This window comes from Cygnus olor, chromosome 25, assembly GCF_009769625.2.
Source record: "Cygnus olor isolate bCygOlo1 chromosome 25, bCygOlo1.pri.v2, whole genome shotgun sequence".
NCBI classification, from domain to species: Eukaryota; Metazoa; Chordata; class Aves; order Anseriformes; family Anatidae; genus Cygnus; species Cygnus olor.
This window is the reverse complement of record NC_049193.1, coordinates 5,495,421-5,564,093: the sequence shown is the minus strand read 5'-3', so window position 1 is coordinate 5,564,093 and position 68,673 is coordinate 5,495,421. Positions and strand designations below refer to the sequence as shown.

The 68,673-nt window shown below is 52.5% G+C and overlaps 3 protein-coding genes across 5 annotated transcripts; 2 read left to right on the top strand and 1 right to left on the bottom strand.

Annotated features, from left to right (window-relative positions):
* The first annotated feature begins 13,375 nt into the window (after window positions 1-13,375).
* On the top strand, window positions 13,376-39,701 carry MAP3K14 (mitogen-activated protein kinase kinase kinase 14). Of its 2 annotated transcripts, XM_040536452.1 has the most exons (17): window positions 13,376-13,457; window positions 14,193-14,327; window positions 20,070-20,342; window positions 20,908-20,977; window positions 22,863-23,073; window positions 23,195-23,803; window positions 24,815-24,952; window positions 27,366-27,495; window positions 28,212-28,343; window positions 28,751-28,855; window positions 29,622-29,785; window positions 30,164-30,314; window positions 30,999-31,349; window positions 32,472-32,578; window positions 33,955-34,099; window positions 34,678-34,778; window positions 36,408-39,701. In XM_040536452.1, the coding sequence occupies exons 3-17, from the start codon at window positions 20,090-20,092 to the stop codon at window positions 36,570-36,572; spliced, it is 2,832 nt and encodes a 943-aa protein (XP_040392386.1). In that variant the 5' UTR covers window positions 13,376-13,457; window positions 14,193-14,327; window positions 20,070-20,089; the 3' UTR covers window positions 36,573-39,701. The 2 variants fall into 2 exon arrangements, with proteins under 2 accessions (XP_040392386.1, XP_040392384.1); XM_040536450.1 differs by lacking the exon at window positions 14,193-14,327 and having other exon boundaries at window positions 13,380-13,457.
* Window positions 39,702-41,298: 1,597 nt separating this feature from the next.
* Window positions 41,299-61,747, bottom strand: FMNL1 (formin like 1). Its single transcript, XM_040536449.1, has 26 exons — window positions 61,390-61,747; window positions 53,506-53,589; window positions 53,111-53,194; window positions 52,955-53,028; window positions 52,452-52,535; window positions 52,044-52,184; window positions 50,426-50,534; window positions 50,062-50,138; window positions 49,894-49,987; window positions 49,494-49,568; window positions 49,036-49,146; window positions 48,770-48,919; window positions 48,558-48,659; window positions 48,217-48,436; window positions 47,690-48,004; window positions 47,442-47,563; window positions 46,653-46,855; window positions 46,291-46,525; window positions 46,119-46,187; window positions 45,865-45,945; window positions 45,337-45,466; window positions 45,062-45,225; window positions 44,700-44,801; window positions 44,281-44,379; window positions 43,936-44,059; window positions 41,299-42,881 (listed from the first exon to the last, which is right to left on the bottom strand). The coding sequence occupies exons 1-26, from the start codon at window positions 61,561-61,563 to the stop codon at window positions 42,778-42,780; spliced, it is 3,327 nt and encodes a 1,108-aa protein (XP_040392383.1). The 5' UTR covers window positions 61,564-61,747; the 3' UTR covers window positions 41,299-42,777.
* Window positions 53,596-64,513, top strand: LOC121059572 (collagen alpha-1(II) chain-like). Of its 2 annotated transcripts, XM_040536454.1 has the most exons (3): window positions 53,596-60,981; window positions 62,434-62,840; window positions 62,947-64,513. In XM_040536454.1, the coding sequence occupies exon 1, from the start codon at window positions 55,330-55,332 to the stop codon at window positions 56,230-56,232; it is 903 nt and encodes a 300-aa protein (XP_040392388.1). In that variant the 5' UTR covers window positions 53,596-55,329; the 3' UTR covers window positions 56,233-60,981; window positions 62,434-62,840; window positions 62,947-64,513. The 2 variants fall into 2 exon arrangements, with proteins under 2 accessions (XP_040392388.1, XP_040392387.1); XM_040536453.1 differs by having other exon boundaries at window positions 62,434-64,513.
* The last annotated feature ends 4,160 nt before the right edge of the window (window positions 64,514-68,673 follow it).

Below are 68,673 nucleotides of genomic sequence, written 5' to 3'. Positions count from 1 at the left end.
GACACCAGGTGAGGGGTGCTGCATTGGCAGCAGGAAGAGCACTCATCCTGCTGGCAGTCGCTCATCGTCATGCGGATGGTGGACTCTGTGGCAATCTGGTTTCGGGTCTTAAGTCCATGGCTGGGATGGAAAAATACAGTGCACCTAACAGAAGAGGCTCTTCCACAAGCCAGGAAGCAGAGGGACCAGTCCTAAAAATGTGATCACTGGTAAAAAGGATCTTTGGATTTTTTAAAATAGTGTGTGCAGCACTTTCATGTAACAGCCAAAGAAACACTGGTTTCTGCTCAAGGAATGGGGTAAAATTTGTGGTTCCAGATGACATAGCTGGCAGCACGGGCTCCTTTGTCATGAAGTCTGAATATGCATGTGGCAGGGGGGAGAATGAGTGTCCTGTGTGTAGGAGGGGATTAGCTATGCTTTATATTCTTCTTGAACCTATTTTTGAACCTATTTTTCTTAAGAAAAACATTCTTAAGAATTTCTTTCCCTTTTTTTTTTTTTTTAGAAGTGACTTTTTAAAGGTGTGCATTCATGTTAAAAAAGAGGAACCTATTTCTCATCTTCACAGGCTAGAAGCTGCTTTCCATCTAATATGAGAGTGGTTGCTGTTATTTATAATAATTCTTTGATTGGTTAAGACATGTCTAAGCCTGTGTATATGGAGAACAGAATTAGGCTCCCATCTAAACTTGGCAACGCAACAACTTTTCCCATGATGTCTGTTACAAGAGCATCTTGGGATCTTGTTGATGAATAAGGCTCTTTTTGCATCTGGTGTTACACGAGCCAGAACAAAATTTGCCTCTGAGTTAAATAATTTACAGTGTAACATGACACAAGACAGGGATATGATATAATGATAAGTTTATCTTTTGCTGCACTCCCATGCTGTGGCAAGACCCATTTATTTTAATGCAGGAATTACTGCGGGAGATGGCCAAGCCTGCAGCTCAGACAGACACTTGATTTGATTTTAGGATATTGCTGATGGAGTGGTTCAAGTGAACCACTGAACCAGTGAACCTTTCCTGCTCTTCATGATAGCCTGAATTTGCCTCCTTTCTCCTCCTGGCTGCTGGCACTCATCATCCTTTCATTTGTTAAAATAAATAACTCTCTAACTTCAGAATCTTCATAGGAGGTTGTCGAGTCACTCCTTGAACTATTCTTAGTTAAACAAACTCAATACAGCATTGCTTTCATATCTGGTCGGTGGGTTTGTCATACTGCCAATCATTCTTGCAAAGTTTTCTGAACCTTTCCCAATTTGTCTTTTGAAGTGGCAGCACAAGAATCGTACCCTCATTCCCAAACCTTGTGACCAGGTCTGGGTAGATCCTTGCTGATTGCACTCGAGGGTGAGGCTCAAGCTATTTAAAGCATTTGGCGGTAACAGAAATTCACTTCACATGTTCATCACCAAACATACCCTGGCTGCTTTCTCAGTCCCGAGACTGCCGGCCGCCCTGCAGAACAACCTGCCTTTTTCTATCCGAACAGTGCAGCGACAGGAGCTCAGACAGAGACTCGGAGGAAGCTCAGGCCACATGCATGCCGCTGTCTGGAAAGCTCTTGGTGACTGCATTTCCTTTTCCTCCAGAACTTCCTTCCCATCTGATCAACAGAAAAGGATACATGTGTCAGAAAAGGACCGGCTCTATCAGCCCGACCCCAGCAGCACCGGGCGTTTCTGTTCCACCCCTTGCCTGCACGGTGGGATTTGCACCCAGGAAGATGGACAGCCTCACACCTTGCAAAGGACGGGATAGAAAAAAATAAGTTACAGTGACCTCCAGAGTGAGAGAGGGGTTCTCTAAAGCTCAGCTTGAGTCCTGGCAAGCCCAGCTGGCTTACAGGAATGAACCAAATACAAACACTGTCTCCAAACTTTGCCTGTAGGATTGCATGGATAAGTCCGAGGCACTTTCATTGAGATCAAGGGAATTTAATGTAGCAGTACTGCTCCATTTCTCCATGCTACAGACCAGCAATGTTTGCTGTGGTGGCTTCACTCTCTTTTGAAATACTAGTCTTGGAAAAAGGACTCCCAGAGCCCTGCGTGGTAACAGTAATCATCTAGGACTACTGGAACGCATCCAACTTGCAGCTGTTGTCTTATTTCTCATTTTAATATGTGACCATCGAATTCAAACAGCCTTAAGATGACGGATGGCCCTATGGGGAAACGATTGTATGACAAAAGACACCCCCTATGGGGAAAAGAGGTTAGACTAAGCAGAAGGATATGGATTTAGGACAACAGGAACAGTGTGAGAAGGGGTTGGTTTGGCCCATAATGCTGTGTGAATTTGTTTGCCTGGAGATCCTGCAGACCCACCACTGGGTTTCTTGTTGCATTTTTCAAACACAGGACTGTTTTGTTACTCTTGCTCCTGGATTCCTCAAGTGAATAGCACGCTCTGCGAACGCGAGCGCCTCGACGTTGCAAAACCCAGTGACAGAAATGTGCAACTTCAACCGTGTACACGCGCTGTGAGAAACCAACAACTGCTGCTTCGGTTAAAGTCTAGAGGCTGGGTGTTTTGTGTGGGCTGGAATGCTGTAACTTTACCCCTTTAGGCAGTTCTCCACATACACGACTGGCCCCATGCTTCCTCTGGAAAAAATGACAGGTTATGGAACCACCATTTCTGGTGAAATTTGCAACAGGCACACTTTGATCTTTTGCACCATTAACATCACAGATAGGCATGTATTGAGCAGTGCTCCAAAGAGCAAGTGGAGGAACAAGTGCCTGAAATTTTGCAAAAACTACGACACTGCACCCACCTCGCAGGTACTGACCATGCTGAAATGTGCCCGGGCTATATGGGAGGTGGTCACTTATGGAGGGAGAAGTGCTGGCTCCTGCAAAACTGGGGGCTTGTTGGGTGGCAAATTGCCTGGCTCCAGGAGAGCACAGCCACCTTCGCTGCTGCGTGACTCACGGGGCCAGGCGAAACAGTGCCGGATAGCCTGGTCGTGGGGGCAGAGTGTGTCGGACCGCAGCCTGAGCCATCTCTCTCTGGGTGGAGGCAGCACCACGGCACTGCAGATGCGGAGCTCCTGGCCTGAACAAGGAGCATGAGGCTCTGCGGGGGTCTCCTGGGTTTCCCTCGGCCCCGCCAGCTCCCTGCCTCCCACAGCCAAACAGCAGCAGGACCTCAGGTGTGGGAGATGGCTCTGCATTGCCTTTGGCACCCAGCTGGCATGTCATCTGTCCAGTCGACGTATCGCACGTGAACACTTGCTGCATAAAATCTCTGGCCTGCAGCACGCTTTAACAGCTTTTGTAATTTTGCAACAGATTAGTACATAATTAAAGCATCTCATGCATCTTTCTGCAAGATTAATGTCTGATTATGTCTGATTCAAATGTCTGATTGAATTTTTATCCTGTTTACATTTATATAGCTTTTTACAGTTTGGTTTAATTTGATTCGAAATTCCAGTCCCTGACATTTTTTGCTTTATCATAATTTCATAAGTAAAGGCAGAGCCAACTGCTTGCCACTTGTTGCTTAGGGAAGTATTTCTTGTGGGAAACATACCTGTATAAAGACCTACTTTGCGTTATGCCCCTGTTCAAACTTGTTTTCTGTTTAATGAGGATACTGCCTAATTATTGCCACCTGAATTTCCATGGTAGAAGAGCAGAGGAAGAGGCAGTGCCTGGTTCCTCCTGCAGGTACACGGAGAATGCCCCATGGACCAGCACAGGAGCTAAAGGATCCTCCCAGGGAACAAGACCACAGAGCCTGTATTTGTCACCACAGACAAACAGTGCTTACGCTTTCTCAGTCTATTTTGTAAAGGCCCTTTTTGTGTTAGGAAAGCAAAGATAGTCCGGGTGTTGTTTTTTGCATGTTTTGCCAGGTCCTAATATTAGCTGTGGTTTGCCTGCCTACAATAAACCCTGATTGATCTGTGCGTAAATATTTAGCTAGTCTCCCCCTCACATCTAGCTGTCAAGCCTGGTGAAAGAAATCTCTCTCCTTTTTCGGTATTTTGTTTCAAGAGGAGGAATGTCATCTTCTTGTATGGTCTTGTACATGAGATGACTTCAGACATGTTTGCACCCTGTTTCATGCCCAGCTCTGGGCCCCGGCTGCCTGCTCACCCCAGGGACAAGCCATGCAGAAGGAAACCCAAGTGCATTTCCCTCCAGCTGCCTTCGCACAGCAGCAGGGACGAGGATCATGCCAAGCTGGACTCCCTCTACCAAGAACATCCTTATCCTAGAAAGTTAAAAATGAAAGGAAACACAAAGAGGGAATTAAAGCTCTCAGATTTGTGAAGTTTATTTTATCTTACGGGTATGTCTTTCACTGGGAAATAAAGGTCTCAATGAATAGAAATAAGATGATGAATGTATGAGATCAGCAGAGCTGTGGGGGAGGACATCAAGGTGGGACTGGGCAGAGAGGAGCTAGGTGAGAGGCTGCAGACATCAGGGAAGGAGAGGATAACCAGAGTTAAAAAACAATAAAGCACTGGAGAGCAGATGTCTCTAGCTGCACTGTGGCTGACCGCCTTTGCTTTTCTCAATGTTTTCTGTTTCTTGGTAGCTCTTCCCACCACATATGAGAAATATGACAAAATATGCAAACACTTCCAATATTTTCTCATATTTCCAATTTGAGAAAGTTAGTAACACATTAGAATTACAACTAGTCATTTTGCTAATTTGTACTAGACCAGTGCCGAATAGAGACAGGGAAGTTCCTGTGGTGGGTAGCAGAGGCGTTGGGTCAGGATCGTGGTCTGAAGCAGTACGAGAGCACTGGATAGGGTCCCAGGCTGTAGCAGCCGAGTGAACAAACCTGCTGGAAGGACACCCAGCTCCTGCTCGGGCTGGGGGGAGGCACAAACATGGAGCTACGTCCACATCCTCGGGCAGGGGGACGGCCACACTCACTTGCCCCTTTGCAAAAACGGAGCGGAAGTTGCCACACAGCAGGGAGCAGCTGCTGGTTTTTAATTCAGACCATCTGAATGCCTGTAAGAGGAATGAGCTTATCGACTGCTCGGGATTTCTGAAGGTTCAAGTGGAGGACAAGGGCTGGGATAGCGTGGGACATTCCAGAAAGGAGGCTGCAGAACAACAGCCGCCGACAGCTGAGCCTCCCCCAGGTCTCCCTGTCCCGACACCACCCTCTTGGGATTTCCTCCCTGCCCTTGTACAACATCCTAGATCTGCTCCTGTCGCAGGAAACCCATCCATGCTCACCCACGTGGCCCATCAGTCTCTGTGAGATGGCTCTGAATGGTACATCTTCCCGTAAGCAGAAAGAGGGCTTCATGACCACAGCACAAGACCGCGCACAGGAAGGAGAATCCTGAAAGCCTTGCTGACACAGACCTCGTCAAGAGGCAGGATATTTCATAACGAGACCCCGTATTATGTCATTCAACAGCAATTTAAGAGTTCGAATGCCTGAAACAGAGGTTCGGGCTCAGACCTGTGCTATTTGTCCATTTGAATGTTTGCTTCAAAACCTTTGGTCCTTAAAGCAGTATCTTGTAATGTCAGCAGCAGACGTGCTCCCAAGTCCCTGGACCCAGAGTAAGCCCTTAACCTTCCCCAAGGCCTGGGGGAGACAGCCATATTCAGGCTGTCAGGGAAAGAAACCACTGTGCACAACAAGAAGAGGCCTCTGGTCATGGCACCCATGGCATACCACATCAGGCAGCACACACGTGCCCTGCCTTCTAGAGACAGCCTGGGCCTGATGCCCATCTCCCTCTGTCCCTCAGAGGCGGCTTTGCTCCAGGTAACACGTTGACCCTACACACCCTGACCCTTAATAAAGGGCGTAATCTACTCAGCATCACTTGGCTTCACTGCCCAGCTGAGAACAGCCCCACTTTGCTGACAAAATCTCAGCCAAGATGGAGGAGTACAGGTGCGATCTGCACTTCTTGCTCTGCGTACTGTGGAAAGAACACAACGAACATGGAAGTGGTCATTTATAGACCATTGCATTTTGGGGAGGAAGAATATTGGGTTGTGCCCAAGAATATTCAGTTGTGCCCAGAGACAGGACGAGAGGCAACAAGCACAAACCGAAGCACAAGAGGTTCTGGCTCAATATGAGGGGGCACTTTTTTACTGGGAGGGACAGCACTGGGACAGGCTGCCCAGAGAGGTTGTGGAGTCTCCTTCTCTGGAGGTATTCAAAAGATATTATCTTTGAGATACTCAAAACCCGCCTGGATGCCATCCTGCGCAAAGTGCTCTCGGTGATCCTGCTCGGCAGGGGGTTGGACCAGGTGATCCCCAGAGGTCCCTTCCAACCCTGCCCATTCTGTGATGCTGTGTAAGACATATGGCAACCACTTTGAAACCCAAATAAAATGCCCAAGTAAGCCAAGTCTTCAGCCATCAGCCTGTGGGTTGTGGACAAAACCTATTTAGATTAACTCTTGTAAATGAACATGCTGGTATCTTGACTGCCCTGTCTGGGGCCTGTGGCAAAAGCATGCCAGCAGATATACCAGCACAAAGACGATGCTTTGAAAGGTGAGGAGCACTGCGAAGTGCTGCAATGCCGCAGTGAAATGTAAGCCACCAGATCGCTTGGCTGAAATGTAAAGACAGGTTTCCAAACGCTTTTCCAGCAGTCATGCTTGCAACAAGCTGCGTGTTGTTTTGGAGTGACCTGCACACCACTGCTCATACACCAAGCAGAGTCAGTGTGGCTTTTGGACTCTGCATGCCACTTCTTTGCTTGGGAGTACACAGCATTACTTGCCAGGGTTCTAATAATAATTACTAGCATTTTATCTGCATTGTGTAACAGTGAAATTATAGTGGGGTGTAAGAAGACTGGCTATCTAAGAACAAAGTGCTCTTTATATGCAAAGCAAAACCTGCACAGGGAACATCAGCTTCAGCTCTTCCTGCTGAAATTCTTCACTTGGTTACTGATCTCTTCGCATTAGTGAAGACAAAAGACTCCAGTCAAACCAGTCTGGAAATCCTGAACATTCTTCCCATTAAAGAAGTAGTGGATATGTAGATCTAAGCTCTAAATGAGTAAAATTTATCTGAGATCCATTTTTGACAAACATCTACAAAATCTACAAGAAGCTGAATTACAGCAGCTCCCTCTGAGGAAGCTGCTGCTCCTGTTGGGTTGAGCAGTTAACACACAGAGTATTCAGCTACAAGTAGTGCTGTTGATCTCACGACCTCTTAGAACTGATGAGCTAGATCTCTCAAGGCTATATAAAAAGAATTTTTTTAAGAAGCAACATTTTTCATTTACTACTTAACCCTCTGTTTAAAAAACACACAAATACTGTAATATTCTTACAAACATTTTGTGCTTATTTTCCAATACACCCTCAGATATCTGAGGTGCTGCAAGTAGCATCTCTCCTTCTGATGCAATCTGTGACTCTCAAAAAAAATATGATTTTTAGGGAGCTGAGTTTGGAAACCCTTTAAAGTGCCCTCCCAAGAATTTAAGTACTCATCACTTCAATATAAGTCCTGTAATCTGCAAGAAGAATGCTTGAGTGTCCCTGAACTGAGCAGCCAAAAAAATGAAACTCCCAAATCAGGGGCTGCTTTTAATAATCTTGGCTTTATCTTTCTAGTGCTCATTTCCTCTTTTTATACACTAGAGCTAGTGCCTCTGCAGAAGAATCTGACAAAGATACAGTTTCACGAAAGCTGTTTTATGGAGTGCTGAAATCCTTGGATGACCTTCACAGCAGAAGGTAAAATCAATGTTTACTTGATCCTCCTAACCATACGTGAACAAACGACAGCTTGCCCCAGCCCTACTCCATATGCACCCAACTCAGATCGAGAGCTCATTCTGAACAGGACACACAGCTGTTAAAATGCTGACATGCATTTCCTGACAATAGACCAGAGCCAAAAAGCAGAACTTGTTCAGAAAGACAAGCAATTTGATCATATTTTGGCAGAGACAAGAGGAAGCCATACAGAAGCATATTCCCTGCAGGGGCCAAACTCCGATTAATTGGAACTGCTTGGTATTCAAAAGAGCTGATGAAAAACTCAAGAAAAGGCTTCAATGGATTTCAAATTTCTCACTTACACAAGCCATAAACACACCATTCAACTGAAAGGAATTACATCAACATAGCGTAACTGAGATCAGAATCAGACCCATCCTACAAAAGGCTTATGTTTGTTTTCACATCTCCCACCCCAATGAGATAAGCAGAATGGCTTTTTTCCAACATTAGGATTAATTTCTGTGGCCCTCTTCTGCAAAATCTTTTAACACTGGAGAAACAGTCATATGCCAACATTCTGTAAGCAAAGACTTGTAAAACCCCAGGCCCCATTTCCCTCAGAGGTACAGCTGCTGTGCTTGACTGTTTCGCTAATCTTGCTCAAGTCTGGCTGTGATACATGGCTTACTTGGAGTTATGTTATACAAGAGCATGAGATAAGTTACCCATTAGTTTTTAAATCTACTAATCTAGGCATCTTCCTCTCTTTCTCAATAAGGGATATTACAGACCTACTCCCACTGATTCTTATGTATAGGATATTTATAAAGCACTGTGTCAGCTCCTGAGCACTTCTGTCTGTGGTACACCCAACCAAGACAGAGCCTCAGTGAGTTTCTCATGTGTATGTACACGCAGCTTGAAGACAGACAGAAAAAGCTGTATCAATTGCTTCACCTGGGACTGAAACTACGAAACCAAGAAATTTGCCAAGGATCATAGAGCAGTGGCAGAACTGGAAATTAAAGCATACTACCTTAAGCACCTCTTTTGGTTTGGGGAGGAACATGCTTTGAGATTTTTTTGATAGAAGCTCGCTGTAGACGTATAAAGCATTGTTATTCCTAAGGCAGCATCTTTCAGTACGTGATATCCAAAGAGTTTAAAGAAGTAAATTTTTCCACAAATAAGTGCAATAATTCTAGGTGCAACTGCGCTCCCATTGAGCCCACCAGCTCAGAGGCTGCAACATGAGTGTACCCAGCAGAAGAGGAGCGCTCCTCGCCTTGTCTTTATCCAAGAGAGCTCAAGGGTTAAGGCCTGGAATATGCAAGTTACAAAGCATGCTGTGCCTCATGTGTGGGAGTAAATGTCATATCCCACTGCACAGGGTATTTATAGAACAGCACTATTTGGGAAGTGAAACTTTTCAAGTTTTCAACCAGTTGCTTCAGGTTTAAGTTCTGAAGATGGAAACAGCTGAGAACCCCATTTCACACATTCTGCTCTTCAGTTGGCTCTGGACACTGCAACGAAACACAGGGAGCCTGAATCTGGTTACCGTTCGTTTAAAGGCTCGGGTCGCTCCTACCTGCACTAGAGGACCATTTGCTTGAATCCCGCAGCTGACGCCATCAAACCTGGAGCCCCACAGGAAGACAGAGCACTGCTTTGTCAGGACTACCTCACTACCTGGTGAAGGAGCCGTTCCCATGCAGGAGGTACACCACAGTCCCAGAAGGATTGGCCTCAGGGCTCCTGGGGGATGCCGGCAGCCCAGCTTGGGGGACACCCCATCCCCTCCAGCTATTCCACGTGGGTGCTCCAGCACGGCTGCCCACGGCTGGGCGACAGACTTCAGAGGTGGAAGTAGGGGATCCTTATTTCAAGGGGTGACCTGGAACCAACAATAGCTGCTCTGGAAAAGCCAGCAGTAACCTAAGGCAACAGTTCCCATACCTCCTGTGCTGTGAGCTCAGCAGCACCCAAACTGCTCAAAAGGGACTGGGATGAGATAATGAAAGGGATTGGGATGAGATAACAGGGAGGGTAAGGAAGGTCAAGTGGTCAGAATTCTTTGTTAACACAGTGATGGGCCACAGGGGCTGCAGGGTGAGGCTGAAGCTCAGTCAAGGTGGTATGAGCCAAGTCCCCTTGAACTGCCAGCAGCCTGCCTGGTTTGAATTCTTACCCAACTCCCCATTTGTCACACGCTGCTCTTGGCTCACACATACGCAGCCAGCACCAAACTTGGAACGAGGGACTGAAAATTCCAAGTTAAAAGCTTTTTGATCAGTGGTCCCTGGGTAGTTCACCATAATCAAGCCAGGCAGGAACAAAAAGGCCTTCTGTGAAACTGTCTGTGCTCTCCGAGCTGGAACTGTAATCATAGCACATGTGCTGAGAAGCAGGGCTCGACATTATTGGGTCACCCAAAGGAAGGGCTATGTGTATCTTGCACCAACTATTAAAGTAGCCATTTGAATTAACCCTCCAAACCGAGGAACTAATACACCCTGAGCAACACACAAATAGGAACAGAGTTATATTTGCATTCGCTCTATTTGTACTCACTCTGATAACTGCTTGTGGGTTTTATTGCCGCAATAGAAACCGGAGCTTGATTGTACTTGTCCCTCTAAGTAAGGAAAGGACAGAGCAGAGGTCAGGCAGCCACTGCCTGTCTCCCGGCCTCGCCTCCACCAGCTGGGAGGTTTCTGCTTCGGTGGGTCAGACACGCTGTGCTCCCATCCCACTCCAAGCACGCTTGTTCTGTTGGAGAGTTGTCAGGAGAGCTCTGACAGATCAGTACATGTTCATGTTTCTTCCAGTTAATGGGACTCTTCACATCTTCAAGCTATTACTGCATGTCATGAATGCTGCTTGCTTACTAGAGCAGTCATTATTACATTATTTACACTTTGTTCATGCTTTCAAGACATTCTTTACAGCTTCAAGGGTGACAAACTTCTCTGCCAGTAAGCTGATTGATACCATTGATTCATTTCACATAACTTAACCACAAGACAAAAGCAGCAATCTGAGCTTCAGCTTGAACCTGGGCTTGTTATGAGTGCCACATGTGCTTCTCAAACTCTCATTACCACATACCTCCTGCCCACCATCTTCAGACAGCAGTTACAAAATGTAACTTAAATGGAAAGCGTGGCTTGTTCAAAAAAAATCGTAAAGTGACTATTCAGGTCCATTGTACTGTCAAAAGATTTTTTTTTTAATATTCTTTCCACTGTGATAAAAATGTCAAGGTCATAAATACCTCAAAACACATTATTACAATCACCTCAGCTACTCCAGCAAAAATAACCTTGCAAATACCCCCTCAGATTTTCAAAGGCAGAACTTTTATCAAATTACTTCAACTTCCATTGCCATATTAAAGTTTTTCTAGTTCTTCATCTTGACCAACTGACACCACACATTTTTCTTATGCTCTTAACGTCTGGAAAAGATGTGACTAGTCATTAGCACAACTCTCTGCAACTCTTTCCTTGCTTGAGGTTTTCCTAGTGCTTGGATGCAAGGATGATTCTTTACTCAGGGGACATTAGATTGGGTGGATCCAGTTCTGTGACTAGAACACGTACTGTAAGGAACACAGGAAAACACAGCCCTATCCCTGCAGCTCAGTTTTCTCCATACACCCCACGCAGAGCTGACTATAGCTCAGTTCCTCCAGGAAAGACTGAAAGCCACCTGCAATTGCTGGCTGCTTCCTTGAGAGAACGGACCTGACACCATCCCCACTCCCAGAGTTTTCTGTTTCCATTTTAACCATTTCCAGAAGTATTGGAGTAGTATGCAGAATTGCCTCTTGACTATTAAGAGACCATGTTTGATAGCAGCCTGCTGTGACTCTGGTTTTGTACTGTAACTGGGCAACGAGGGATTGTTTCTCAATGTTGTTTTGCCCTTTTTTCTTAGGAAAGGGCTCTCGTGATGGAAAAGCTCGAACTATGTTAAGCATCTAAGCAAGAGGCACCTGTATTGATCCAGTACATACTGAGGGTGAGGGATTTCAGGTTGCACTCTTGAAAGTTTCAAGACTGCTCAGAGCACCGCCACGGTGGTTATCATACAAAGCCTATTTGCTGCTACCATGAGCCATCCTTCTGCATGGGGCAAAGCATGCTGTATGTCATACAAGGAGGCCAAATCCTGCAGAACTAAGCAAATATATTAGTATTTTTGAGAGGTCTAAAATTATTATCTCTAAGATTATTTTCCGTGGCCCCCAGCCCCCCAAGACAAAGAACAGAAATTACCTGAAGTGACCCTTACCATCAAAGCAAAGATGAATGCTGCTTACACAGATTAGTATTGAGAGTAAGCTATCAGAATCACAGAATCACTCAGGTTGGAAAAGACCTGTAAGTTCATCTAGTCCAACCTTTAACCTGGTACAAATAAGTCCACCACTAAACCACGCTACTAACTTCTACATCTACACATTTTTTGAAGACCTCCAGGGATGGTGACTCAACTACTTCCCTGGGCAGCATGTTCCAATGCTGCACAACACTCTCAGTAAGGAAATTTCCCCTAATAGCCAACCCAAACCTCCCCTGGCACAACCTGAGGTCATTCCCCCTCATCTTACCACTTGGTAAAAGCGATATGTCTCACAGAATGGTTTGGGCTGGAAAGGGCCTTCAAGCCCATCCAGTGCCACCACCTGCCATGAGCAGGGCCCCCTCCCGCCAGCCCAGGCTGCCCCCAGCCCCATCCAGCCTGGCCTTGGGCACTGCCAGGGATAGGGCACACACAATTTACCAGGTAACAGAGATGAAACAAATAAATAAACAAACCCTAAGATTATCACAAGCTTATAGCACTGAGAAATAGCACGCTCACAGCGGCACTGTTACCAGACGGTGATCCCCCTCCTCACAGCCCTTCTCCTGGCACTTAACGGGCAGGAGGCAACAAAGCCACGAAGGGTAACAAAGGAGCCAACAACTCCCTCAGCCAAGAGTGAAGATGGAATTTAACACATAAGCAAGCCCCCTGACAGCCAACCCACCATCTTATTGTGGCAGCTCCGATCTCCACACCCCAGAGCCACACACCACACACAACCACCACGCCCAGAGCTGGGACCGGTGCAGGAGAACATCATTTATTGAGGCCTGTTAAATAAAAACAACAATAATAAAAAGCTACAGTCAGCAGCACCCCTCCCCAAAGGCCACAAGGAGAAGAACCCCCTGCGAGCAACCCCCTCCCCGAGCGGCAGACGGAACCACCTCATGGACCAGCACCCACCGCCCCCCTCAGCGGCCTGGAGCCGTTTAACGCTCACTGGGCGCACGCGCACCCTCCTCTTCCCCTCCCGCCCTATTTCCATAGCGCATGCGCACCGCTCCTCTCCCCCGCGCAGCCCGCCCCACTCCCCAAGCCCCGCGCACGCGCAGCGCGGCACCGCCCCGAGGAAGCTGTGGGCGGGGCCGCTTTGCAGGAAGCCCCGCCCACTTCTGGGAAACCCGAGCCGCCCCCGGCCTCCCCGCCAAGCCGGGTTGGGGGCGTGGCCGGCGGGAGGCGGCGGGCGGTGGTTGGGCGCGGGAGGGCGGGGGCGGGAGCGGGGGCGCCGTCACGCGGGCGAGGGGAGCGCCGATTGGTTGGCGCCGCGAGGGGGGTGGAGCCGCAGGCCGGCCGCGCCTGTCAGTGTGCGGGAGCCGGCGACGGGGACGGAGAGGCTGTGCCGGGCCCCGCGCTCCGCGGTAGGTGCCGGGGGAGGGAGCGGGGCGGCGCTGGGCGCTGCTCGGGTCGAGCCGATGGCGGGGGCAGCAACCCTGGGAGCATCCCCGGCGGAGCGGGGGGCACCGAGCCCGGAGCCCCGAGCCCGGAGCCCCCCAGTGCCCCCCCGCTCTGCCGGGGCTGCTCCCGGTTCGGCAAAATGGAGCCCGGTCCCCTAAACCCAAGGGCTGAATAAAAATGGAATTACCCGCCCCTTGGCCCTTTTTTGGGGCTGGAGGTTCTGGTGCTGCTCTGGTGATTAATTAGTCGCCGCTGTGGTTGAGCTGGGTGCTTCCTGTCTGCCTGGTGGGGACGTGCGGGGGGCAGCACCCAGCAGCCCCCGAATTTCTTTTACGAGGTGTTTGTTCTTGCTCCGTTACGGGCAATAACTTGCACCTTCTGGGCCGTGACAGTAGGGATAAGAGCAACCGGGCCGGACTTTGAAATGCGTGTCTGTAGCGCGCCGCTTTATTGCCTTTTAACCACGTTAAAATCTGTTATTGGCACCGCCACCAGATTCCTTTGGAATGAGTCATTTGCTATTAACTATTAAATTTTAACTGTTATGAGAGGCCGAATCTTCGCACAGCATGCTGTGAAGAAGGGATATAACAAGGGAGCTTGTGGCAAACAAAAAAAACTGAAGGATTTGCAGGGCCTGACCCGGCATCGCCGGGCTTAGCGAGCTCTGCCACCGTTTGTCCCGAATCTTGTTTCAGCGCTAACAGCGAGAAGGCAGAGCTGAGCCCTTGCTGTGGCAGTGATGTGGTCCCTAATTATCCCTCTGGCTGCTAACGGGAAGGAGCCAAGTGTGACCGTACCGTCCCTGTAACTCGCCTCCTGCAGCTTTTGAGGTCAGTGGCAAGCGCCAGGCAAACCTGGGAGAGCGGCAGGCTCCGAGGAAAAGGGACGTCGGTTTGCAGAGGGTCTGGAGGTGCTGGGGAAGAGGGGGTGTGAGGGGACCACGCCATCAGGAGGGTGTGTGGGCGACCAGACGGAGGGCTCGGCACGTGGGACTTGGAGCTGAAGGAAGCCGGGCTTTGCTCGTCACGCTTGAGCAGCATCAGAGCACAAGGCACTGAAGAGGACAGAGCACGTCTTGTCGGAAAGGTGCTTCTTGCATGCTGTAGTTACAAAGGAAGTTTATCTCGTGGAATTTTGCTCAGGATGGGCAATTAGAAATTGCTCTGGTTGGTTCCTATTTCTACTTTATCGTATGATAATAATTAAATTCACAGGACTGATTGTGAATTAGGATTACATAGAAATGCTTCTATGCTAAATTTGACAAAGCTTTGGGTTTGTTTTTTTTTTTGCTTAACATTTCATCAATAGTGCTTCCTTATAGCCTTACATGACGTTTTTATAAATGTGCATTGAAAATTTCAAGCCACAAAGCATTTCATTGTAATAACTAGTAAAAACCTGGACCTGCTGACTTGGGCAGAATTGATTTTAATGTGCCTCTGTGGTTAGTGCTGGAGGTTGTCCATCTAGGTGCTTCCTATACCTTCTTGCTGTAATTTAGGAAATAGCTTCACTCCACAAGTGGGTCTTCAAAACCAGGCTGTTGTTAAGCAGTGTCCTGAGTCTGCCAGGCCAGAGTTTGTTCGGATGCTTTCTGTAAGACTTGTTTGCAAAGCAGCTTGGAAAAATTGGGTACTTGGAATGAATGAGGATGCAGTGATGTTTATAAACTCTGGGTAAATGGTGTTATTCTTATCTTTGTTCAAGAGCATGAAAAGAATTGTTAAGGGGTGAGCTGTTCTTAAGCTTGTACTCGAGGAAATGAAGATAGATGTGTTTGGATACTTCTAGAAATTCTGCTGATGGTTAAACCCAATCAAATATTTTTCCTGCAGACTTTGGAACCAAACTGTTGCAATATACTACTGTCTGGCAAGTAAAAAGAAGTCAAGGCTCATTATCGGGCTGTTTACAGTAAGCAATATAAATGGCTGAAATGGGATTTTGAAATATTTACTATCCAACCACTTTAAAGAATATGTTGACATATTTATTATCATTTGTAATGTAACTTAAACATAACGCTGATAGTGAAATCCTTCAGACCAAGAGTTCTGCGGTGGTTTGGCTTTACCTGGTGGCCTTCAGGTGCAGGTGTATGCAGCAGCACCTGGCAGCACGTAGGACACTGAGAGGAACCAGGCAGGTTGTCTGGAAGCCCGCTGGACAGGCGAGAAGATAACACTGTGTAGAGCAAGAGGAGGGGAAGGCTGTGAGCATCCTGGAATAGTAACTGCTGCTCTGACTCACCAAGTTTAATCAGCCAGCCGCTCTATTTATTTTTACTTTGGAACTCTTAAATACTTGAAGCAAGTCTTTTCCTCTTAAACATATTACCTTACAGTGGCATTAAGTGTGTTTTAAGATAGGGGCGTGTGTTGAGTACTACAACTTTTTTCTTTTAGTCCCTTCTGAGACAAATCGAAACCTCTCCCTTGCTGACAGCACTGAGCTTGTTTAAATAACAACCCCAGGCCCATGCTACAATAATATGCCTTAAACTGACACAGCCAAAAACGGAACTGTCTTAATTTCAGTTCCATCTGAAACGTGGCAGGCAAGGAAGCTCATCTGCAGCATCCGAGAAGAGACAGACAGCAACGAGGTGGCAAGAACGAATGGAAGTGGTACCTGGGGTGCAAGAGCGTTGTACACATTTCTACTCCTCGGGTCCCAAACCAGATCTTCAGTGTGATTCATTTTACTAACAAGTGTCATCTTTTCTTCTTTTTTCCCCACTGAAAAGTGTTTTTTGGTAAGGCTTGATGTCTTTGCCTGATGATTTTGTAGCTAATACTCCAGACAGATTCTTTTGGTTGCGGACTTGGCTCTCTCTTGACTAGCCATAGCTCCACCAGCAGGTATTGGGACTTGCAGGTCCCCGTGTGGTGCGTATATTTTCTTTTCAGTTGATGTTCCCTGCTCTGGTGATATGTGAATTCCTTGCTCTTCCTTGCCGTTGCTTTGTGGTAGTGGTCAGCAATGCAGCATGTTTAAAATGCTAGTTGTGTTGTTTCAATAAACCAATAGCAACTGCAAAAGAGAGGATTAGCCTAAGTTAATATATTGTTCATCAAACTCTTCTCAGTAAGGAAGTGGGAAACCTCACTGAGACAACTTGATTTTTTTTTTAAACTAAATGTCAATGTGAAACTGCTGCTGAATGCTCACACTCAGACTAGGAGAAGAAATCTACGTACTTAGAAGCTGACCTATGAGGTCTTATGCATATTTTAAAGCTCTTTCCCAATTTCTTTTTAAAACTATGGGCTGCTCAACAAAATGTTAACCAAAATTCTCCAAAAAGCTGTTGGCAAGGAAGATATGACCGATGCAGACCAAGCAGGATTGCATATTATGGTGTGCTGCAGAGTGCTTTAGTGCTGAAGAGGTATTTGTGTTATTTTTTTTTCACCTGTGAGTCTTTCTATGTAGAGTGTAACTTCATGAAACACAGAAATGTGCTTTTAAGGTCCCTGCTACGAACAGCTTCCAGCAGAAGGGCCAGTGTTGAGATGGAGGAGTCGAAGAGGGCAAACGGGGACTTGTTTATGGATGGGCAGGGGAGGGAGGAGACTTTAAAGGAGCAGAAAGTGTATGGTTCTCTCGTGCATTAATAATGCTGAGTGTCTCCTTCGTTCTGACTCCGTACAGGCCTCAGGTGGCTTTAGCCAGGACACCAGTTTCTCACAGGCAGTGCTGGAGGGAGGAGTTGCCACTGCCATCGGGCCGGTGCCTCCACAACACAACTGATACCGTGTTTGGCTTTCATTCTGTAAAAACGCACTTTCTTTTTTACAGCAGTGAGAACTGACATTAGTTAACGAGATGTGAGCTTAAATCTTAGTGAAGTTAAGGAGCAAGGGGCCTTTCACACGGCTAGCAAAAGCCCTTTGTGGGCTGGGGGCGTAGTATTCACGTTTATCTGCTGTATCATTACCTGACTTATCCTTTCTTTTCTCCTTGAAAATAACGAGCCCGTACACACGTCTGCAGAAGGAAGGAAGTTGGGGATATTGAAAACAAAAGTCACAGTTGAGTCTCAGTGACTTGGATGAGTGAGACGAGGCCTTGAAAACCAGAGAGGCAATTCTGGGCCACGAGGCAGCGGCGACCCTCCAGCTCAGCGGCGAGGCTCCCGGTGCTGCACGTCTGTAGCCTGTACAGGAAACCGTGCTCGTCCTGGGTGGTGGCGAGTTCACAGGCAGCCGAAACCACAGCTCCAGCGTGCCTCTTGTTGGGCAAATCCTGTTCTTAGTGGTCTTGCCAAGGAACCTCGGTACCCACTCACTGCGTTGAAGGCTCCTGCCTGGAGCTGCACCGAGCAGAGCTACACCTGCGGGCCTGGGCGTGAGGACCGAGCGCCCATGTCCAAATTATTGGGGCTTACCTCTGTGGATTGCACAGCGATGAGTCTAGCCTGTTCAGTTCTGAATACGTAGCTTTGAGAGAAGTTATGCTTCAATAATTATTTAAAAGTTCTGGTTTGGTTTTAATCACGACTTCTGCCAAGTGTGCTGTGCAGTGCGTACCATCAGAACAGCTGGGTTTTTGGTCCTTACGAAGTCCTGCAAACTGTATGGCAATGGTTAAACCGGGCTGGGCGTGCAGCTTCTGTGCCTACACAGCCTCGCAGACCTGAGTCACACATTAAACTGTCTGAGCACCGGCTGTTGCTTACACTAGCTACCTCTTATTTTTTTTAGTTCTCGGGTGAGCTATGTACTTTGTTGACTTTAATCTCAGTGAAGTTTCCTTGTTATTCTTTTCCATTTCAGAGAGTGGCAAGGACTTGCAATTTTGTTTCTCCCCTCCCTCTGTTGTCTTTTAACTAAGCTGAGGAGTGATTTGGAGGATTACACGTTTTCAGAGATGGGGATGGGTTTGCACTGCGATCTTTGAAGGTCCTTGAAGGTGAGGGGAGGGCAAGGAGGGACAGAGTTAATGCAAATCGGGAGAGAGTGAGTGTAAAAATAGCTCTGAACTTGTCAGTTTGCTCACTGGTGGCTTGGGTTAGTCATCTGGCAGGCTGGCTTTCTGCTGCTCCAAGGGATTATTTTACAGCACTGAGATTTGACATAATTTCTGTAGAGAAGAGGGAGAGGGATGGGTGTAATGAGTGGGATACTGTCATCAGCACTTCTTTTGCACAGCAGCTGTTCTCTGTTTAGCCGCTGAATGTGGTCATTGTTGACTTTCCTTGTATACCTGCCAGGTTGTTAGGTGACTCATTTACAAATCACACCAAGGTTTGTGCCCTTGGCTCCCAGGCCGGTCCCTGGTCCCTGTCCCTTCCCTGGGTGGCCCCATAGGCACTGAGCTCCCGCTGGTGCTGCGTTTGTCACCATCCAGTGACTAAGAGCCTGTCTGGGTGAATGTCTTGTTGCCCCAGGCAGCTGTTTGGGGGGAAAAAGGGGAAAGAAAAAAAACGACCAGAAACCCCCTGGTGCAGATTTAAACTGACGAGCCTCAAAGACATGCTCCTGTAATAGTTCTGTGATCTTGCTTTTGTTGGCCTTTGTTCAGAAGTCCCTGCTTCTCGTCTCATATTGGGTTTGTGGTAGTTAACACCTGTTAAGGTTTCTGAATTTCCATGGGTTGTTTAATGATGGAAATGGTCATTTTAAGATTTTACACTTGAACTGTGGGAGAACAGAAGAAGGAAGCAACCTGGGTGGTTAAGGGGTGATCGAGCATGCTCTGGTTTCTGGGTTAAAAGAAAGCTGCTATGGTTTAGCTTTTCCAGAATCCAGCTTGGAGGTAGCGGGGGCAAAACCAAAGCCGTGTTCGTGCTCCCTGCTCAGCCCCTGCTGTATTGCTCAGCTATGGAGCTGCTCCCTGCCAGCATCTTCTCCAGCACTGACTCACGTTGATCCGACAGGCTGCAAGAGCCTTTCTTTTCTCAGACTTGTTTGTGGTTGACCAAGGATTTCAGAAGTTATTGGCAATTAAGGGGAAGGAAGGCGGAGAGGGAGGAGTTGTGTACGGGCAGGCTCGTTGCCTAACCTTTTTTCATTGGAAGGGAAAATGGGAAATGGATTCCAGGGCAACTGAGTACAAGGAGGAAAGCAATTAGCAGGATTTTATGACCGTTTTGTGTGCTGCTAGGGCTTATTGTAATTTCTCCTAGTGTACTCTAGGAGAAAATCTCCCGTGTCTTCGCTTCTTTTTTGTTTTGCTTTGTTGTTTTTTTTATGTATATTCTTCCTGTTTAGTGATACAAGAGTTCCCTCTACTATATGGTTTCATTGTTTGCATTTAAGCTGAGGGAATATACCAAAAAATAAACTTCCCTTTGAAGCTTGTATAGCCTCATGTTTTTAGTACTGAAAATAACACTGACTCTTCAGATCTTCAGTGGTACGAGTCAGGGATGGAGAGCTGGCAGTCCTGGGTTCATTTTCAGTTCTGTGCTCAGAGGTTGGACAGGACCTTGGTTTGGTCTGCATTGTGCGTTAATCTGATACCTGCAGCAGGCTCCTGTTTCTCTTGAACATGAAGCTGCTTCTGCCTGTGAAGTTAATAATTTTGACAAGTGTTTTGCTTTGTTTCTTTTTGTTCTCAACCAGTGACTCTCTGAACCTGTGAAATGGCAGTGATGGGAATTACGTGCCAAGGAGCTCCTGATCCAACTGTCAAGCATAAGAAGGAGCTCACAGCTACAAAGGGGCTGAACAAGACAGTGAGTGAAAAGCAAAGTAGTGTTTGCAAAGTAGAAGATTCGAAGAAGGGCATCTTTCATAGTCAGTGGAAAATCCTGAATGATGTAATCACCAAAGGAACAGCAAAAGAAGAAACAGAAGGAGGCTGTGCATCAATTTCTATTATTGCCCAAGCAGAATGTAAGTAGCAGGGAGGTTTGCTGTTCATTGAGAAAAAGGAATGTGTAATGCGGTGTGAGATTTCACTCGCTTTGCACTCCTGGAGGGTTGAGCTGAAATCTATTTGTAATCCCATATGGGGTGGAGTTGATGACACATCCCAGTCTCTATTTAGGAAGCTCATGAAATCTCTTAATAATGTAGCAGCATCCACTGAATAAAGCAGAAAGAACAGCATGCGGCCGTTGCACCTAGCTTTGTTGACTAGAAATCTATGTCCTTCATTTGTTCTTGGCTGACTTCTGAAGGGTGTTCTTTTAAAAAAAAAACAGTAATAATAATAATAGTAATAAAGGCTTTTGGGTGGGAAATAGCTGGGGGATCAGGAGATCACAATGCTGGGGAGCTATATCATTCCAGGGGAGAAGGAATGTACTGCAGGCAATGTGGCATGCCTGTGTGATGATTTGTCTGGATCACGGTTTGGTTTAGCAAGTTGGGAAAGGTGTTTCTTAGTTCGGTAGTTACCAGGAGAGGGCTTGCATGATACTGAAGATGTGTGATGATCCTGTTTTCTTTCACACAGGTGAAAACAGTCAGGAATTCAGCCCCACTTTATCAGAGAGATCTTTTATTGCTCATAGTAAACGTTACAGGTGAGAGATCTCTTAACATGAACACCCACCTTCACTGTTGTGTGTGTTACCTTGTCCAAATCACACTGGCTCTGTGTGCTTTCATTTATGTTTCTAAAAGAGACCCTATCTGGATTGGCTTTAGTGTCTGAGGCTTGGGAGGAGCATGTCTTTCCTGAAGTGTCTTCCTCAAAGCCTTTCTTTATATATTTGAAGAAAATATAAGTTTAAGCACAAACTACTCAAAAAGCCTTGCAGTGTCTCATTGTCAATGCCAGCTGGTTTACTGGCCTTTGTAGTTTTCTGCCACTTTATCTGGGTTCTCAAATTTGTTTTGAAATCATGGAGTGTGTTTTGAGGTTCATGGGCTTGAAGTAGAAGGATCCAAGGGACAGTTTTGGTCTTTTTTAACTGAACAGCACTGATGCTTTTGAAACTTCGTTACACCATCCTCTTTGAAAAGTTGCGGGAAGATTAGACTACTGCTGGGAGTTTTCATAAGAAAAAGGAACTGCTGCTTTTCTGGGGAGGATAAACAAAACAGGATGAGAGAAGAACTTTTGCTTAGTAACAGCATCAGCAACGGAGTTTTGAAGAGAAGCTGAAACAGATAAAGGGGGAGTAACCATTGCAAGAGAAAAATGGAGGTCTCTGGGACTTGCTTTTCTGAAGTCATCTGGGCATGAGCTGCTTTTCCTTCAGTATGTGCCTATTAGGGCACAAGCTGTAGCTTTATTAAGCCCCAGCACTCTCTGAAGTGGGTAACTGGGATAGAATTAGGTTCTGCCTGATTTCTGAAAGTTTTCAGACACTGAATCTGACCTTGTGGGTTATATGGCTTGACACTGCACACTGACTTTGACATTGTCCCATGAACCATCTGAAAAAATGCAGTGTGAACCATTTCTTAGGCGTTTTATGTGGAATGCACGTCAGGAGTATGTTCAGGTTCAAGGCGATGTGGTAATATCAGCACCCAGACCTCAGCTTATGGGATCTGTTAGCATTCAGTGGTGCACTGAGACAGCAGAAAAACATGGAGAGGGCAATGGTGGCTGTGAGCTGCATCGCTGTTCAATAAAGGCAAATGAATATACCGCATGGATTAAATGGACAATAATAATTTCTTCATTTGGAGATCAAATATCCTGTTTTCTCTTACAATTCAATTTAAAAAAAAATCCAACTACCATGATTGCTATTGAATAACTGTGGGCAAATTTTTCTTCTGAGAACTGCATCTATTTGTATAAGCCCTCAGCTGTTATTCTGGCCAGTGCTGTTTTATATACACACACACACGCACACATATATATGCATTGCTAGAAATGTTATTGTAGTATTACAATAATTGAGCTTTATGTGCTAGTTTTTTAGCTTTTTGGAGCTGTTCCATTTTAGTGCACTTCGTCACCCTTTTTCTCTGCTGCAAAACCTATTTTTCTTTCAAATAGAGAAGATATTTATATTATGAGCACTTTTGTTCATTTTAACAAATTTTTAAATATATTACATTTATACTTAATCTCTGTGTTCACTGTAAATCATACACATAAACTGTCTCAAAGCAACCTGGAGACATTCGGTGCTTTTCGCTGTCTACTTTGCCCCCTAGTCTTGCTGTTCCTTGCAGAATTTGCAAAAACTGGGAGCCTTAATGCTTTGCTTCCCTGCCCACACCCTGTATTTCTTCCTTGCAATGCCAGATATCCTACTGTGCCCTGATTCTGAAGTGACAATTGCTACATATTAGAAGGCAAGAAGCTATGTTACAGTTCTCTATTCTTTACATCTCAGAAGGCAGAATTGCTAATTCTCGTTCTTGTTCCATCGGTCATAATTGTTAACTGAGGGTGTGCTTTCACCATCAGATCTAAGAGACTTCATGCATTTTGGTTTCCAATAGCCGCTCAGACAGTCTTGATCAAATCCCCAACAATGTGGCCCATGCAACAGAGGGGAAAATGGCACCTACCTGTTGGAGAGGGAGGCATCGTGGTAAAACAAGAAAGAAACGTCACAAGAAACGATCCAAGCTGAAAATACAGACAGTGGCTGCTGGCAGGCGAGGTCCCAGAACTCCAGAACAAGAGAGCTGCACCCCAATTCCAGTCCAGGTGAGAATCCTTAGACCTTCCTCTTGCAGGGGTGGGACCCCTGCAGGCTTCTAACAATTCTTCTTTGAATTTTGGGAGCTATAATGACTTTCCTCCTCAGCTGTTCTGGTTTATTTTCTAGGAGGATGAAACACACCAAAGTACTCTCCTCAGAAACAATTTTTGGTTGTCAGAACTTAACAAGGATTTGATTTATGATCCACTGCCATTTGAGAAACCTGAGAAAGTTCTGTCCACAGGCAAACTCCATTTACCAAAGAGCCAATACAAAACAGAACTGCACAAGCTGATAAGCCCTGTTCAGTGCCTTAATCACGTGTGGAAACTGCACTATCAGAGGGACAGTGTTCCACAGCCTGAAACTCTCCATCCCTTTCCATACAACATAATGCCCCCTCATTTCCCACATCTGGACAGTCCTCTCCATCACATGAAACGGAATGCTCTGGAGACATATTTCCATGGCGATCTCAACTATCAAGACAGTGAGCATCGCTTATCTGGGCTAAACTTGGAATATAGTTTCCCCAACTGCGTCAACCAGTCCATGAAAAACAGTTCGGACAAGATTTCTGTGGAAGAATACTTGGTAGACGCCTTGAAGGGGAGCGTGAGTCTCGGTGAACCACAAAATTTAGCCAGCCTAGCCAAGACGTGGAGAGGAGGCGGTCTGGACCTGAAGGAACAATTTCAAAAAGCAGATGAAAACGAAGGCGTGCTACTTACCGAGGTGATCTTCTGATCCTACACACTAGTGTTGTGGTAGGCAGAGTTTCTCTTGGGCTTCAGAAGAGAGAGAACCTATATCCATGTATTGGCTTCTGTAACATGACCGCATTTTCTGAGTGGGTATTGATACGGTTGAACACTGTCAGTTAGAGGTAGATGCGACGTTGTTATTTGAAGGACATAAAGCCCTGTCTTATATTGGTGGCTCTGATTTGTTCACTCATTCACAAAATATGCATGATTATTTATGAGAAGTATTTCTGTGCATAGTTAGTCTTCAAAAATGTCTTCTCTGTTTGTCTGCGAAAGAATCCAGTCCACTGAGGTGAACAGACAGCAATATTTTATTGGCTATAGTTCACCTAGATTGTGACACAGACAGAAAAAGGTACCTGGGACCTATAGATTGCAAAAAGCTTGTCTGCTGCCTGTGGTGGTAAACCAGTAAGTTACTCACTGGCCAAACGCAGGACATGGGCACTGCAAATGCATGAAAATCTTACAGACATGATTCATCTCTTCCAAGTTCAGATCTTGGCCAACTCCTTAAACTCCTCTTAGAGGACTCTTCGCTGGAATCAGTGATGACCCTATCAGTACAGTCAGTGAGTTCAGGGTGTTACTTACCTGCCTGAATATGTTTACATTGAGATGTAAAGCACAGTCTCAGTCAACTGAATACAAAAAAAGGTGTAGCTCACATGTAGATGCCTAAATTTAGTCAGATGAATCTTGTTTTGTTTGTAGAATTTATCTTCATCTTCACAGTCTTGCAGGTGAAGGGAATAGTTTGGAGCTCCAAAGCTATCCAAACACGGGTGGTCTTTCTTTATGACAAAGGCGAATAGTCATTTAGGTGAAATAGGGCACACACAAAAATCTGTCAGGTCCTCCCATATTGTGTCATCTCAAGCCAGTGACAGAAGTAATTTTGTTCATGGATTTTTAAAGAGTTATGGTATTATGTGTTTCCTTGCTTGCTTCATCTTGTTTTCTGATTTTTATCCCCTAGAAACTAAAGCCAGTGGATTACGAGTACCGAGAAGAAGTTCATTGGACCAAGTGTCATGGTTCCTTGGGCATTGGCTCTTTTGGAGAAGTATACAAAATAGAGGACAAACAGACAGGATTTCAGTGTGCTGCCAAAAAGGTAATCTATGTGTGAGAAAGAGGGGGTTGTCTGATATAAGGAGGCATAGGAGGTGTGTACTGGATGTTAGGAAGAGTTTCTTCACGGAAGGGATGGTTAGGCATTGAACAGGCTGCCCAGGGAAGGGGTGGAGTTGCCGTCCCTGGAGGTATTTAAGAAACGTGTGGATGTAGCGCTTAGGGGTGTGGTCTGGCAGTGGACTTGGTAATGTTACATGGCTTGTATTGTTGGAGGATTGTACCTGATGATATTAAGGGCCTTTTCCAACCTAAGTGATTTCATAATTCTGTAAATAGCAAGTGTCTTCTCATTCCACAGACTGTACAGTCACAGTGCAGTGCTGCTGTGGTTATGTCCAAGGGAAAGCTTCAAGGTGGTGGCATGGAGAGAAGCAGCAGATAGAGGTGTGCACAGTAGGGCAAGCTTAGCAATAAGAAATAGGCTCATTTGGCTTCAAAGAGTGTTAAAGGTATCTTTGTTTTCGCACTGAGACAGGCCAAAAGAGTAGAGATTTCAGGAAGATCTTAAGTGTGTTCTTAGTGTCTGCAGAGGGAAAAAAACAGCTCCGAGTTGTATGCTTGTCTAATTATTCCCATCTTAAAACACACCCAGTATAAATGGAGACATGGCAGGTGTTTCTCTGTTGGCAACGGAGTAACGTAGGAAGATCAGACAGTTGATAGGTACTCAAAAAGAAGAGAGCTTTCTCCTGTTCAGTGAGTGTCATACACAATACTGGCATGTTGTAAGGAGGTGATTCTGTTACAGGTGCAGCAAGGATATGTGTTTTTCCAGGAGTTGGCATAATAATCTATTGTACACCAAGTCATATGTCACTGTCGTATGATGCGTGATGTGTGTGTAACTCGAATGAGGGTATTGATTTGTAGGCGGCCATGGGGTGCCTCAGAGGTGAAGGCAGAGTTATAATGGAAGTAGCTGTTGAGAACGCAAACTACTTAACTTGAACTTAACACTTGAACAGTTTTATCACCTCTGTAGAACTGTTTCTCACATTACTCCAATAGAAAACTTTGAAAAGTGTGTGGGAAGTGTTTGTCATGAGTACGAAAATGTTATGTGAGAAAAGAATTGGAACTTGTATCTTTCAGTTTTAAAATGTTCACTTTTTTTGTTTACACTGGTGTCAACTTGATGTATTGCCTGGTGGAAATACAGAAGTGGCAAGACAAAGCCAGCTTGTCCAGGTTTTTAACCATTTCATTTTTCAGGTGGATAGAAACAAACATATTTAAAGCAAGTAGAAAATTATTTCTTATTCTTCATCCTTATGCTTTACATGTGGAATTTTGTGGTACCATGACCAGCTTGTTTTCTGACAGTACGTAACCACTGAGTTTTATTATCCATTGTGCAATTTCTCAAGAGAAATAGCTGTTAGTAGTCGGTCTATTTTCAGGAAGGAGAGGTGGTAGTGCTGAAAAGAAATACATGAGGGTAGGAGATTCTTAAGTCTTTCTAAATGGCAATTACTTTTCTAATTCCTAGAGGATTTCAAAGGATACTTCTGTAGATAAGAAGTGTCTTCTCAGGCCAAACTCTTAACCAGTGAGTTCTAACGTGCAAGCTGAACATTAAACTATGGTGTATTTCATTTCACATAAGTAATTGTCTGGAATTACTGCTGTCTGTCCTTGTCAGAAGGGGACTACCTGACCTTCTTTCACCATACCGGGTGTTGCAAGCACCTGCTCTCCAAATTGTTGAGATTAAAGCAAACTGGCTGTAGCTGGATTGCTGACAGTGAAGAAACATGATACATCCTTTTCCCACCAGAATCGTAATGACTCATGTTTTCCTTCTGGTCTTTAGCAAATTCTTGGTTTATTTTATTTGGCCAAACTCAGTGAATATTTTTTTTTTCTTTAACCATTTTTCTGTGCAGGCTGAATACCACCTAAAAAGGTGATAGTGTAGATCACTGCTTCAGGTATATTTCATATTCTCTCGTATTTCACAGGAGTTGGGTCTGCCAAGTACTGCAGCATCCTTAGATTTTTTTCTTCTTCTTTCAGATCTCATGAAAGCAGAATGCTTAAGTTGTCAGTATTATCTTCTTAATCGAGACAGAAATTACCTTCCTCCTGAAGATTGCATGTAATCTGTAACCAAAAGCCAGAGGAATTGCAAGCTGGCATCTTTTTTTTTTTTAAATTTTTTGACAAATCTTCACTTTACTTGGGCACTGAGGATTTAGGGACTCCCTTTGTCCTTGTTCGGAGTTGATCTGTGTGTTGCCACTTACTGCTGTACCCACCGATTTCTGATACCAAAAGCTATCTGTGAGTTTCTGCTGCTAGGCAGTGCAGGGCTCTCTGACGCAGGCACTGGGGAGAGACAAGTCTGTCAGGACGTGTCACAAAATTTGTTTGGTGCTTCTTTGTCACTCCAGGTACAAGTTGAACACTTCCGTGCAGAGGAGTTGACAACGTGTGCTGCGATAACCAGTCCTAAAGTTGTCCCCTTGTATGGAGCTGTGAAGGAAGGACCTTGGGTGACCATCTTCATGAAGCTGATGGAGGGTGAGAAAGGAACAGCCACAATGGGAGCATCGCTGTAGCTGTCAAATGCAGTGGACGTTGATCTCCTCTTCCTCCTGCCCCAATTTTAAATTCTGTTAATTCTCTGGTGTATCCAAGTGTTCCTAGCATTAACTCCTGAGTGGGTTGGGATAGGTTTGTGTTACCCCTGCTGGTGTGTAGCAATGGTCTTTTTTGGGGGGAGTCATTTGTAGTCCAGCCCCTCTTCCATTCAAGATGCATCTCTCTCAAACACCAGCTGTAAATTCTCACTGAACCACATAGTTGGTACTGTTTTTTGCTTTCATTTTTATTTGCATGGCACCATGTAAAGCACGTTGGACTAGAACAGGAGATGCTCTAAAAGCAAACCTAGATGGTTCCCTATTGCCCAAGGTTCCTTCTTCCAGCCAGGCCCATGGAAAAGACAGCCTGTGAAGGACGGCTGATGATCAGGAGCACCTAGAAGTGGCTGATCACAGAGTAGTTGGTTTTAGCACAAAGCACTACTGTTAAACTGATGCTAAGCAAAAGGATTCATGAAAGAGGCTGGTATCCACAGGCAGTAAGACCTCTGGATATGAACAAAAGGAATAAACCGATGTGTGTGATATAAGGGCTGTCAGGCCTGGCAGTTTTCATTTCTCCATCAGAAACAAGGAACGTTGATGATGCTGAGAAGAACTTAACAGATACGGGCTCTCTGGATTCCTTTCTAGGTGGCTCACTAGGTCAGCTAATTAAGCAGAGTGGCTGCCTGCCAGAGGACAGAGCCCTCAGTTATTTGGGCCAAGCATTAGAAGGCTTGGAGTATCTTCATGCTCAAAACATTCTCCATGGAGATGTAAAAGGTAGGATGCTATTTAAGGTATCTTGTTCTTCCCTTTTTCTTACAAGGAGCAAAGGGCTTGGAGATTGAGTTACTGTGAGTGTCTAAAGTTTATTTACTACATTTTCAGCTCTGCATTTGAGATTGGAGCTTAACTTAGTTCTAAACAGCTGGGCATATCATATTTGTCACCTCTTTCTGTTGTCCAGTTGGTCTGACAGGCTGTTTGCCCAGGCCGCTCCATCAGCGGGATAGAGGATAACTGGGATAATTATAGTTGTGTACGTGCTTGAGCCAGTGACACTCCATAGGAATAATAGACCTTGGTTTGGGCTCAAAAAAGTAGCTCTGTGGGCTTTAGGCTTTTTTTCTCCTCTGAGTGGCCACAATACAAAGGGAACTGACCAGTTAAAAACCTCTCATTGGCAGCGGAAAATGTGCTTTTGTCTGACGATGGAAGCAGAGCTCTTCTGTGTGATTTTGGTCACTCTGCTCACCTTCATCCAGATGGCTTGGGAAAGTGCTTGGTCACAGGTAAGGATTTTCTGGTGTGATTCTAAAGAATTGCCCTGCTGACTCATTCTTTCTTTTTGAACATTCATGTTTGGCTAATCTGCAGGCAACTGTATTTTCCAGACTTAACATTTATTGACTCTACTGTGAAGTGTGTCACTGACAGCTAAAAGGAACTTAGGTTTGGAATTTGGTCCTTGTCTGCCAGTCTAGAAGATTGTTGTATTTATGTTGTTGTTGAATTTAGTCCTTATCTTCCAGTCTAGAAGGTTGTTGTGTTTATGTTGTTGTTAGTATTATATTTTTATTGAAAATTAAGTCAACCTACTACATTCAGTGTTTTGTCCCTGCCAGACATCACATCCAAACTTACATGACGAGTCAGTTAGATTTTTAACTTCATTTAACAGCTGGGGAAGAATCCTGACCTCCACCAAAGGAAAAAATCAGTGCTGACTTCTGGCAGTGAAACTTTACTGTGCTTCTTAATGCATCTGTTAGAAGAGATGGATATATTTTCTAATGCTGAGTTCACCAATGGCATTTGCCTCCCAAATATGCTAGGAAGGGAAGTTTAATACATACATCTGCATGTAAGGGGTGAGACTGATGGGGGCATGGAGCTCTTGAACAGCTGACAGGAGCGTGTGATGCTGCTTTTTGGGTGAAGCTGACTTGTTTCTCACTTTAACTGAAAAGACAAGGAGGCTGCCTTAGGCTTCCCAGCAGTTGCACTGGAACAATTGTCTAGTTTACGCGCAGTGAATTTTCATTTAAATGGTTTTAGGGAACTATGTGCCTGGCACAGAAACACACATGGCTCCAGAGGTGGTCATGGGAAAACGCTGCGACTCCAAAGTGGATGTCTGGAGCAGTTGCTGTATGATGCTGCACATGCTTAATGGGTGTCACCCTTGGACCCAATATTACAATCATCCTCTCTGTCTGAAGGTAAGTAACTCAAAATATGTCAAGTAAAAGGTACTTAAGCCTGTAAAATCCTATTATACTTAACTAAACAGCAGTCATTTCAGGAAGTCTCTCTGAGGGACAGTGCTAAGATGATGCCAACCTTGCTATGGCAGATAATAATTTCTTACTCCATTTAGACTGTTGCATATTATACATTCTAGGGCTCTTTCTTTCCTATTCTGCTCATGACTTGGGTGTGACTTTTGAGCCATTCAACTGTGAAAAAATAATATACTGCTCAGGCCTCTCATGTAATGGTAACTTCAGTTGGAAGCTCTCTGAGGATGGGAAGAACCTTTCTGAAATCAAATGAAGCCTCTCTGGTCAAGCCTCTTTCACTTCCTGTTTGTTTCACAGATAGCTAAAGAGCCACCTCCTCTGAGGGAAATTCCACCTTCCTGCAACCCTCTCACTGCTGAAATTATTAAAATGGGTCTGGAGAAAGAGCCTGTTCAGCGAGCATCTGCGTCTGAACTGAAAACCAAGACCAGTGTTGCACTTGAAGAAGGTAGAAATGTCCCATATCTAAAGCTTCTTTCACATGCTGGTAAAGTGACCAGTAGCGTTAGAGTGGTCCTGTAGGAACATATCAGTATGTTTTACCGATGTATTCTGGTAAAACATGATTCAACGTATCACTTGCACAGGCTTCAGCATTGATGTACATTTTGGGGTTGATAGCTTTTGCCCACATCCCTTTCTTTGAAATTACCCTGAAGTGACTTCTTTGTATTTCTCACCCAAATAAATTATAATTTCCTGTGTGCTGTCACATGCTCCTTCTTCCTTCTCTACTTGAAGCAGATGATGTTGTGCTTTACATGGGCTTGTTAAGGTGTGTGCTGTGGCTTGGCTCATTGTCAGCTGATGTATCAAATGCATCTAGTGAGCTGGAGCCTGATATGCAGCAAAAGTGAAAGCAGAGGTTTATTGCATCCTCAGCTGCAACTTATACTTGTTGATCCGGTCTTCCCTCTAAGACTATCCGTGATTTATTTCAACTTATTTCAACTTAATCCTCCTGAAAAGCTCTGTGATACAGTAAGAACTTGTGGAGATGATCTGGCTCTGTTTTCTGAAGAAGCTAAATTTCACATTTCACAGCAAGATGCAGTTCTGAAACTTGTATTGTGAAGGAAAACCTTTACCTCTTTTCTCTATATGACAATGTTTGTGTTCTCTGTTTTTGTAGTGGGAGGTGTGACAAGCCCCTGGAAAGGCGAATACAGACAGCCTAGACATTTTTCTCTGAACAAAGAAAACAATCCACAGACATCCCTGTCCCCCACAGTGAGCCCAGTTTCTGAGACTCGTTCTGACCCAAAATCAGCAGACAAAGTTTCTTGTGTAAGCCCAGACCTACCACCACCACCTCTGGAACAAACAGAGGAGGTTGGGGGAGCCCCTTGGAAAGTGTGCAAGGAGTTATCTGGGATCTGGGATCTACCACCTCTCTCCTCGACTCCTCTCCCCCTGAAGAGTTGCAGCCACGTGGAGAAAGCAACAACCATTTCAGAACAAGAGCTTCAGCAGCTGGAAATAGGTAAGTAATGAGCTATGTAGGGAATTCAGCTTTTTGTTTAAGAACATGATAAAAATACAGCTGCTTTATTTTGGCCTTTTGGCAGTTATTTTCTTTATTTGGGAATGTCATTTTGTTCATAGTGCATCTCTTATTATACAAATGGTTTGGTCTTCCTTGAAATTATGAAAACTAGTAGTTCTTAAGCAACTAAACGTGCCACGAAGGTAGTGGTCAGGATTTCCTTCCACTGTCTGACCAGTGTAGTGAACTTCTGTGGGAGGTGTGGGAACCTCTCAAAAAGCAGCCAGTTTTCAGATGTGTGCTTATGTGCACGGTACAAACAGTGTCTGCAATTCTAACTTCAGATGAAGGTTTGAATACTTCAAAACTAATTCTTTTAATAAAGGGATAAGCCTTTTGAATGGGAGACTTCAAACAAAGCAGTGTAGTTGAAGTCAGTCTATTGCATTGGAAAAGCTATACCCACCAGCCAACAATCCAGAATCTGAAAACAAGAGATAAGTTCAGAGTGAAAAATCAGTGAAGTAATAGTCCAGTTCCATTACCTCAACCTTTCAATTCTTTATCCCATGTTTTCTCATCTTCATAAATGAATTGAAAAGTTCAAGCTAGGAAAAAAGTGTCTTGAAATGTAATTTGTCGCAGAACTGAGGAATAGCATTTTAGGGGTTGCTGAGGGCTGTCTTTCTTCTCAGATGGCTTTGGACCTCCATCATCCTTGTCAGGTCTGGATATCGTCAACGCAAGTTAGTGCAAGAGCAGAGTACCTAAGATTGTCCCTTTCCTAGGTGTGATGCAGATGGTCTCGAGTGAAGACTGACAGGTGGCACAGTAGGCAAGAAGTGGGAACTCCTGGGTGCGAGCCCTTTCTGACTTTTTGCATGTCACTGCACAATTCCTCTGTCCTTTCTGGCTCAGTTTCCCTATTTTCCCAGTGGTAGCAATACCCTCTGCTTACCAGAGGAATTGTGTGTCAGGTAGTTTATGGACACCAGTGTCAATGGTCATTATCTAACACCGAAGATGCTTAGAGTATTAATTGTAATAACTGGGATTGGAGCAGGAACTCATGAAAGGAATCACTTTAAATGTTTTCCTTCCCTTTCTTTCTGCTTGCAGAACTGTTTTTGAACAGCCTTTCACAGCCTTACTCGCTGGAAGAGCAAGAACAAATGCTTTCATGTCTCAGCATCGACAGCCCATTTGTGTCAGATGCCAGTGAGAAGGTGAATATACGTGTATGCTAGCTGTGTTACTGGGGGTGTGGAGGGGTCGCAGGGTAACCACCTCCGGAAGCTGTGACCAGTGAACATCTGGAGCTTTTCACATTTCTTGTTGCTTTTGACATCTATTTTTCTGCAGCATACTGGAGGAATGAACCTTTGTTCTTGGGCAACGGGGTATTTAGGATTTTAGTTGTTTTTTAGTTTGTTGTCCCACGATGACCCCTTTCTTCCAGTTGCCCTTCTGGGCTGTGTTCTCACAGTAAGCATCAAGTGTGTGGATCCTCAGTGGCCTTGACCCTGTTTATGTAGAATCAAGGAACTGAAGAAGTAGGGGTGAGCGTAGGAACTGTGCAGAGTTGGACCCAGTGGCCGAGGATCTTCTTCCTGGCCACTGAAGGGGTGTTTAGGGAAGGAGCAGAAGAATGGGGCAGAACAGTAACCCTTCTCCTCTGTATTCACTCCCAGCCTATGGATCTGATCTCCACGAATCTGTTTTAACCTACTCATACTAATGACCTGTATAGTCTTATATTATTTAAACACTAGGTTTAATTAATCGTTTGCTTTAACTCCATTATTTGTAAGGTGGGGAATACCAGTTAAAACAAACAAACAAAAACAACAACACAGAATAAGCCTTGTTGTACCAGGAAGGATGTAATTTAATTGTAAGCCTTCAATCATTGTTTTCAGACAGGGAGTCCAAAATGGTGTAGCCTGCCATCTGCAGGAGTCATTTTTGAACGTGATCATCTTTGCTTCCTATTTCTGTTCCTCTTCTCAGCGTTGTAGTGCTTTCTGAGGAGAGTTGAGCACAGTTCTTTGCAGTAGTTCAGATGTTGATACAACATGGTGTGCAGCGTGGGATGTGACTCTGCTTTTTTCCTCTATTTCTTTTGCCTAGCTCATTACCCTAACAACTGATGTGAGTTTTGATGGGTACTTACCGATAAGCTGTTGTTGTCAGATTGACCTCCCATGACTCTAAGATAATACAGACTTTTCCAAGAAGCACAACAATGTAGTTGTTTATGTAGAGTTACTGTTTTTTCCTGTGCATTGTCACTTAACAACATTAGTTTTATCTGATGCTTTATTCTCCTGTCAGTATGATGAAACCCTTTTTTTCTTTTCATCCAACTCTTCAACCGATTACTGATTTGACTACTGAGAATAACTTTCTGTGTCTGCAAACTGTTGCATTGTTATACATCCCATTTTCTAGATGGCAGGTAAATGCAGAATAAGTCAAGGCCCAATCGCACATCCCTGTGGATTTCTATTTTTTTTTCCCTTGAGGTTATTTTCATGTTTGGCATCTCGTGGAAGCTCATGTTCTTTAGGAGCCTTTGACAGACTTGTGCTTACTTCTGCAGAACTCCATGAAGGCTTCGCATAGCTTGAGGGACACTATGAGCTCAGGGATTCACTCCTGGAACAGCCAGACGGATGGACAGAGCTTCAGCTTTAACAACCTACTGAATCGCAGCCGTCACACGGACACTCCTAGCTATTTCAATGGTGAGTCCATCTTTCTGAAGTCTGGATAAATGGTTGGGTACTGCTTTCTCAGTATCTAGCGGATCTGGGGTGTGGAGTCTTTGAACTCTTCTCACCCTTCAGTTCCTGTGTCAGCACAGACCCTCCTGAAAGCATATGGGCTGTCAAGAGGCCAAGTCTGCTCCAGACATAGGTGGGTGGGAGTCAAGTCTATATAATCCAATAAAAGCCAAAGAAGTTCCTGAACCCACGGAGTCTGATTCAGCTTTATGCCTCGCCTTGTGCAGCTGCCATGTGCAAGACTATATGCCTTATAACCATAAATTTCTACAGAGTAATTTTGAGGGCATGTTGTACAAATCAATATGTCTCTTCAGCTGCTTTCTTGCTAAATCCAGCTCTGCTCTGTGAGTCATTGTTTTCTTCAGCAATTCTCTGTGCCCTGCCAAGACCTACATAAATGAAATACTTGATGACAAAAAAAAAAAAAAAAAAAAAGGTCTTCTGATGCCTGTGTCTTGCTAGTCAATTCTCCAATGTGGGACTGTGAAGTTGTTATGCCTACAGCAGAAGTTAATGACTTCTCTTTCACATTTCAGGAGTGAAAATCCAGGTCCAGTTGCTAAGTGGAGAAAATTTACACATCAGGGATTTCCAGAGAACAAAGGTGGGAGACATTGCCACTGGGATAAGCAGCCAGGTGAGACACAAAGCTGGGAGTTGTTTAAGTACGGCATTTTGTCTAAGCAATTTCTTCTACCATGCAGCCTCATCCTGCCTTAAAATCAGTGAACCAGAAGTCCATTCAGGGACCCTAATGATGCGTTTAGTTACATAACTTGAGTGCTGTTCTTGTGTGATACCAGAAGATATTTTCTGAACTACAAACCATTGCAAATCATCATAGGCATCACAGTTCATAGAATCATAGAATGGTTTGGGTTGGAAGGGACCTTAAAGATCACCTAATTCTAACCCCTGCCATGGGCAGGGACACTTCCCACCAGCACATGCTGCCCCCAGCCCCATCCAGCCTGACCTTGAACACCTCCAGGGTTGGGGCATCCACACCTTCCCTGGGCAACCTGTTCCAGTGCCTCACCACCCTCTGGGTAAAGTAATTCATAGAATCATAGAATATCCCGAGTTGGAAGGGACCCGTAAGGATCATCTAGTCCAACTCTTGGCACCGCACAGGTCTGCCCAAAGTTTAGACCACGTGACTAAGTGCACAGTGCAATCGCTTTTTAAATTCAGACAGACGTTCATCCTAATATCTTATCTAAATCTCCCCTCTTTTAGTTTAAAACCATTCCCCTTTGTCCTATCACTATCTGCCCATGTAAAAAGTCGCTCTAAGGCTGCAGTGCAGTCTCCCTGGAGCCTTTTCTCCTCCACGCTGAACAACACCAGATCTCTCAGTATTTCTTCATATCTGAGGTGCTCCAGCCTCTGAGCATCCTTCATGGCCTCCTCTACACCCCCTCTAACAGCTCCACATCCTTGTGCTGGGGGCCCCAGGCCTGGATGCAGCACTCCAAGTGGGGCCTCACAAGGGCAGAGCAGAGGGGGACAGTCCCCTCCATCACATGCTGGCAACTCTGTTGATGCAGCCCAGGATGCAGTTGGCTTATAGTTGTTGAGCTCCGTCTTAAAAAGTACCTGTGCTCCAGTTTAAAAATCCTTCTCTTTGACTAGAAAGATAACTTCTTTCCCCTCTGCCTATAGAAGAATCATTCTGACCTTTTCTTCAAGAGCAGTAAACCAGCTAAGGGAAACAGGCTGCATTGGGCTGTGATGCTTCCTGCTTGTTAATGTGGAGGAGATACTGGCAGACTCCAGTGAACCTCACTATGGGCCTTTTTGGCAGGCCCTGAAAGAGACTCTGAGTGTCTGTGGGACCAAGACTCATCCAAGTGTAAAATGTGGTGATCATCTCTAAACAAAGAGGTTGCAGACGTCCAGAACGTGTTTCACTGCTGTTGGTTCTCTTTGGAGTACATCATTCTCGTGGACATCACAAAGCAAAAGGTCACTAGCCCACAGAGGAACTGGCAGTGCCCAAATGCAGCCAGTTCAGAAAATATCTGCAATGGCCAACGACCTCAAGGAGAGGCAAGTTAGCAGCAGGGTGAATGCTACTAGTCCAGTTTCTGAGATACTTTCTAATGAGATAATTTCAGGATGTTTCTGCCAGTCACAAGCTTCTCTCCTGCAGCTTTTCTTGAGTGGGGATGTTATTTGCCAATCAGGCTGGGTTTGTTAATGGGTTATTATGCTCTGAAAGAGGCTTGAAGCGGCATTCAGATTCATTTGTTCCACTTCACAGGTACGGGTCCCTGCCTTCAGTCTGGTTACCAAAGAAGGCCAGCCAGTGCACTACGACATGGAGGTCCCCGACTCTGGTATTGAGCTGCAGTGCACCCTTGCCCCTGACTGCAGTGTCAGCTGGACGTGGAGAGTCAAACACGGTCAACTGGAGAACAGGCCGTGAGGCTGCTTCTGCTGTGGAGGTTTTTACCTTGTTGAAATATGGAATTGCAAAAGCTTCCAGCCACCTCTGCCATCAAGCACCACGCGCAGTTGCTGGTGTTTTGTGCTGAAGTAGGATAGCAGTTCAGCAGTTCACTGCTCTCGGGCCTCAGTTCTGTTGTCTGCTCTGATCCAATTCCAAGACATGTCCTGAAGCTTAGATGTTCCCCAGAACAGTGGGAATTACTTGTTTTGGGTGTGTGAGATTGAGCTTGAGAATGGTACAGGAAAATTCCTGCTTTTCAGAGGAATGTGATTGTGCTTTTCAGGAGCATATGGGGATTGGATGAGAGCTCCTGTTGCTCAGCCTCTGAGGTGAAGCTGGTAGTTACTGGGCTTGCTCAAAGGAGGTGGAGGTTGAGTATCTTCAGTGCGGCTGTGGTTGTTTGTGCTGAGGGGAGCTGGCTAACTTCCTTCTAGCTGGAGGAAAAACTTAATGTTTCTGTAGGCTTTGGGTAGCATCATCTCTACCTCAAGCCTTTTGCATGGGGAAAATTGACAGCAGTAACTAGCTGGGTGCTTGGTTTCACCTCCCACCCTTCCCCGCAGACACTTCCTTCTTGAATCAGAAAAGAACTTTGTTCCCAGAAAGAGCTTTGCTTGCAGCTCTCGTCTTCTGAATCTCCTCCCTGACTTAGGAGCTGGTGCTTCCCACTCTGTTGTTGCTACCAACGAAGGGAGTACATGGGCAGGAGGAGCGTGTTCCGTGGTGGGCAGGGTTGTGCTCCTCAGCCCCGTTTCCACCGCTGCTGCTGCTGACTTGCTGCAACTTCACAGTAGCTGTCCTTGTCCGCACAGCTCCCCCTGGAGGGGGCAGGACAGCGGCTCCGTCAGCTCAGGCGAAGTCTGAATTCTGCTGCAGAACTGTTTTTTTAGATCCCACTCCCAGCTATCAGTCCTGCCATCCGCTCAGCCCCTCCGCTGCAGATCAGTGCCCCAGTGCTGTGTGGTGTTAGCTCAGCCCATCTGCACCAGCACTTAAAGGCTGGCACCAGGCTTCTTCGTATTCCTCCCCTCACGTCAAAACGTGTTAATGGAGCGGGACAGGCAGCTGGGCCCACAATGCCTTAATCCTTGGTGAACTTTTTCTTTTGTGATTATTTTTTTGTAAAGTGTACAGAAACTGTATGCGTCAAGTTCAGACGGGCGGGTGTTGCTAGCCCTTCTGTAACCCAGAACAAAACCAGAGGGAGGCGTAAGGTACTTGGGTGCACTCGTTCAGGGCTGCTCGAAGTCCTTGTGTGTCTCGAAACCAATTTGCTGGTGTGCTGTGCCTCTTCCAGAGTGCTGGAACCACAGCGGCCGCAGAGCCGGGGCTGCTGACACCCAGGCTGAAGAGGGGAGCAGCTCCCAGGGAGCAAGGTCAGCCGTGCCGGATCCAGGCTGGTTCTGGGAGATGCAACGAGGCAGGAATGTCTGCAGGTTTCTCAAGTGACGTTCACTTAAAATAGCTGGGAAAAGTTACGCTCTGGACCTCCCCTTTCGAGGACCAGTGACCTGTAATTGATACTCTTTCCCTTTGGTATCCCAGAACATTGGCTGGTTTTGCTGCACTAGGTGTTGACATCCTTAACCAGAAAACTGAAGTTATCGTGCCATAGAAAAGTGGAACTCTTGAAGAAGTTAAACCTGTCACCACTGTGCGTATAGTCTCTTATAGCACTTTTTTGTTCTAAAGCACTTAATGAATTGTCCAAAATAGGCACATAAGTATAGCTGAAATGCAGCCACATTAAGAGTCTTTTTAGTAAACGGTTAAAACATTATGCACACCTTTTCCAGGCAGGAGTGGGGAGGAATAGGGAAGTCGGCACAATTTTTGTCAGATGCCATAAGCTACTACGAGTTCTAGGCTCTGGAGCAACAGGGATCAAAATGCCTTGCAGAGTTCCCAGGAGCTCCCATGCAGGCGCTGAGTGCAGAAACCAAACTTCCTGCACTTGGCACCCTCCTCGGGCTTCCTCTGAGGGGGAGAGGAGAAAAATCTGTTGGCTGCTTCTAAGAAGAGTCTGTCATAATAACTGTTGGTGACGTGTCAGTGCAAAAGAATAGTCTGTTCCCTTCCTGAAGGCTGCACCTCATGGCTTTCACTGTCGTCCGCAAAGCACTTCCATGTACAGGTGTGCGTTTTTGTACGTTGGTGTTAGACCCGAGTTCTGCCGAGCAGTAGGACAGGGTGCAGCAGTCCTCTGCTTGCAGGACCTGTGAGCTTTACACTTCATCTATAGCATTAACGCTAGTCTCAGGCCACCTGAGTGGGTGGGTGAAAGGCAGGAACCCTTGTGAAGCCAGATCGTCTCTGTTGGGTAGGTGGAGATGTTTACATTCTCCTGCGCTCTCACACCAGCATTAGCCAGTATCTCCATCCTGTTCATTCTGTCCAAACACTTCAATCCTATTTTGCTGCCACCTCAAGCAAGAAAGTGAGGCTGTAGACCTCCACGTAACAACCGTTTACGGGACAGCTGCTCAGAGGAGCAGGCTGGGGCGTCAGCTCTCCCTGCCGCGTGGGAAAGACGCTCCGGCTGATACCACAAACCATTGGTGCTTTTACTGTCCTGAAATGTGGTTCTGCTCTCGGAAGTATCTCCAGGGTTTTAATGTTTTTGCCACCTACCAGCTTGGGATCTCAGCTCTCTCCTGCTGCTGGGACAGTTTCCTGTTAATTTGGCTGGTTGTTTTTGCTGTGACAGGCAGAAAAAGCCCAGCTTCCAGAAAGGCTGGCTGTGCAATACTGACAGACAAGAAAGTCAGGAAAGTTTTTTTTGTTATCCCTGCTAACATTTGTCTTAAACTGTGTGTAATAACATAATTAGGCTTTAGGACTGAATCCCAGTACAAGTTAGGGAGGACAAATAGTGATAAATACAGATGGCTCTTGTCATATAGCACCTTCTTTAAGGTCTTTGGGAAAAAAAATCACCTTTGGCAAAGCAATACAAAGCTTTGGGATGGGCGGTACTGGCATGGGTGAAGGTGATGGAATGACTAGCTGGTATTGAATGAATGACACTTTATAAAACTGTGATTTCTTGAAATTAACATTTCAACCTGTATTTTCACAGAAAAAAATAAAAGCTGGAAAAAAGGATTCTTTGTTTTCATGGTCAGGGGTTTGATATGTTGTACCAGAGAACACGAAGACAGTACTGAGTGTGGCATTTTTTTAAGAGGAGCCTGGTTTGAATAAAGTTCACCCTAGTTTTTGGGGGGATGCAGGGAAGAGTCCTTTGTGGGTGTGAAGAGGCAGCAGTACTTTTGACAGCTCTGAGCACAGCATTTGCTGAATGTGTTGATGCTGCTCTCTGTTTCCCAGTTAAGCACATCGTCCCCTTTCCTCCTCCTGTTTCAGTTCCACGTCCTTGGCTCCATGCCCGAGCTCCCTGGTGGTTACAGGGCTGCCATGAGGCTTCCCAGCATGTTCTCAGCCATCTAGCTAGCTGGCATGCATGTAGCTTTGGAGTGAGGCTTTCCTGTCTGAGAAAACAGGCTGATTTGCAAAAACCCTGGCTATTTGTGTCAAATGAATGTGTTCCTGCACCACACTGAAGCTTTGTCAGTGAAATGCTGCCCCCCTGATTTCCAGCTATCCCGAGTGCGTCTCCTGTGCTTTTTTGACAAGGCCCAGGTTGGACTGATCAAGCGAAAGCAGAGGGCACTGCTCGCTGGTGCTTTACGTTCCAGGCAGGGGCTTCTGCTGTACAGGGGGCTGACACATCTTCCCCTCAAGAGTGAGAGAAGTCACTCCAGGATCCTGAGGAATTGAGGTTAAGCAGACAGTGCCAGAGGTTCGCCCACACCGTGCAGCATGGGCTTCGGCTCCCTCTTGGTGCAGAAGCTGCCTCCACTTGCACGGTGTCTTTCTGTCAATGCGGTGGACTGGAGGTGTGCTCACGGCCACGTCAGTGAGCACATGAGATCAGCTACCTGAAATGGAAAACCCAAATTCCAGCCGATGGGTGGAGAGGCTGAGTTCTGCTATCATGTACCTGTTTGTACAGTGAACACAGAAGTCGGATCAGCTGTCTACAAAAAAAAAAAAAAAAAAAAAAAAGCGGGTGCATTGTTTGCATTTGGGATTTCCTAGACTTCCATGTAAAGAGTGGGTCAGCTTTGGGAAGCAGCTCTTGTCTCTGAGGACAGCCCAACTGAGAAGCTGTGTTGTGCCCTGGTGCTGGACCAAGCCTCGCCCAGGGCTGGCTGCAGCTCCATGCTGGGGTTGGCGGGGGCTGCGGGTGCCTTCCCGGGCATCCTGGCGACAATGCGCACGTGCTCATGTGGGTGCCAGGGCCTGACAGCCGCCTCCTCAGGGGCACTGCAGTTAAAAGATGTGGGACTGTGCCTCTGAAGAGCTGCAAGGCCTGGCTTGCCCCTCCTTTTGTCCCCTGGCACTTGCTTTCTCATGTTTTCATCCACTAAATTGCCCCTGCTGCCAGTCCTGCAGGTACGGGCAAGTCAGAAATACATCTTCCACTTGCAGCAGTTCAAAGGAGCGGGGTCACCACTCCTGGCAGCAGTTCCTTGTGCAGTTCATGTATTAGTGTTAGTAAAGCAGCAAGCGGCAGCTGCTGTGTCCAGCCCGCGAAGGCAGGAGGTAGCCCAAGCGGCCTCAAACACCGGGACTTGCGCACAGCTTCGGCCTGCCCCCCCCCCCCCCCCCCCCCCCCCCCCCCCAGACACGTGCTTTATCCACAGAGTCGGTTTATTACCAGTTCTGCTTTGGATTAAACAGGCCCTCAGTATATAAAAATAATGTATACAAATTAGCAGTTAATGTTTTACATTTCTGGCTTAAAGGCATTTATAAGTTACACATTCATTTCCCTTCCCTCCCTTTGAGCTTTGTGCGATACTGAGCCGGTGGCGCTTAGCAGCATAATTACAGCAGGAAGCAGTCGCTGCTCTGGCTTGTAACGAGGACTTACCCTGGTCGAAAAGCTGGGGCAAGTGAGAATGTACACGGCAGCCACGAGTCCTCGCAGCAGGGCGAGCAGGGGGCGTTTGTGACAAAGTAAATGCATTAACGGGTTAACTGCAGCAGTGCACGGCTCTGACTGATCGGCAGCAGGGCGGGGAGGAATAAAGGCCAGTGCTTCAGTCGTTATTTGTAGGCTGGTGCAGCTCTCTGGCTACGTCCAAGCCCACCCCTTTTCTGGCCTCTTTTTCCTGCATGAGTTCAGCTGTGACCCTGCACTGTTTGGGGATATCACGGTGTTCGCTGCAAGGGCTGGAGGCTGCCTAGCACCTGCTGCAGGTTGCATCGTGCAACTGCTGGCGAACAGGAGCAGCCTCGTGGTCCCCGCGGGCCGATGGGCACCAGTGTCTGAGAGGCTGCGGCCCCAAGAGCAGAGGTGGGTGCTGGGGAGGCAGGAGGGCAAGGCCAGGTACCACCACGTCGCGATTTGAGGACGGTGAAGCCTTGAGCCTGCTGATTGTCATAGACCAGCGCTGCTCGCCCCAGCCTTAGGCTCCTGAAGAGACCCTGTAGAACCCAGGGGTGCTCCAGCCCCTGCTCCCATAGCACAGAGAGATTCTTTTTTTTTTAAGGAAGACATAGAAAATGACTGTAAAATAGCACCCCTGCCAGCTCCTGGGGTACGTGAAGTGCCCAGGGTGGGAATCTTCGCAGCAGGCTCCTTGCCGGAGAGGAGGTGCATCCTGTGCCCGCCCCGCTCTGCAGCAGAGGAGAGCATGGCCTCGAAGGGCTCTGCGCAGACGGGCGATGTGGGAGAAGCACCAGGAGCACTGCGGCCCTGGCTGCCAATCCTCTGCCCCTCCTGCAGCGGGAGATCAAAGGCACCAGCAAGCTGAGGAGAGGGGCACACCGGTGTGCAGGGCTGCCCCGGAGGGCAGAAGGGCAATGCAGCAGCCCTGGGCAAGGGGCAGGGCAGCCCCTTTTCCTTGCAGGACAAGCTGGGGGAGCTTCCTGTGCTCCCCCCATCCCTGCCAGCCCAGAGGAGAGGAGTTCAGTGGCATCGCTAAGCAATTGCTGGGGGAGTCCTGCGTCAGACCCACAGGCACGCAGGGCAGGGGCAGCAGGGCGGGCCGGCACATGAAGCAGCTTGAGCAGCGAGGAGTGGGCACCGTCCCCCCACTGCGGGTCGGCCCAGGCCGGCGGGCTGACGCCCTGCAGTCCCATCTGCATCCGCAGGACCGGCCTGCCCTGATCACAGCGAGATGTCCGGCGTTGCCTGCAAGCTCTGCCCCACAGCCCGTTTCTTGGCGCTGCCACGGCCCTTGTCTGCGCGCCGGTAGGGGTTGTTCCGCAGATCTGAACGGGGAGAAAGCACGGGCTCAGCGAGCCGCCAGCCTGCCCGCCCCGGCAAAGCCTGCACCTGCAGGCAGGACCCTTCCCTCATCCCCACCACCGGCCAGGGTCAGCCCCTCGGGTACGGGGATGCTCGGCAGGAGCCCGACCAGCAGCACACGGAGGCAGGAGGGAGGCAGCTGGGAAGAACCAGCCCATGGGACTCACTCCCGCAGCAATTCCAGTGCCCAGCCTTGTGCCGCGGCACTGGGGCTGATGCTGGGGTGCCCCGGGGGTGGCTTTCAGCGCAGAGCTGAGCCCGGCCGATCGGCCACGCAGCCAGAACGGTGCTGGGCAGAGAAATGCAGGAGGAGAGCCGCAGCCTGGCAGCCCCTCTGTGCCCCTCTGCCCACCCAGGCTGTGCCCTCACCCCCAGCCTGGCTGCCCCATTACCTACAGGCAGCCGCTACAGGGGACTCTCCTCGTTGAAGCTCGCATCGCAGAAGAGCCGAGACGAGCGCTTGCCCGTCCGGGCCGTGAAAGGAACAGTTTTCAGAGCTGAGCAAAGCAATCCAGAGAGACAGCGGAGAGGAGGAGAAGGGAGGAAGAAGCAGAAGAGGAGGAAGAGCTATGAGACAGGTCAGAGAGTGTTTGGCAGCTTTGCTGTGTGGGACAGGGAGGTGCTGCAGGTGGCTCTGGGCTCCCCAGCAGGGCTCGGTGGCTCCCTGGCTCCAGGCTGTGACCGCCCTCGGAGCCCCCGCCAGGGAGGCTCTCCCAGCTGCACCCACTTGGCTGCAGCGCTGTCTGTGCCGAAGCCCCATGCGCCGAAGCCCCCGTGCAGGGGCAGCAGAGCTGGGAGCTCAGCCCTGAACGTCCAGCTCCCAGTGACCCAGCAGCTGCCCAGCCCTCACTGCCTCTGGATCTCTCACAGCACTGTGCTGTGACCCAGCCATCGCGGGGCTGTGTGACAAGCCGTGGCACCCACCCAACGTACCTGCACCCCAGGGGACTCTGGGCTGGCATGGCCTGGCCAGGGACTCTGAGCACCAAGCACCAGGGGAGACACCCTGCCCCTCACCTGAAATAATATCCTCGATGGCACCGTCTTTTCCTTCATAAATGAGCGGCTCCTTCACCATCTGCTTCTTCTTCAGCTCAGCAATCATGTCCATCTGCTGCCGCTTGGCTTTCTGGATGGGTGACTGTGGTGGGGACAGAGCGGGGTGAACGGCGCATCCCGGCTGGAAAAGCTCCTTTGCCCTTCCCCAAATTCAGCCCGGACGGAGGGCACAGCGACACCGAGCCAGGCTGCTGCCTCCTGGCCTCATCCAGGGGGGGCCGCAGGGCAGCAGGGTGGGATTTTCCAGGGAAGGGATGCTCAAGCGCCCTGCACCAGCACAGGGAAGCATCCCACATCGGGTACCTTCGTGTCAAGCTGGTCCTCGCTGCCGTTGGGGCTGGATTCTGCCTCTTTGGCCGCAGCCTCTTGTTTCTTCCACAGCTCGATGTCCTGCTCTGCTTTCTTGGGAGAGGCGCAGGGAGGGCACGCTGAGCTGGGGGGTTCTGCTGTGGTGCTGCAGGAACGCAGCCCCCCCCCCCCCCCCCCCCCCCCCCCTTCTGCTCCTCGGCAATCCCGAGGGGGCTCTGGCAGCCCCTGCCTCACCCCAACCCAGTGCCTGCACCGGCCCCAAAGGGCAGCTCCATGTGCCAGGGCCTCTCTGTCCCACAGGCCCCCAGCCTCGTGTGTGGCTGTGGCCGGTTACCCCAAAGCGGGGTCAGACTCCCCCCTAAAAACCAAGTCCCCTCCCAGCCCCCAGAAACAGGGCACCCCTGGCCCCCTACCTTGTAGGCTCTGATGAAGCGCATGAACATGGGGAAGAAGGTCGTGGGGGGACTGTTCTTGGGGTTCTCCCCGAAGTACTCCACAGCCGACTCGTATGCCTCCTGCGGGCAGAGACACCCCAATATGGGGAGCTGGGGCCTGGCAGCAGAGCCCGGCCACCCACTGTCCCCCATCCACCCTCCGTCACCTCGGTGCCCCCCCTCCACATCCCCCATGGCTCTGGCAGTCCTGCTGGAGCCACATCCCACCCAGAGCCTCTCCCATGGGGCACAGGCGTGAGCAGATGGCACCCCAGGGTGCCCCCATGCAGGAATGGGGACCCAGTCCTGCCCCACCACCCTGCGCTGCCCTCAGCACCCACCTTGGCAGTTTTGCTGTCAGCCTGCAGCTTCTCCATCACCTCCGAGTTGGCCTTGAGGAACTCCTTGAGCACGGGGCTGTCATCCTGCCGCATGAACTCCTTGCGGGTGAGCTCCATGCCCTGCTGCAGGCTCCGCACGTCCTGCAACACGCTGTCCAGGGAGACTGCAGAGAGGGCGATCAGCAACCAGCGCCAGGGTCAGGGCAGGCTCTGAGAGTCCCCACGTGGGGGCTGCAGCCTGCCATGGTCCCCAGCCCGGTGCCCACGGGTGCTACCTGAGCCTGCCTTGTCGAGGAAATGCAGCTCAGTGTGGAAGCCAGTGAGCTCGGGGTACTTCTCCGTGATCACCCGCACCAGGTAATGCAGCAGCGTCTGCTTCCTGTCCGTTGACTTCATCTCCAGCAGCTGGCAGAGAGCAGCGTCAACCCCATCCTGCATCCCACCGCCCCACCGCACCCCTGCTCGGGGCAGCCCTCTGTCCCCATGACCGGTGCCTGCACCCTTCCATTCCCATGGCTTGTTCCCATCTTTCCCCATCGCTACAGCTGGACCCTCCCTGTTCCCCTCAGTTAATCCCAGCATTCACCCACGGCCACAGCTGGTTCCTGCACCCTTCCATCCCCGTGGCTCTTTCCCATGTCCCTCTGTGCCCACGGCTGCTCCCTGCACTCCTCCATCTCCATACCTGGTCCCTGTAACCCCCTGTCCCCTCAGCTTGTCCCCGTGCAGTGACAGTGCCTGTGTGCACTACCGCATTCCCTGCAGCGCACGGGACCCGTGGGGCAGCCCCGCACCAAACCTACCGCGTCGAGGCTCTGCAGCCGGAAGCCGTAGGCAGCCCCTCGCTTGCTGCTGTTCATGTAGTTCCCGAAGGCCAGCACGATCTGAGGAGATGCAAGGGCTCAGGTAGGGCTGGGGAGCTGAGCCCACCAGCACGGGGACGTCCTCACCCCACGCCCCCACGCAGTCAGGACACATGGGACAGGTCAGCACCGCCGACGTGCACCCGGCCCGGCCAGACGTCCCCCCCCCGGGGCCACGGCCTCGCACCCCTCACCTCGAGGATGTTGCGCAGTTTGCTGGAGGACTTGAGGGACATGGAGGCGGCGATGATGGCGTTGAGTTGCTGAGGACAGCAGGGGAAGTGTGTGAGCCTCGCCACAGGAGGCTGCCCCCCGAGCGCCGCCCAACGCCGTGCTGTGTCCCCCCACCCACGCCCCCACACCCACCGGCATGAGCAGCTGGGCTGTGTCGTTGAAGTTGCCCAGGAAGATCATGACGTTCATGCGCTCGGCCAGGCGCGGGATCTTGCTGAACCGGATCATGAACTGGTCCTCGTCCGAGAGCTCCTCCGGAGGCTGCTGCTCCCGCTCAAACTTCCCGATGAGCGTCCGCTCGTACTCCGTGGGCAGGAAGCGCAGCAGCAGCTCCAGAAAGTCGAGGCTCAGGGCTTGCTGGTCATACCTGCAGGAGCAGCGGGTGGTGGCACACCCCCGGCACAGGCAGATCCCGCAGCGGGTCCCTCAGCCCCCTGCCACCTCCCTCCCGTCGCCCCAGCTCGTCCTTGTCCCACCGAGGAGGGGACACTCACGTCTCGATGGCTGTGCAGATGTCCTGGATGCTGCGGCCACCTTTGCGGAGGGTGATGGCCAGGTTCTTGGCCCGGTTGGACTCCATGAGGGTGACCTTGCTGGGGGCCTTCTGCGTGGCCTTCACCTTGAGGGCGCTGATGTCCAGGGCAGGGCCCTGGGCCTTGGTCTTGAACTGCTCCTCGAAGTCACTCATGTCCAGCTCCTGCGGGGAGACAGGGCTGAGGGCACGGCCAGGAGCTGGCGCAGGACACCTGGGACGAGGATGGGGCCAGAGGGCTGGGACAGGACAAGTGGGAGAGGGGCAAGAGGATGAAGATGGAGGGAGGAGGAGAGGACAAGTTGGGGGCTGAGGACAGGGATGGGGATGAAGTCAAGGCAGGGACAGGACAAGGAGGGGCTAATGAGGGGACAAGGTGATGGGAGAGGGAGGGAGGCAGAGGATGAAGATGGGGAAGAAGACATGGACAGGACAGGAGAGGCTGAGGGTGGAGCAAGGGGACGGGGATGGGGTGAGAGGAGGAGGGCAGGGCTCCGCGTCCAACAGACCCCATATTGTCCCTCTGCACGGCGCTGGCCTCCAGCTCCTCCACGGCTGCAGCCACATGAGCCAGCGACACCACAGATGGGTGCAGCGTGGGCAGGGGTGCCAAGCCAGCACAGGTGCAATGCGGGTGGGGGTGCAACGAAGGCCGGGGTAACGTCAGCACGGGTGCGGCGTGGGTGTGGGCGCGGGCGCCGGCCCCCCCAAGCCCCCTGTACTCACCCCCCAGGTGCCTGCATGGCCTCACCTGCAGCACCTTCTCGTCGTTGAGCTCGGTGAAGACGGTGCCGTCGATCTGGCTCGGCTTTAGCGCCACCCAGTTGAAGACGGGCATGCGGAACTTGGTCTGGATCGGCTTCTTCACCTTCACTGCAGGGCGAGAGGCGGGCAGCGTCACGAAGGGGGGCCCAAACTCACCCCAGTGTGCCTCCGGCACTCGAGGCACCCCGGGGATATCCCCACTGTCCCCGGACTCCATCCCCTGGCCGCACTCACCTGAACCACCGGCAGCAGGGGGGCCACCCAGCCCGGCGGGGGGCTCCCCACCGAGCGGTGGGGGCGGTGGGGGGGGTGGCACGGGGCCCTCCAGCCCCCCAGGGAGCGGTGGGGGCGGTGGGGGCACTGCGGCACCTGGGAGCGGAGGGGCTGGGGGGGGCACGGCGCCCGTGGGCAGGGGGGGCGGGGGGGGCACGGGGGGCTCAGGCTCAGCCCCAGGCAGGGGTGGAGGGGGGGGCGGTGGGGGAGGTGGTGGGGGGGCAGCTGGTGCAGGGGGAGGAGATGGGGATGGAGCCGGAGCCAGAGCTGGAGCATCTGCAAACGAAAACGAGAAGTGGGTGAGTTGATGCAGCAGCAGGACACGGTGCCACTGCCAGGACCACTCTGCCACCGAGTGACTCCACGTCCCTGGGCACGTCCCTGGGCCCCCTGCCTCGGTTTCCCTGGCTGTGCCCAGAGAACACGCTGCCATCCCTCCCCGGCGCCAGCTGTCCCCACCAGGAAGGGGACTCCCGCACCCGAGGTACCTGTGCTGGTGGCGGTGGCCTCTTTGGTAACCACGGGGGCTGCTGCGGTCTCTATGACAACGGGGACAATTTCGATGGCGACGTCTCCATCGGGCCCACGCAGGATCTGCACTAACCCCTTCTCCTCCAGCTCCGCCAGCCGCCGCTCCAGCGCCAGCCAGTAGCACTCCTGGGGCTGCGGGGCCGGCGGGCTGGGCGGCCGCGGCGGGCTGAGCTGCTCCTGCGGCGTGACAAACCCCAGCGTGTCACCGGTGTCCCCCAGCACCCCATGACTGGGGTTCCCCACGCATCCGCTTCCCCCCCTCAGCCCTGGCAGCATCGCAGCACCCACGGGTGCTCACCCGCAGCGCCTCCAGCTCCCGCCGCGCCTGGCTCAGCTGCTTCTCCAGCTCCGCTATCTTGGCCATGGAGTCGTTCTCCGCATCCTGCAGCTTCTCCGTCAGCTGTGGGGACGAGGCGCCGGCGCTCAGCCGCGGCCGCCGTGGCCCAGCCCTGCCTCCCGCCCCACGCGGGGCTTGCGTCAGCAGCCCCTGCCCACGCGCCCACGTCCCACCTGGCTGACGTGCTCCTGCAGCTCCTCCATGTGCTCCAGCACAGCCGTCTTGGTCTCCGAGTCCTCCAGCATGGCCCCCACGTCAAAAACGTTGTCCAGGTAGGCTTGGATCTGCACCTGCAGCTTGTCGCTCTCGGTGAGCCGCAGGTTCTGCCATGGGACAACCGGCGGCACCGTCACGGGCGGTGGCAGCCACGGTGTCCACCCACCACCGAGATGGGAGCCGCGGCCGCAGCAGGGGCTCGGGGCGGCGCAGGACCACCCACCTCCAGGTACTGGTCAAGCCCCAGGTGGGTGAACTCGTACTGCAGGAAGACGCGGAAGTTCATGTTCTCCACCGAGTGCACCACGATGTTGATGAACTGCATGCAGGCGACCTGCAGGGACAGGAGCAGGCTCAGCGGGCACGGCACGGTGGCCCAGCAGCCCCGGGGACGCAAGTCCCTGGGGACAGCACGGTGGTTTCACGGCCCTGGGAACACAGGGACCTGGGAAACGGCCAGCTGCTCAGCAGCCCTTGGGACACGACACCCTGGGGAGGGACCAGCAGCTCTTGGGGACGCAGCATTTTGGGGACTTGGCAGCCCTTGGGACATAGCCAAGGACAGGCCTGGGGAGACCACGGAAGCTGCCACCAGGGCAGGAGGCTGTGGGTCCCCAGGTGTCTCCAGCCCAGCGTGGGGCAGGGGGCACAGCGGGGGCCCCAGCCTCCCCCACCGCTCACCATGAAGTCGATGTTGCTGTCCTCGTTTCGGAAATACTCCATCAGCTTCTCAAAGCGGTTCTTCTCGCCGCAGACCTGGGGTGGGAGCAGGGGCTGAGGGCTGGGAGGGGCACGTCCAAGGTGGGCATCCAGGGCAGGATGCACCCACTGCCAATGCCATCCCAGCCCTGCCGGGTGCGGGACATCCCTGCTGAGACATCCCCGTGCCATCCCAGCCCTGGGGACATGTGCTGGCATGGGGACATCAAGCCCAACAACTGGAGCAACCCCAAATAAGTTATGCGACAGGCATTTTTAGGATCAAGGGTGTCCCAGTGGAGCAGGGCTCTGCTGCACAAAGGGAAACTGAGGCACATACACCGGGGTCAGCATGGGGACCGTGTCCCTGCTGGAGACTCACCTCCTTGAAGTTGTCAAAGGCAGCGAGGATAATGTCATGGCCACCTCGGACCAGGCAGACAGCGGCCAGCAGCTCCAGCACGAGCGCCTTGGTCCTGCGGAGACACAGGGCATGAGGGGTCGGGGCCATGGTGCGCTGAGGGGACAAGTGAGAGGGGACAGCCCCTACCTGGCGTTCTTGTTGTTGAGGCTCAGGGTGATCTCATTGACACAGGCTGGGTGGTTCATCACCAGGCTGAAGCCAGACTGGGGAAAAAAGGAGCATTAATGGGGTCGCTCATCCCCCTGCCCTCCCCAAGGATGCCCAGGGACCTAGTGATATGTCCCATTCCGTGTTCCCGCTGGACAGGTGGCTGAGCAAGGACATCTGAGTGCGAAGGCTGGGTTTTCCCAAGCCATCAGAGCGGGGGGACAGCACATGTGTGCTCCTCACCGCACCCCAAAGCCAGACTCTGACCCTGATGGGGGCAGCGCAGGGACTGGAGGCTTTCGGGGGTCCCTGGGGGGTCCTGGAGGACGCTGCCTGCTCCCACCTGGTAGTTCATGATGGCACGGAGACACATGATGCAGACGTGGACATCGTCCTTTTGGCTGACGATGCGGGAGTTCCTCAGCGCCTTCCTGCTGTGCGAGGGGTTGAGCCTGTGCGGGCAAGAGGGCAGCTGAGCAGGGGGCTCGGGGTCAGCCACGGGGCACAGCGCAAGCAGGGGGTGTGCAGCGCGTGGGTGGGAGGGCGGGGGGGGACAGGCAGTGGCCTCGGTGGCCCTGGGCTCACCAGCCAGCAACAGGAACCCGGGGGACCCAGCAAGCTGCATCCCCAAGGGAGGGAGCCCCGATGTCCAGCCTGGTGGCCATCCCCATCTGCAAGCCCAAGGGACGCCAGGCGCGGGGGGTGGCTGCGGTGGGGCCGGGGTGGCAGGGGGGCCGCGTGCCCCTCGCACACGGGCGGTCTCGGAGGCTCACCGGGGCGAATAGGAGCTGCCAGGTGACCTGGGGCAACTGTCCCCATCGCTGCCCGGGGCGCTGCAGGGGACGCTGGGGTGGACGTGGTGGAGGAGGGTGTGGATGTGCTGGTTCGAGAGGCAGCAGCTGGAGGTGCGTTAGAGCCTGCAGGACAGGAGGGAGAAACGGGGCTCCCGCGCGGCCCGCGGGACGGCCGGGGTGCGGAGCTGGGGGCCAGGGGGACGTGGGCTGGGGACAAGCAGAGCAGCTGCTGCCGCTCGCAGGGGCTGGTGCTGAGCACCAGGCGGTGCTGAGCCCTCCTTAGCCTGTGACCAGGCTGGGGCATGGTGAGTGCCAAGGGGCTGGGACCCCGCGGGTGCCACATCCGAGCCATCGCTCCTGACCTGTCCCTGGGGCACGGGGGACGCCGGCTCCTCTGGAGGTGCTGGCAGGGAACGAGGGGCCCTGCGGTCCCAAGGGAGCCCCCAGCCACACTACGGCAGCCGTCTCCCTTCCCGGGGTGGCCACAGCTGGATGTCCCCTCGGACCGCCCTGCCTGTCGGGGACGACCACAGGGGCCATCCCCACGCTGGGGCCGGCAGCAAGTCAGCGGGGGCTGCATGGCCCCTCTGGGGCGTCTCCACCACGCCAGCACCCCAGCCCCGTCACCTACCGTAAGCACATCCCCCGGCAGCGTGCAAGAGAAGAGCGGGGTTAGAAGAGGGCTGCAGGGTTAGCAAGCGAGAGCCGCCGGCTGCTGGGACCGGCTCAGAGGGTGCAGGCCCGGTCATCTTCAAACCCTCGCTGCTTTTAAACCCTCGCCGGCAGCAGCTCCTATGTCTGATGCAGCAGCAGGGTGGGGATTTGCTCCCCAAAATCTCAAGCAGCTCTGATTTGTGCTCATTTCCCTGATCCTCCCACCCCAGTTTTGGCCAGGGCATCCCGCAGCAGGGAGCTGCAGGGACTGCAGAGCTGGGCGGTGGGAACTGCTCCAACCTTGCTCTTTACCCTGGCTTCCAGCACTGCTGTGAGCACACGTGGCTTTGTCTCCCCCGGTCCCCAAAACAGCAATGGGGACCCCTTTCTAGGACCAGGCTTGCGTCTCCCTGCCGAGCCCCTCTCTGAGCCGGCACAGCACGGCATGGCACGGCGGGGCCGGGGTGCAGCGAGGCGGAGAGCGGGGAGCGGCGCCGGGGGGCCGCGTGTTACCTGACGGTGAGGTGCCGCACTTTGGAGACGCCCTGCGTGGGCGACGAGGAGTTGCTTTTGCTCAGATCCTCCAGCGACCGCTCCAGGGGCTTGCCCTTGTCGGAGCCCGGGCTGCCGTTCTCGGTGCTCTCCATGTCGTACCTGGTGGGCCATGTGGGGACAGGGGGAGGTGAGCAAGCAGCACCCCCGATGCCAGCAGACACGTGGGGACCTCTGGGGTCCCCGGGGCTGGGGACAAATGGGGCATTGGTTTCCCCCAGACACGGAGCTCTGCAGCTCTGGATCCCCCAGCTCCCCCAGCCCCTCTGAGCTCAGGGGGAGGCTGATCCCAGCCCAGCGACCGGAGAGCCAGGGCAGGGTCTCAGGGGAAGAGGGGCACCCGGGATGCCAGCGGCAGAGGGGACGTACGCGACGGAGCACTGGGCGAAGGCGAGGTACTCCAGCAGCACGTCCAGCCCCTTGTTCTCCTCGTTGAGAAACTCCTGGACCCAGCTGGGGAGCACAGGGGTTAGTGGGTTCCACAAACCCTCCTCTTCCTCCCACCTCCCCCTCCAGCCCAGAGGTTCCCAGTAAGGGGGGGACACGCTGGGGACATGGCACCGCTGTGTGGTGCTACCTTTCCGAGGGAGCTGAGTGCCACGGAGACCCCAGGTCCTGACACCCAGGGGACACAGCCCCCGGGCTCTGCTGCCACTGCAGGGGTTCAGGTCCTGCAGCACCCAGGGCACAGCTGGCTGCCGCCTCGGCCCCTCCACCCTCCCATCAAAGCCATCCCAGGGATGAGGCCACCAGCCTCCACCCCCTGCCTCCACACCCTGCTGGCACCCCCACAGCCAGAAGCCACCGGCACACGAGTCTCTGTCCCAGCAGTGGCCGGATGACACCAAGGACCCCCTGCTCACCCTCCTTACCCGATGTAGTTGGTCCTTAAGGAAATCTCCAGCTCCCGGAGCACCTGCGTCGACTCCTGCACTCGTCGCTTGAACTGGGGGACAGGGAGAGCCGTTGGCACCAGGCCTGGCCCCAAGGGACAAGGGCGGACCCGTGGGGTGCAAGGGAGCCCTCACCTTCCTGCTCACGCCGCCCGTGTCCAAGTAGCTCTTCAGCTTCTGGATGTAGGCAGACGGTGGGTTTTTCACCTGGAAGCGCTCCTACAAGCCACAGAGAGAGGCTGAAGCCACCTGCCTGTGGCATGGGGAAATGCCACCCTGCTCTGCGCCTTGTCCCTGCTCCCAGTGCTGCCCGGGCACGCTGCGGCCACCCACACCCCGTGCTGCAGATGGTCACGCTTAAATGTTTAATCAGGTTAATAACACGCTGTCTCGCTAACAGAGATGGATGCCAGCACTCAGCTCCATTTGAAGAGCCTCAGATTTGAGGCCAGCGGCCACCAGCCCTGTGTGGCGTTTGGGGACAGGGCCAGCAGCGGGGCCAGCAAGGCGTCACTGCACTTGGACCTCACCTGGTCGCAGACGAGCTCCCATTTCTTCTCGTTGTCATACTGGCTGAGCAGCTTCATCTTGTCGGGGGGCAGGTTCATGGAGCTCTGCGGGGAGACAGGGGTCAGGGGTGTCCCCAAAACCTCTCTGTGGGCTGTGGTACCCCCCATTCACGCAGCACCCGGTGTCCCTGCCCACCGGCGGGACCAAGGGGACATTGCTTTCCCCAGGAACTATCACACCACCATCTGGCATCGCGGACCTGTCAGCAATGTCCCTGCCTGGGGGTGTCTGGGGTCTCCGCGGCAGAGGGCGCTGGGTGTTGGGGGGGGGACAGGGCAGGACGTGGGGTGCTGGAGGGAAAAATGGAGCCACGCGCCCATGTCACGAGCACACCATGCTCCCAGCCTCAGCCAGCCCAGGTCCCGTCCCCAGCTGAGCCTTTTGGTCACTGCTCAGCCACCCTACATGGGGACAGGGCCTGGAGACGTGGCCGAGTCCCCATGGCGTGATGGTGACGGACGGCTCCAAGCCGTCCCTGCGGGCATGCAATGAGCCGAGGTGGTGAAATCAGCGCTTCTTTGGAGACCTGATCTGGGGGCAGGGTGTTGCGTGTCACCCCGTCCCTTCATGCCAGCATTACACAACCTGGCCGCCGCCTCCCCACCCCACATCGGCCTCTCCGCAGCCACCGCCAGCCCCCGGGGCCGCCCGAGCAGGACGTGACGTGGTTTCCGCTCCCCGAGCAGCACGAGGCGGCCGCCGAAACTGCTCCTCGCTGCGGCTGGGGGCTCCGGGGCACCCCGGGCTCAGCTCCTGCCTGCAGGGTGCTGGGGTGCACGAGGTGGGTCCTGGAGGGACACCGCAGGGTGACCTGCAGAGCCTCGGACAGGCCGCCTGCAGGTGCGTTGCACACACACCTCGGCCATGCAGGAAGCTCTCTTTGAGTCATGGATGATTTAATTTCCCAAAAGACCCATTTCTTGGCGATTCAGCCCTAAGGAAAGCAGGAGCTGAGGCTGCTGCTCGCTGGGAGAGCCTGCAGCCTGGCAACATGGAGCCACGGCACATGGAAACAGTGCACAGCCCCCGCCCTGCTCCGAGTCACCGTAACCTCCAGTTTTGGCTTCCCCAGCACAGGGATGTGGGGTGCAGGCACCACCAGGCACTACCCCTGGGACACCCACGTCCCTGGGGAAAAGACATCCTGTGGGGTTTGGGGCGGGATCAGAGCCGAGCAGGGAGGGACTTGGGGAGCCACGGGGCAGCCTGTCCAAGAGGAAAGGTGCCAACGCGCTGGGCAGGAGTGGAAACCTCAGCACCCATCTCCACCAACTACCTGCCAGACTGCTTTTGCAATCAGCCAAAACAGGGCGATACGGGCGGAAAGGAGCCCGCACGGAGGCTGAAGCCACGGTCCCCAAGCTGCCTAGGGCCCCACGCCACCACGCCGAGCCGGTATTCGTCTGGCTCTGGCCGGGCTGCCTGGAGCCTGGCTGCTCCCTCCCAGCTGCCCGCAGCAGGCAGCTCGCACAGCAGCACGCAGGACAGCTCAGCGGCGAGGCTAAAATTAGGCTGCGAGGCCAGAAATAGCCTCACTGCGAGGCCGCCGGGGCTGCATCGGAGCGGCCGGACAGGTCCTGAGGCAGACGAGGCAGTGGCGGAGCCAGGACACCCCGGGTTGCTGCTGCAATAACACGTCCTGGGCTACTGCACGCGGGATCCACCATGGGCGACCGGCACAGATTGGTGCCAGCCCCGGTGCCACTTTTTCTGGAGGGAGCCCTGTCCTCGCGGTCCCCATCCCTCCACAGGAATGGATAAAACCCTCCAGAAGGGTCAGACCAATGCCTGGTGGCTCTCGCAGCCCCAAGGGAGCGCCAGGTGGGACCAGGCACCCAAGCAGCCCACGAGGGGCTGCCCCCACAGGACCCGTTTTGGCCATCGGTGCCATCTGCAGAAAGGGGACGGTGGCACCCGCTGCGCAGCCCGAACCTCTCCCACAGGGACCCCCAGCCCGTGGAGCACCAACGAGCTTTGTACTGGGTTGTCCCAAAGGCCGTGCACGTCACAGGGACTCATTATACCACGTGTGGGACCCTGAAAAGCCAGGAACAAGTACCACTGGTGGGACAGGGCCTCCCACGGGCCGAGGATGCCGGCAGAGTGTGGGGTGCCAGCGATGTCCCCACAGAGGTGGCCATGCTGTGACGGCTGAGTCCATCTGTCCCCAGCAAGGCTGGCACGACCCCGTCCTTGCAGGCAGGGCTGGGCCCGGTGGCAGGATGTGGCACCGTTCGGGTTTGAAACTGGGTGGTGGCTGCCTTCCCCCGCGGGGGCACGTGGTGCGGGCGAAGGAAGTGGCCTCCCACCCCGGGCGCCCCGCTGTGGTCCGTGGCGTCAGTCGGGAGCACAAAGAAACCGGTTCTCGCTTCCTGCTGGGGGCCCTGGTGCCACCGGGGATGTGGGGCAGGGTGGCCTCCGAGGTGGTAAACAAAGGACTTGGTCCTTCCCCTCCTCCTCCTCAGGGGATTGGGATGGCAGGGACGAGATGGAGGGGACAAGGGGACTTACCCCAGCAGTCACAACCCACCCCCCCGGCCAGCACCCTCATCGCACCCAGGAGCTGGCGTCGAGCCCGTCCCCGTTCTGCCGTGCCACGGGCTGCGTCAGGACCAGACCGCACAGCCTGCGAGGGCGGGCGCAGACACGGAGCAGCGTCACAGCCTGCCACGCTCCTGCCAGCCTGAACGGATGCCACCAAGGGTCCCCCACGCATCCCTCCGGGACGGGAGGTCCCCAGGGCCTGCGGTGACATCTCGGTGACGCTCTGGGACGGGAGGCGGCTGGCCGGGACCCTGAGCTCAGCCAAAGCCAGCACAGGGAGGGTTTGCTGGGGGTTGTGCCGGGATTTACCCTGCACCTAAAACCAGACGGGGGGAGGCGAAGCAGCACCTACATCATTTCCCGCTACGAAAAGGCCTTTTCTTGTTGCACCAACCACAGCACCGAGGCTGCGCAGAGGGCTCCTGCCTGGCAGAGCTATTTTGGGTGTCAGGCACCCCGAATTTTCATTCCACACACAAACAGGGGCTGCGCACACCCCGAGTGGCCTCTGAGCAGGTGGAGATGAGCAGGGCCAGTCTCTGCACCCAGCCAGAGAGAAAATTAAAAGCATCCGCCACGGAAGCGTTCGCTCTGCAAAACACACCCGCGGCGGCGCCGCCGTCGCTGGTTGGCTGCCCGACGGGCTCGAGTGAAAACCAGACCGAAACAAGACGGCCGTTGCTTAGGGATCGCGGCCGAGCTGCTCAAGCGTCTTCTGCGGTTTCTTGGCCTGCGCGGGGCCGGGAGGGAGCCGCACGCAGCAGCTGGGAGCGGTGGCACCAGGGTGGGAGAAAGCAGGGAGGAGAGGGACAGCGTGCGGGGCCGCAGTCCTCCGCTGTGCTCGGCGGGGAGCTGGAGGCTCCCGTGGAGATTTGGGTGCGGGCACATGAGTGCAGGACCACGTAACGGATGAGAAGCTCTGGTCCCAGTGTAAAGCCTCAAATGCCAGCCAGCACGTGGAACAGGACATCCCATCCTGAGCCTCCCACGGCCTGGAAGAGGCCTGGGACACCCTGCCGGGAGCTGGGGGAGCCCCATGGCTGAGCCCGTCGTGTGTGGTTCCTCCCAGTACACAGGGGGAAGGTGGCAGCCGCTGGCACGAAGCAGCAGCCCCTGTCTGCCACAAGAAAGGAGCTGGAGCAGACCCAAGGTGGCAGCTTGGAGGCTTTCACCGACCGCTTGGCCGCAGAAGGACTGACGGCACCGGGTGGCTGGGCTGGCAGCCCATGGGGCACGCCGGTCCCAGGCTGCGCCGTCCCTGGTGGCTACGGGGCGCGATGCTCCTGCCAGGCGTTCCCGTGCTGTCCCCTCCAGCAAGCGTCACCAGAGCCATCCCCGCTCCGGGAAGCGCCTCTCTCCTTCCTATCCTCACCTGGCACAGAGGCCACAGCCTTTCCCCGAGGCTCAGCGCCAGGCACCCCACAGGACAGGGACCGCCCGGGCTCTCCCGAGCCCAGCACGCCGCAATCAGGGCTGGGCAACGCTCCCAGGACCGGCTCACCCTCAGAGGGAGTCCCTGGAGCCAGCCGTGGCCGCGTCCCAAACCCGCCACGTGCCCGAGGGAAAAGCTGGCAGGGGGAGCAGGCAGGAGCCCTCCGGAGGCCGGAGCCCACCCCAGGGGAGGCGAGGAGTTGCTAAGGGACAGGCGCCTGCTAGCGCACGGCTGCGGCCAAGGCCTCCCCACCGCCTGCTGCTCCCGGCTCTATTTTAAGAACAAGCAGAAGCTGCTCTCAGCGCACGGTGGGGAAATGAGACTGAGCAGCCACGCTTGCCTCCCTGACGAGCGTTTGCCCGTCCTGCGACGGCAGGGTGGGGGGATCCCCACATTGGGACACCCTCCTAGTTCAGCCAGGGCCTGATCCAGCCACGCGCAGCACCCTCGGCGCAGGGGCTGCCTGCCTTCCTATCTCCATGTGGCGCAGGCACGCGTCCCGTGGGGACGCCGGGGACACCAGCAGAGCTGCAGAGGATTCCCTGCTCCTTGCAGAAGCCCATCACGGAGCCGGCTGTGCCTCCCCACATCCCGCCGAGCTGCGCCAGCCCCGTACGCCGTGCGGGGACGGGTCCGGCACAAAGCCGGGCATCGTTCTTCCTTCCTGCCCGCGATTCCCCCAGCTCGCGGTGCGGCCGCGGCCGGGGCTCGCTGGTGACCGGCCTCACCGCCGCGCTCCGGCCAGCGGCACATCTGCAAACATCTGCAGCGGTGCCGGCTGCCAGCTCACCCAGACAACTGCAAACACAAAGCAGCGCCTCGTGGCCACCCAGGGCCCTGCGGCACACAAGGAGCTTTCACCAACGTGAAGTTTCGAGGTCTCCCAGTTTTAATCCCTGTCCCACAGCCTGCCCCGATTTCGCAGAGCACTTGCTGCTTTTAAGTGACACCAAGGACCTAAGCAAGGGCTCGGGGGAATTTTCCACCCAGCTCCTCAAGGGCTCAGGGTTTTTAGGTCTCTGCCCTTTCAGCTGCAGCTGATCGCTCTTCCAGGTCCCGAGAGAGGCCAAAGCAAAACTCTCGCTGCCCCGTGGACCAGCAGAGCGAGGAGTTGCCATGGTTTAGCAGCAAAACCTCACAGCAGGGCCACCACGGTCCCGTCTGCTGAGCGCCACCATCCCAGAGCCCTCCCTGCTGTCTGTGGATGCTTGGGCAGCCCAGCTGCTGCTCACCTCCACCACACCCTCGGCACACGGTTTCGTTTTGCCATCCCTGAACCTTTTGTCTTTCCCCTTTGTAACAAGGGGTAACAGCTGCCCTGAGCAGAAGCCTCTGCACATCCCCAGCCCAGCAGCCGGAGACTCAGCCTCCTTCCTCTGCTTCTCCCCACATCCCCAAACTCCAGAGCCACACCGGCACGTCCCAGGTCACTTGGCACAGGGACAGCCCTGCCATCCCTCTGCCAAAGCGGCATCTGCCACGGTGCCCTAGCTGGGAATAAGCCAGAATGTCTGGAATAAAACCAAATTCCCCATTTCTGAGCACACAGTGGGTTTATTCCTCACCTCCCCACCAGCAGTTTGAACCCCCAGGACTCTGCCGCCAGCCTGACAGTCCCTCGGGCTGCCTTTCAGCCTGGATTTTTCCCATTATTTCTCCCAGTTTAGGATGTCTGGCCAGGAATTGGTTTGCACTGACATGGTCTCGTGGCACTGGGGTGCAGCAGCCCTCCTGTGGTATCACCATACCGAGACCATGTGCTGGACCCAGACCACGTCCCAGCAATAGAACAGGAAGGTTTCCAGCCCACCAGCTCACACCCCACTGCTAATCTCACACCCTTTGCAGGTGAGAAATGAATCCATGAGCACTGCAGGTCCCTAGAGATGATTAAAAATACAATTAGGGTGGCTGAAGGCAGAGCAGCCCTCCGTCCTCCTGTAGTGGGGATCCTGCTGCTGCCCCCACCAATGCTGCCATGAGTAGGGATGGTGAAAGGAGGGGGAAGGGAGCCCGTGAAAGGAGGAAGAGAGATTGGGACATCCAATTTCACAAGACAGCCAGTTCCCGTGTCGCCAAAACCAGCACACTTGTCCCAGTAGCTCCCTGCCAGGGCTTTTCCTTGGGATCAAGAAGGCTTGGGTCACAGGGAGAGTTTGGATCACCAGTTGGCCCTTTTTGATCACTTTTCAGGTTAGGATTTGGACCCCTCCAGAGCACACCTAGGCCCCATCTCACCAGCGGAAAGTGACACTTCCTGAGGCCTCGCAATCGCAGCCGCAGCACCCCAAAGTCCCCAGCTGCCAGCCCCCTTCTGCAACCACGGCGTGCGTGCACCCCGGAGCCATTACAGGCACAATCTCAATCTCGTACTGCCATCCGCACCCAAAACAGCACACCAGGAGTCACACAGCCACCCCCGGGGGACAGCAAAGCCCCGTCCTGGGGCTCTCGGCAGCACCACGCAGCCCCGGCGTTGCAGAGCCCTTTGCAATGAGCCCCCTGCAGTCCCAGCGAGCCAAAGGAGATGCTCTCCACAGCAGAGAAGTCACAGCCTGTGGCTGCAGGCAAAGCAGGCACTTCAGCTGTGATGCCTGTCCCCAGTAATCCTCCCGTAATCGCAACGCGATGGGAAAGCTTGTAAATAATCCTGGGCTGGGGCCGGGCGGGCCGGGGCGGGGGGTCCTGCCTGCTGCGGGGCCGCAGGAGCTGCGGAGCGACTTGGGTCACGGCACCGGCGCTGCTCCGGACCTCGTTGTGTAACGGCAGCCGCAGGAGCCGGGAGCCTTTGTCCGCAGCTGGAGCCCCTGCCCAGGCTCAGGTTAACGTGGGCTCTTATTTTGTGCAGGGGATGAGGGGATTAAAGCAGCAAGCGTTTCCCTGCTCCCAGTGCGCTCCCGGTCTGCCCTGGGGCTTTTTTGGGGAGCGTGGGGACGCAGGACCGCGACCTTCAGAGCGTGCCCCAGCTCCCCGGTGCACAGGGTGGCTGCGGAAAGGGCAGCCGAGCTGCTCTCGCCTCCGCGCTCCGGGACTGCGGGGGGAAAGGCCACGTCGCTGAGCGCGGGGGAAGGCACGTGTGTGGGGACTGCGTCCAGCACAGCTGGACAGTGAAGGTCACGGCCATCCGCCACCTCCCAAGGACGGAGAGGAGCTTCCAGCAGCTCAGCACGGTGCCGCCGGTGACCAGCAACTCGGCTCACCTCCTGCTCTGCCTACCTGAGCATTTCCCAGAGCTGCACAGACACCCGTGAAGGGCTGGCGGGGGGCTCGGCCCCACAGCACGGGGAAAGCAGGCGGCTTGCCCAAGGCCACGCAGCGAGGCTGGGGCAGAAGCGCCCCGTCCTCACGCCAGGGGCTGAGATGCGGAGAGCAGGAGGGAGGGAAGGGAGAGAGGGAGAGATCCCGGAAAGCGGCAGCTGCTGGGACGTGCAGGAGAGGAGCTCCAGGCGGACGGGAGGAGGTGAGTGAGGCAGGTTGACATTTGCAGCACCGGCTCACTGCAGCGTGTGCGGCTGGCACTGCTCGCTGGCTACACGCTGCCAGCTCCGGGCCTGCCACCGGCTCCTCAGCCCCATCCCAGGGGGTTCAGAGCTTCCCGGGGGAGCCCAGGAGCCCGAGCATAGCCTCGCCCAAGCCCTTTGGGACCGCTGTCCCCCAAGCAGAGCGCAGCTGGGGGCGAGCGGCCCCGAGCTTGGGGCATCCCCGGGGCATTCCCCGGGAGCAATGGGAGGAGACGGCCCACGCCGCGGGGCCGGGAGAGGGAGGGAAAAAAAATATATATATATATAATAAATGATGCGATTAAATAAAATAAAGCCAGAAAAGCTCAGGCAGGATGGCGGCTTCTCCCGGCAGGGCCAGCACTCACCAGGACGCGGCTGAAGCGCTCCTCCAGCTCGGCGGCGGCGGGCATGGGCTGCCGGGCGGGCGGCGGCAGCCGCGGCGGGGTGGCGGCGGCGGCGGCGGCGGCAGGGCCCGGGGCTCGGTTGTCGCGGTTCTCCCGGCCCGCAGCCCCCTCCATGCCCCCGGCCGCGTTGCCCATGGCGCTGCCGCCGGGGGTACCGGGGGTACCGGGGGTGCCGGGGGTGCCGGGGGTGCCGGAGCGGGCGCGCTGCAGCGGGGCTGGGCAGGAAGCGGAGCTGCAGGAGGAATGGGGCGGGTGGCTCGGTGTCGGGGTGTTTTTCCCCTTCTCTGTCTTTCGCCGTTTGCAACTTCTCCTGGGCGTTATTGAGCCGCAAACGCCACCCCCCACCCCCCCCCCGCCTCCACCCCCGCCCCGGCGGGCAGGGCTCCGCCGCGCCCCCGGTCCCGGCCGGCCCCGGTGCCCCAGAGGCGGCCCCGGGCTCGGCGCTGCATCCCCGGCACCTGCCGCCCCTCCGCCGGGCTCCAGGGTCCCAAAGCCCACGGCTGCGCCGGGCTGGGTTGCCTTTTTTTTTTTTTTTTTTTTTTAATGATTTTTTGACGTTTTGGTTTGGTTTTCTTCTTCTTTTCGGGGGGGGGGGGGAGGCGGGGGGGGCTGCGGAGGTTTGGGGGCCCTCCCATCTTCCTCTTTTCCCCTCGGCTGCCAAGGGAGGGCGAGCTGAGGCTGAGCAAACTCAGTGCACCCGCCGGGCTCTCTCGTCCCCACCCTGAGCATCACCAGCAACAGGGGATGGAGCCCTTGGCAGGGGGACACGGGCACGCCGCTGGGCCGGGGGATGGATGGCAGCAGTGCCTGCGGGTCGGGGACGAGCGTGCGGCACTGCCCAGGGCTCCATGTGGGGTCTGGGGCAACCATGTCTGGATCTGGGAGCTGCCTCCCTGGGAGCTGGCAGCAAGGACAAGGGGTCCTGGAGGGGACGTGTGCCAGCCGAGGGCGGCTGCCCGTGGCAGACACCTCTGCTGACAGCGGTACCCATCACCTTCGGTACAGGATCCTGGCCTCCTCGGAGCAGGAGAGGATGAGGCAGCTGTTCTCGCCCTGTTAGCATGCGGCTCCTGCCTCCTGACGGCCCTGGTGGAGCAAGGACCAATTCATCTCCTGGCTCTTGCTGCACTGGCATCAATAAGCACAGCTCCAAATCGCTGCCATTACATGCGCGCGTTATTCCCCAGCGCCAGATAAGAGAGATGGAGATAAAGATCTGCTGAGGGCCATGCGAGGACAGAGCCAGAGCCTGGGACCCCCAGCTCGTGCACGTGCTGCCGAGGTCCAGAAGCCCTGCGCAGCCCTGCTCACCCGCCTGGGGCAGACGCTGGCACCAACGTGTCAGTCCGGCTCTCGCAGCACCTCCTGTTCTGCAAGGTGTGCTGCTCCTGGTCACCCGCTGCGATGTCAGGGTAAGCCACTTGTCACTCCAGAGGCCTCGCGTGCTGGGGGAACGCGCCAGACCTGTTCTGCCAACCTCAACCTCTGCGGCAAAAACAAGGCAGAGACCATTAACAGGCACCCTCACCACGCGGCCCCAAACCATTCCCACCCTCTGCAAACCTCAGCTCCCACGTGGGGATGCGCGACGTGTCCAGTGGGAGCCTGGCAGGAGGCAGCTGCCACAGATTCCTGATGCGACCTTGGCGTGTTGCTGTGTCCCCCCAGCACCGAGCACCGAGCTCTGTGCCTGGGGAGGCCTGAGAGGAGCCGCAGGCAGCTCACAGGCACAGAAATTGGGGTCACCCACATTATGGTATGTTCTGACTTTCCAAGGCTTGACTTTGCAGTTTAAATACCTTCATTTCATTAAATATTTCATTATTTCATTAAATATTTTGCATTTAATTCCCTAAGTTCCTTTTTTTTTTTTTTTTTTTTTTTTTTAAGGGAAAGCATTGCGACAAGCGTGGCTACAGCCAAACCACCCCCATGAGTCAGACCCTGATGGAGCTGTGGGGACGGGGAGAGGGGACCGGCCACCCTGACACCTGCCCCAGGGCAGGGCTGTCACAGAGGTGTGCCTTGCTCTACCTGGTGACAGCTGTCCCCAGCTTGGATGTCATCTACCCCATCTCCCAGCAGTGTGGGGCAAGGCCCAGGAGGGCAGATGTCACCAGGACCATGTGCAGGGACCAGCCAGACCAGGGCTTTGGGGACAGGCTCTACTGAGGGACAGGGGCTCTGTGGGGGTGCTGGGTCTGTCACCACCCAATCGAGCATCCTGTCTGCATGCCAGGGGAAACCTGGGTGCTGTCAGAGCACACGTGTTCAGGTGCACCTAACACCTTCCTGACCACACGTGGGAGTGTGCCAGGGTTGCAATCTGTGCCCTGTGATCCCATCTGGGGTACAGCATGAGAATGGAGTCACCCTGTGCAGGAGGGCGCATGGCTCAGCTAAGAGGGAGATGGGTCCTAGGACAAGCCCCAGGCTGCCCGCTGGGCCAGGTAGAGGCCAGGCTGTTATCACAAAGGGCCCAGCAATCCCTGCTGGGTTAGGGGGTGCCCCATGCCAAGGGCAAGTGCCACCAGAGCAGCAGGCTGGCCAGGGCAGGGCTGGAAGGAGGTGACATGAGGGACAGCTTGGGGGTTGTATTGCCAGGAAAGGCAGAGACGAGGCCAAGGGGACCATATCCTGGCCACATTGAGGTGGGATGAGAGCAGTGACAGCAGGGCAGGAGATGGGGGCAACCAGGGAGGACTGAGCTGTGTCCCCTTTCACTCAGGGTGTTGTTTCACAGGCCATCTGGGGGGATCTCGGTCCTGCAGCATTGCCAGCAGTGAGCACAACGCAGAGCACACAGCAGCCCTGGGTTGGGGTGCTAGGGGGAGCATGTGGAAAGTTGTGGGGAGCTGGGGGTCAGCCTCTTCTCACAAGTAACTAGTGATAGGGCTAGAGGGAACTGCCTCAAGATGTGCCAGGGGAGGTTCAGGCTGGAAATTAGGAGACATTTCTTCTCTGAAAGAGCAGTCAGGCATTGGAGCGGGTTCCCCAGGGAGGCGACAGCATCACCATCCCTGGGGATGTTAAAGGAAAGGTTGGATGTGGTGCTTAGGGACATGGTTATTGGGTGACATTGGTAGTAGGGTGATGGTTGGACCAGATGATCTTGGAGGTCTTTTCCAACCGTCATGATTCTGTGATTCTAGCCCGGACGTGGCTAGCCGGGCTGTGGAGCCGGAGACAGCAGGAGGCCGAGCGGGGTGCGCTGCCCACCCCGACCCTCAGCCCCCCGCCCCGGCTCCAGCCGGCTCCCTCGGAGAAAGGCAGGCGCCTGCTGCCCCCACTCGGCCCCGCATGCACAGTGCAGCCGCCGCCCGGGCGGGCTCCCCGGGGCCGAGGCAGCCTCCGTGCCCGTCCTGCGGGCAGGACATGGCGCCCGACCCCGACAGGCCGCCCGTCGCCCGCTCCCCGGCAGGCGTCGGGGATGCCGCCATCCATCCCCAGCGAGGGGCAAACTGCCCCGGGAGCCCTGGAAGAACCTGGGGTGGGGTGGGCATCGAGAGAAAAGTCTGGGGAAATTTAGTGGAAAAGGCTGGGAAAAATGTGTGGAAAAGGTTGGGAAATTGGGTGGAAAACCGACAGGTTCTGGAGCAAGATGGCGGCAGGGCCGCCGGGTGCGGGCACCACCTCAGCTCGAGCCCGCTGCCTCAGGCAGCTGCCATGGTGGCACTCGGTGCCTGTAGCATCCTGGGCACCCATGGAGGCGAGGGGCAGGGTGGCCGAGAAGAGGCTGAGGAGGCCATGGCAGGGCCAGGGGCTGCGGGAGCTGTCCCCCTGTGTGCTCCTTTGTTCGTGGGCACCAGGGTCTCCGTGGAGCTGACACAGGCTGCTGGAAGGGTCAGGGCTCGCTCCTGACAGATCTTCCCGGTCGAGGGGAGGGACGGATCTCTTGTTTGACTTGAGCTTAACTGAATAAAGAATTTCAACAACACAATTTTCTCATGTGTAATTTGTCTTAAGGATGGGGCCTTTACAATAGTAAAACCGATTTGGAGAGCTGTGTGTCTAACGTCTTGGAAAAAGACAGCAAGTCACAGCTGTGCCGTGCTGAGAGATGAGTGTGTTGCGATTCAGGTATTATTGATGTTCTTTTCCTTTTCACAAACACCTCCTTTATTACTTACATCTTCCATCTTAATTTAAGTGTCTTTGCATCTGTTGCTACCAATTCCTCATACTCCGCATGTCTTCTCTCACCAGTCTTCTGGTGTTTTATTTGTGATGCATGAAGGCTTTTATCTGACAATCCAAATTACTTGGTAGCTGTTCACTTCCTGGTGTAATAGTCCTTAAAAAAGCATTCTAGAAATGACACATTCAAATAATCTTCTTCAATATTTGCCTGATGCTAATTTTTTACATTCAGGTTGACTTTAGGCTCAGGTTTCTTTTCTTGATTGATTTCAATTCACAGAAAAATACACAAGGAGGAAATCATACTCCTATTCTCTTTTGTTCCCCCGCCTCCCCCAAATTTGCAGGAGGGAGGGATTCCACAGAGAAATTTTTCTTGATGTATTTCTTGATGTTAGTGCTACCCAGGGAATATTTGCTTGTCCAAATAATCATGCCTAGATTTTGCAGCCCAAAATAAACATGAGATATTTGTGATAACTTGTCACAGAAGGATTCAGATCCAGAACTTTGAGGGTATTCAGACAGCTAACTGTACCTCACATACCTCTAGGGAGCTGGACCCAAGAGTATTTGTGATACGGAAGAGAACCATTTCTCAAGGTTCTCTAGCTGCATCACTTTGCCTTTGTACCTTGCTAGAAGATATCTAATGCTTTGTGTAGGTACACAAATTTGTGAAGTGGTGTGGCTGAAGTGAAGGTGAACTGGAGAGAGAGTCGGTCTTGATCAAAGGACACTTACTAATTCATTTCCTCACAAGTGCTGAAATTGGATTTCTATTTTCAGTGCTGCTGAATTTCTCAGTGATTGTAATGAGTTCCAGGTATAACTCCACTCTTCATTTAGTCTGTTGCTTCCTCTGACAAGTGTTCATTGTTCTGTGTAAAGCCAAGGGAAGCAGTGGAAGAAGAAATGTGTGCTGTGGGACACAGGCTTCTGTCAATAACTAAGCTTCTTCTGTAAGTAAATCAGTATTTGCAGTGTAAAGTACAGGCAATCCTGAAGCAATAGGCAAGATTATAGAGAGAAAGCTTATGCCTGAACGCTTTGACATGGATTTTCAGGGCTGTGGGTAGTTTGAAAAAACAGACTAAGATAAACATAGTTCCCAACCAGAAGTATTTTGGTCATGTCACATGGTAAATAGCTCATCAAGGGATTGATTATATGTAACTTGGTGTTTGCTTATCATCTGCAGCTTGAAGGCATTCTGCTCTGTTCCCAGGGGACGCGTGTGAGTTCAGATCAACCAGAGTCTGTATAATGAAGAAAACATGGAACAGATGATACTAATGGGTAGAAATTAGGATATGATGTATGTGAGTATCAAGAGAAGCACTTAGAGTAGTGGAGGAAAAGAGGGTTGCTCAGTGCCTCTGTTTCCCTGGAAATGGAAGACAAAAACCGTGGACAGAACATGGAATATGTTTGTGTGTTTCTAAGGAGCTGCTTCTCCAACTCAAAACCAGCATGACTTGTGAATGCAGCCAGAACCCATCATCGGGAGTGAGAAGTGTGGTTGTCACAGCTGTCTTCATCAGGTTCTGTATAGTGGTGAGTTCACTTCTGCTGCTGAAAACGTCACTTATGGGAAGAGACAGCAAGTAGATGGAGTCTGTCAGGAGCTGCGTGACACAGCCTCTGAAGAGCCATGGTTGGACCCTGCTAGGAATGTCCTACAGCAATGATAATGTTAATTTGCATCACAAGGGGAGGACCTGGGGGCTCCCTGAGAGCACTACCCAGTTCTCTGAGTGGAGGTCTGCACATCAGCTCCCAAGTCAAGTTCCTTCTGGATTCCCTTTCCTGCCATACATCCGCTGTTTTCAACAAGGGGAAAGAGAGAGCCCTGGGCAGAGCACGCTACAGCTCCACAATACTGCAGCAGTCTCCTGCTTGCTAGCTTCCCGTGGTCAAATGTACCCAGAAGCAGCCGTCAGCAATTGACATTATTAACAGGAACAGGCTCTTGCCACAAAAATATGAGCCAGGCCTGGGTGCCGATAAGGCCTCATCAGCAAGAGGGTCCATACGGTGATAGCAAGACAGGAAGGTCACGGCATCCTTCCCCATTAGCCCAAGAGAAGAACAGATAAGAGCCATGAAATCCCCAACCAAGGGACCACTGGCACCTGGGCTTGGCTAACATTTCTGGGGGCTGCAGCAGCGTGACAAGTTCTGCTACTGAAGGCTCCTCCCATGGTGACCATCAGCTTCCCGCAGGGAATAGCAAACTCTCTGAAAGCGGGTTTGCTGCTGTCAGTCCAGCAGCGGTCCCCACAGCGGTTGTGAGAGTGGGTGGATTTAGTTCTGTTTAATAAAAATAACGCTTTCCTCTTACCCCCTCACAGCCTCACCTCCAGCTCCTAGGAGCGCACAGCAGGGAGGGCATGAGGAGAAGCAGCTGGTGGAGGAAGAGGAAGGTCCCAGAGGAGGGTCCCACGCATGCCTCAAGCATTATTTTGTGCAGCCTCAGCCCAGCAGCAGGCACAGGGCTGCACCATTCAGACCCTGGTGCCTTTCACAGAATCACAGGGGTTGGAAGGGACCTCAAGAGATCATCGGGTCCAACCCCCCTGCCAAAGCAGGTTGCACAGGTAGGCATCCAGATGGGCCTTGAATATCTCCAGAGAAGGAGACTCCACAACCTCCCTGGGCAGCCTGTCCCAGTGCTCCGTCACCCTCACTGTGAAGAAGTTCTTTTGCGTGTTGGTGTGGAACTTCCTGTGCTCCATTTTGTGGCCATTGCCCCTTGTCCTGTCCCCACAAACCACTGGAAAGAGGTCGGCCAAGTCCCTCTGTCTCCCACACTTAAGATACTTGTAAATGTTAATAAGATCCCCTCTTAGTCTTCTTATCTCAAGTCTGAACAGACCCAGGTCTCTTAGCCTTTCCTCACAGGGAAGATGCTCCAGGCCTCGTATTATCTTTGTGGCCCTCCTCTGGAGTCTTTCCAGGAGATCCTGTCTTTTTTGTACTCAAAGGAGGGTTTTTTGCAAGCCCTCCAGCTTCAGCTGAGTAAGAGCAGCCTCCAGCCCAATTTAAACATGAAAGGTGGGTTTATTGCAGCAAGTAAACTGCAAATAAATAAATAAATAAACT

What these genes read in the sequence shown, in the direction of transcription:
- MAP3K14 (XM_040536452.1), top strand. Translation starts at nt 20,090, where the DNA reads ATGGCAGTGATGGGAATTACGTGCCAAGGAGCTCCTGATCCAACTGTC. An exon ending in TTCAGTGTGCTGCCAAAAAG is followed by an intron (nt 24,953 to 27,365) that starts GTAATCTATGTG and finishes TTGTCACTCCAG; the next exon opens with GTACAAGTTGAACACTTCCG. An exon ending in GGGAAAGTGCTTGGTCACAG is followed by an intron (nt 28,856 to 29,621) that starts GTAAGGATTTTC and finishes AAATGGTTTTAG; the next exon opens with GGAACTATGTGCCTGGCACA.
- LOC121059572 (XM_040536454.1), top strand. Translation starts at nt 55,330, where the DNA reads ATGCCTGGTGGCTCTCGCAGCCCCAAGGGAGCGCCAGGTGGGACCAGG.
- FMNL1 (XM_040536449.1), bottom strand. Translation starts at nt 61,563, where the DNA reads ATGGGCAACGCGGCCGGGGGCATGGAGGGGGCTGCGGGCCGGGAGAAC. An exon ending in ACGACGAGAAGGTGCTGCAG is followed by an intron (nt 46,856 to 47,441) that starts GTGAGGCCATGC and finishes GTCTCCCCGCAG; the next exon opens with GAGCTGGACATGAGTGACTT. An exon ending in AGGACCAGCTTGACACGAAG is followed by an intron (nt 44,060 to 44,280) that starts GTACCCGATGTG and finishes TCCCCACCACAG; the next exon opens with TCACCCATCCAGAAAGCCAA.